This window comes from Thermobia domestica, chromosome 7 (assembly GCF_964235325.1).
Source record: "Thermobia domestica chromosome 7, izTheDome1.hap1.1, whole genome shotgun sequence".
Classification (NCBI taxonomy): Eukaryota; Metazoa; Arthropoda; class Insecta; order Zygentoma; family Lepismatidae; genus Thermobia; species Thermobia domestica.
The window spans coordinates 264,820,564-264,892,652 of NC_137460.1; positions in this window are offsets into that span (position 1 = coordinate 264,820,564).

Genomic DNA, 72,089 nt, shown 5'->3' on the forward strand with positions numbered 1-72,089 from the left:
AACTCCATATATTTTTTCGGAACGTTCCAGGATTTTAATTTTTCAAGATATCGCTTTAAAACATATCGGGATGAATTCACCCCATTACTAATAAATATGATAATTGTTAAAAATGAGTTGGCAACACTGGGGAGTCCCACCCCCAAATAACGTTATTAATTAATTCCTCGGCTCCTAATTAACCGATTTCAAAAATTCGAACAGTAAATGAATACTAATAACATAACCAATTTTCTAAAATGCATAAATGGCTCCATAACCCAAAAGATACTTTTCCCTTTTTCAATATCTCCACAAAATTTCAACAAATCGAAAAAATAAAAATACTACCATAAGTCAAATAAATTTTTAAGACTTTTTTAAAGAATAACATTTTCCCGAAAACTCAAAAATAAACCCGTAAAAAATTCCCGAAATTTTGAACTTGCTATAAAATCGTCAAATATTAACCGATTTTCAAAATTCAAACGACAATCAATAGAGAAACCAATTGAAATGTTTTTGAATGTATTGTGGGTTGCATACCTCTAAGGATAATATTCCGAATTTGTTATATCTCCGTTGTTTATTAACCGATTTTCAAAATTCAAACGACAATCAATAGACAAATAAATTTCCTATCTATTGAATGTCTTATAAATTGCATAACTCTAAGGATATAATTACAAAAAACTCAAATAAATCCCTTATTTATATATGTATCTTTAAAATTTAAATGACATTATGTTCTATATATCCAAAGGTCTTAGTTTTTTATAGTCTGATACTATAAAAACACTTAAAATTACAAGTTCGGATATTGATAATGAACACTTATACACTTAAAATTACAAGTTTTATTTTTTGGATTCATTTCTAAAGTAAAACTAATGTATTTTATAACCATTATCTAAATCTTTCAAACTCTCATACTTAACAAACAGCTTATACTTTTTCAAATCTTTCAATACTTGCTCAGTTTCATCATTATATCTTTGTGGTAATAATGTCTTATATTTCTCATCTAAATGAACTAAAACTCTTTGACCATAACGCTGTGTTTGAATCAATTTCCATAATGTTATCTCGTACGCTTTACCTTTTTCTAACTCATCTATGCGAAGGAATCTCAATGCTTTAACATCATTTTTTTATTCAAATAATTAGCCATAGTTTATTTATTATAAGGAAAATGCTCGTTTTATGAGAAATTCATAAAACCAATCCTCATTTACATATAGAAAATTTACATAAAATTTACATACAGAACTCAACAGTTGGATAATTATCTTTTAGACCAGTGTATTTGATTTTTATTCCATTTTTAACGATCTCATCAATCATTTTATCTGTTAAGTGTTTTGTAAATCTAGTTGGAAGAAAAACCTTGAACTCCTCACATTCAACTAAAATACTCTTTCCAAACTTAGTTTTAATCTTTTCCATTTTCACAATCTTATATTCTGTATTTAATTCTAATTCTCTTAATCCAATAACTTGTTTTTGCTCGAGACTTCCAAGCTTATTTAAAAGTTCAATATGACTTGCCATCGTATTTATTATATAGAAAATCAATGAACACTCTTCACCAAAAAATATTTAATCATTTTTTTATCAATTTTGTTTATGGAAAAACTTTAATACATTTAACTATCTAAAACTCTTCTACTACTTTCTCATTCTTAGGGTTATATGTAAAGTTCTTTTGTCCAATTAAAATCGCATAACATATAGTATTAGCAGCCACAGCTTCCGCAAAGTCTACTACAATCTTTATGTTTGTTTTCTCATTTACCGATACATTTTTCCTCTTACTACAATTAATCACATACATTGGTCTGTTATCTATAAACTCTTTAGGATCATAGTACATTTCGATATTGCCACATGTTTTTCTCTTAAATGCAGTATAATCTTCGTACATCTTAAAATAATCCTTGTTAGCAATATCTAAGTTTCTTGATTCTTTTGGAAATACCTCATTCCTTCCATTCTTAAGATAGATATTCTTTACCTTACAATGATCAAACTTACTTGCTTCTGCTGTTTGTTTGCCACTTCTATCAGTTTGGAACATTACAACTACGAAATCAAACATATCGAATTGTCTAGAATTAAATTGAGTAGTAACATCAAACTCCAAGAAAGAACCTACAACAGTCTTTTGAACACATTGATAAGTATGGAAGGAAAACATGATTTAAGTTCTTTAAGAATATTCAACTTTAACTTGTTTTCATAATTAGATTCGTATTCAACAATAGGCATTCTTATCTCCATACTTTTTATTGTTATTTTCCCATCATGAGGAGCTGCTGCACCTGCTCCTGATCCAGTCCATTTATACAAGACATCGTTATTGTTGTTAGCTTTTGTAAATGTTATTCTCAATCCACCTTTCCACATAACCTCTTTATAATCACTTAAAATCAGGAATTAATCTTAATGGGTATAAAAGACTAAAGTCCTTTCTTAGACCAAGTTTATCATCTGTTTCAAATCCTGCTTGTTTTAGATATTCAACTTCTGGTTTGGAAATCTTTAATGTTCCAATAGCTGTAGATGTTATTCCTGGTAGCTCAATCTTATCTATAACAACACCATGCTTTCTAACCTCAATTTGAGAAAAGAAGAATGGTAAGAAGTTATCTACAAGTTCTATAGTATCATTTGCACCAAATGTTCCTCCGACTGATGCACCAACAACTTCAAAAGTCATATGACAATCTGCTTTGTGTGGATGTATAAAGCCATCCCCCACATCGAAATCAAACTCAAGATCTTTGTTAGCTTCATTCAAATTATTAAATGTTCTTGTGTTAGCATTAAAGCTATGTAACTCGTAACTCTCAACACTATCCATTTATTATAAAGAAAATCTTGAAACAACGCTTTTATGGGATATACCCATAAAAGAATCATACATAATAACAATTAAAAACTTATAATCCCCATCCTAACTTAACCTTAGCATTCATAGCAGTACCAACCCCAAAAGCAGCTAATCGTTCACCAATTGATGCATCATTACTAAATGCTCTTTTCCATGCTTTATTTTCTAATTCCTTATCTGCAATATGTCTTGATTCTGTATCTTTATTATCCCTATAGTATATATCATGCTCTTTACAAGCCTCATCTAATGGGTTAATGCCTTCATCACCTCTCTCTAGCCTTTCTTGAAGCTTCGTAAAAGGCCCGCAAAATCTGAAGCCTGGTATATGTAAATCCGGTATTCCCTTCATGTTTAAAATCTTATTCATTAGTCCTTTTCCAAGCTTCTCATCATTCCAGAATCGTGGTGGTAATGTATTTAAGATCTTAATCAAATAACCTATACCTTTTGGATCATTAGGAATAAATTGTGAAAGCTTATTATTAATCATACTCACTATACCTACTTTCTCATTATAAAAGTTATTATTACCAGCCTTTTCTTCTCCATCTATAACTATTAACCGATCAATTAACTTTCTCACATCATCCATCCATATATATTCTTTAGGTATCTCTGTATATTGTTTAATTCCTTCACCAGTCCTTTTAGGAGTTGGAGGTAAAGATGGTTTAATATAATTATCCCAAATAGGCTTGATAATATTAATGTACTTAGAACCTCTATTAGATGCTACTTTTTATCCCGATTATATTTTTGGAAGGCAGCATCTGATTCTATTATTATTTCCTTGTACTGTTCAAAATCATCATCATCATAATCTTCAATGGTTTTATTAGTATTCATCGTTAACAATTCCCATAGACCATCTGTTCCCTTATAAGTTTTACCATTAATTATCAAATCATCACCATTCACTTTAACTTCAGAATTTCCTATCTTATTTATTATTTTTCCATCTTCTTCTACAGTTCTTATTCCAAACACACTATCATTTCTTTTACTATAATATTTCGTTGCAATCTTACCAAATGATTGTGATGTTGTTAAAGGCTCTACTCCTTCAACTTTGTCTTTAATTTGTTTTCTCATTTGTTTTATTTCTCCTGTTATAGGCGTATCACTACTACTTGGAGAACTATCATAAGTTATCTTTTTAGGTGTTTCTAGTAGACTAGGATCTATTGAAGCCGTCTTATGTACAACTGGAACAAGTTCAGTTATTAGATTTTTATTTTGTTCTGCTACTTCTTTGATCTCACTTCCCCAAGTTTTGAATAGCATCAATTACAGGTTGTTCTTGTGTCTTAAATTTATCATATATACCTGCTCTTTCTTTCTTCCAAGATTTGAAGCCCTTTATCAAGAACTCCTTTAACTTGATATTCTTATTAATATCTTTCTCATCCAATTATTTATAGAAAACGAACAAAACGTCAATAAACATCAAAGAACATAAATAAACGTCAATAAACGTCAAAGAACATAAATAAACGTCAATAAACATCAAACGTTTAAGAAGTGTTTTATCTTGTTCCTATACTTACCATTGTTTACCTTCCTTGTCATATCAATTACTATAAAACCATAATCTTCTTGCCAACATTTTGAACACATCTCTTTAAATTTATCATAAGACATATCTCCTCCAACAAACTCATTATAAACATGTTTAAGATTAGTATCATCTTGTCTGAATATGCATAGGAAGTTAACGTTATCTCTTATAAGCTGTTTAGGTACTTTTGAATATGTTTGTGCAAGATAGAAACAGTCTAAATGTGTATGCCTACCTCTTGTAAAGTAATTTCTAACAGTATCTTGATTTTCCAAAATGTAATTGTCAAACACTACTACAGAGTATTTTTCACATTCATCATTAGGTACAATAGAATCATTACCGCTTAAGAACGTTGCTATTTGTTTCTTAAACTTTAGTTCTGCCTTTTCAAATCGATCTTTTAACTGCTCATACTTTGGCTGATTCTTGCTTTTAGAATATATGTAGAAGTAATTATTGTTTAACCAACCTGGTTGTAATAAAAATTAAATAGCAAAAACGTTTTACCACTCCCAGATGAACCTACGATAAGACAACGAATATCATCAGGTATAAGCTCTCCATTTCTTTTCTTAGCTGTTGTTTCTTTCATCATCTCTTTTACATCCCAATTAATAGTTTTCTTAGTCATTTATTATAGAGAAAATCGACTTTTTTATGATCTTATATCTTTAAGTTGTTCTCTGATCTTAAGCAACGTATCTTTTATATATTCGTTATCCATTTCACCATTTAATGTTATTATCATCTCTAACTGTTCTTTAAATGAGTTAATACAAGTGACAATGGTTTTATATTCATCTTTTCTTTTGCTTATGTTTAACTTAGAAGACAAACCTGTTATTATAGCACTTCCAGTTGCAAGAGACGTTGTTAATATTGAGTAAATTGTTACAGGTATAAAAATATTAATAAATCCAGTTGTTGCACAAAGTATGACTGATAACGTGATCAAAGTGTAGTATGCATATTTAACAATTCGTAGTTTTCTCTTTTTCTTCTTTAAACTGTATTCTAACTTTTGAATAACATCTTCTATTAATTTGATTACTTTCTCTCTTGGAATATCTCTAGGTAAATCAAACTCATTCATTTATTATATAATAAATGGCTAAGGTATTTAAGTTAACGAGTGATACTTCTGTTTTAAAGAAGAAACTCCATTACGAATTAGACAACAGTAGCAACTATTTAAGTATAGGACTAGTTGGGTTTTATAGTACATATCTAACTCCAAACATAACAACAGAAAAAAACAGTTTCTCATATGGTAATAGACAAGTTTTTATACCAGAAGGTCAATATAATTTAAAATCACTTAATGAATATTTAAAATCTCAATCCATCAACATAACATTATCAGAAGATCATTTAAGAAATAGTGTTAAAGTTGAAGCTGATAGTAATGATGTTACAATTGGGAGTATAGGTACTGTCCTCGGGTTTAATGTTTTTGAAGTTTTAAAAAAGAACAAAACACATATTGGAAGTAAGTTGCCAAAGTTTCATCCGTTTGATACTATAAATGTTCACTGTAATATAGCAGATGGCATGTTTGTTAAAGATACAGAATATACACATAGGGAAACAGGAATTTTAGCATCATTCAAAACAGATGCTGAGTTCAAACATAGTATTATTTACGAGCCTACTTATCCATTATTTTTCCCTATATCCAAAGACAAGGTTGACAATTTTGAGATAAGGATAAAAGATGAGAATGATTCCTTAATTGATTTTGGTGGAGCAACAACAACTGTATTTTTACAAACTAAGATTTTCTCTTAAATAAATAGGAATATGTGTTCTATTGAAGGTTGTATGTTTAGTGTTCCTTATAACGAACTAAAGGATTTAAATATTGATCATGTATTAACTAAGAAACAACTTAACGATAAATCTAAGAAAATTAAAGAAGGCAAAGGAATGGATTTAACATTAACTACTGCACAAATGAAAAAGATTAAGAAAGAGCATATGGGTGGTTTTATCTTTACAATTCCAGCCATTTTAGCAGCTTTAGGAGCAGTTGGCTCATTAGCAGGTGGTGCAGCAGCGATTACTAAAACTGTACTGGATGCTAAGAAGAATAAACAAGAACTTGAAGAACAAAAAAGACACAATATGGCTATGGAAGAGAAGCAAGGGGCAGGTAAACCAAAGAAATCAAAAAACTAAAACCATTGACCAACTTCGATATAGAGAGGTTGGTTAAAGAATTAAAGATAAAACAATTTAGAGGTGTATTTATGAGTGATGAACTTCCACAAAAACCATATATAAATGAATGTGGTGTAGTTAACTTTGATAAATCAGAAAACATTGGTACTCATTGGATATGCTATTGGAAAGATAACAACATAAAGTACGTGTTCGATTCTTATGGTGGTGTTCCTTCTAAACAACTAGTACAATATCTTGGTACCGAAAACTTATTTTACAATGACGAACGAATACAAGACTAGTTCAGTTATATGTGGTCATCTTTGTGTTAAGGTTTTAAATCTTCTAAATCAAGGGTATTCTTTTAGTGATGTTATGTATATGATTAAAAATGATTAAATATTATTAAGTTTAAGTACTTTTATGGTTTATATTCATAAAAGTTTTGTTTTAAGATAAAGATGGAAGCTATACACAATAGATTTTTAGATTATCTTGAGAAAAATGAAGATGAACTAGATGCACTAGTTAGATTTAATTTTAATTGGTATTTTCGGGATGTCAGTAAGATAGACTTAAAAGATAGAAACAACGCATATACAGTTGTTCAGTTATGGAAAATGTTAATACCTAAATTTTTGTACACGGAAGAAGAGTTGGTAAAGTTATATCCAATAATTACCTTAAAGGAGTTGTTGAAAAATTATAGCTCTAGACCATTAAAATGCAGTAATTGTGGTTGTAAGTCATTAACAAAAGGTAGGAGTACATATATTTGTGATAATTGTTCTGTAGCGAATGGTTTTGTTTACAGTACTTGTGAAGGAATGAGAGCTTGCGTAAGAAAACCATGGTATGATACTATAAAAAGATTTAAGTTACAGTTATCTCGTTTACAAGCTTTACAGTATAGAATTATTCCTGAAGATGTGTTCAAGGTGTTAAATGATGAATTTAGAGATATATCAAAAGATTTAATATCAATAAAAGATGTTCTAAAAGTATTAAAGAAAAACAAATACACAAAATATTATGATGATGTTTATTTAATACACTATCACCTTACCGATCAAAGACCATTAAACTTACAACATATGGAAGAAACACTTATAACGGATTTCGAAAACTTATACAAAACCTTTAAAGAACTGTATCCTAAAAGAGTATTGTTTATTAACTTAAAATGTGTATTGTACTATGTGTTGAAAAAGCACGATGTTCATGTTGATATTGATTTTAAACATTCATCTAAACAAATAGAGATGTTAAAGAAATGTTTTGAAAAACTAGGATGGACATTTTCGGTATAATAAATGAGTATGGATATATTTGGTAATGTTAAAGATAATGTTGATATTAGTGAAGAGCAGTTAAGGAATTTAGATAATGTTGTTAAGAATGAAGAATTTGAAAAATATAAAAGAGAGACACATGAAAATTTAATGAGTCGTACAAATTTTAAATCTGAACTAAATAAAATTTTCACAACAAATTATAGATCGTGGATTGATTTTACACAAAAAAGATTAGTTAATATAACTAATGGTATTGATCAACAAGATGCTATTACGTTAAACCAGCTCGAGTCATTGAAAAGCGATTTAACAACCAATTAGAAAGTGATAGAAACAAATTTGAAGATGCATTAGAAACGTTACAAGACACATACATAAAGAAAGAAGATTTTCAAAAGATTAGGATGGATACTACTAAATTGGTTATGCAGAAAGAAACTCTACCTCTACTATATCGATTAAGAGCTAAAAACGTTAAGGAGCCAATCTTTAGAATATTTAATCCCTCTAACGGTTACAAATTTCTCTATAATGGGAAAATAATGCACATGGACTTAAGTTTGGATAAATACTTTTTAGACATATATTTAGGTGATACTTTGATTGAAAATATACCTTTTGGTTTTAAGAAGAATGATAAAACCAACTAAAACCAACTAAAACCGATTAAACCAACTAAAAATTCGGCTATGGAAGAAGGTCAATTATTGTTTGTTGTGATGTACATAGAAAGAGAGCTTTCCTAAAGACGTTTGCTATATAATAAATATGGATATTTTTGGTAATATATCTAATGCTATTAATAAACAAGATCTTGTGACATTAGAACAGCTTGAATCAGTGAAAAAAGAGTTTAATTTACTTACAAGAAAAGAAATTTTTGAAGTTCCATGTCGATTGGCAGAAGATGATCTTGGGAAACTAGTCTTTTTTGTACATAATTTAGCTGCTGCCTACAAATTTCTTTATAGAGGTAGGTTAATGCATATAGAATCGAGTTTTAATAAACATCTTATAGACTTGTTTTTAAATGACGTTTTAGTTGAAAGTTTTCCATTACACTTTAATATAAATGATCAGTTAGCAATTAGACCATCTAAAGATTCTGAATTGAAAGAAGGTAAGTTAATATTGATTATTTTGTATGTAGAAATAGAAGATGAAAACGAATCAAGTGATGATGATGATGATAATGTTAAAAGTATAGTATTAGGTAATGATAAATTTTAATTTTTTTGTTGATTTTCTATACAATAAATAATGATGATGTATTGTGTTAAGTGTAAGAAGTTAACAGATACGGAGAAAGATACCATTAGAATTGAACAAACAAAGAATGGAAGTATGTTAAGAAAGGTATTTGTTCTGTATGTGGTGTTAATAAATCTCAATTCATTAAAAAGCGCGATTGACTATATGAAGGTGAAGGTATTAGAGAAGATATTATAGAAGAAATTCACAAACCATCTAGAAAAAACTTTAACAGATTAAGTGTAGTTATAAAAGGTATAGATGATTTATGGCAAGCTGATCTTGTTGAAATGGATAGTGGTGTGTTAAAAGGTGTTTCTAAATTAAATAAAGGTTATAAGTATTTGCTAACGATTATAGATGTGTTTTCAAAATATGCGTTTGCTGTTCCTGTTAAAGATAAAAGTGGTAAGAATGTTACAGAAGCATTCGAATCCATATTAAAAACGAGAAAACCTAATAACTTACAAACTGATCAAGGTAAAGAGTTTTATAATAAAGAGTTTAAGAAGTTAATGGAGGAAAATAAGATTAATCATTACTCAACCTATAGTGGTAAAAAAGCTTCTGTTGTTGAGAGATTTAATAGAACACTTAAACAAAACATGTGGAAAAGGTTCACAACACAAGGAAATTATAAATGGATATAGATATTACCAACACTAGTTAGTGAGTATAATAATAGAGTACATAGAACAATTGGTTTAAAACCTATAGAAGTTAATAAGAAGAATGAGCGAACAATATTGGAAAAAGTGTATCAAAAAGAATATAAACGTGTTAAGCCCAAATACAAATTAGGTGATCATGTTCGTATAAGTAAATCGAAAGGGTTATTTGAGAAAGGATATACACCTAATTGGTCAACAGAAGTATTTGTTATTAGCGAAGTTATTCCATCTAATCCACCTACATATAGAATTAAAGATTTAGAAGAAGAGGATGTACAAGGTAGATTTTATGAACCAGAACTATTAAAGACGAAACATAAGGATGAATACTTGGTAGAAAAGGTGTTAAGAAAGAAAGGTGATAAAGTATACGTTAAATGGCTAGGTTTTGATGATTCGCACAATAGTTGGATAGATAAAAGTAATGTTGTAGTGTAAATATAAATGTTTGTCTTTTATGGTTATTATTCCATAAAAGATAATCAAAAATGAAATAAATAATTATTTTTAAATAATAAATATGAGTACTATGGATAATTCGTATAGTTTAAATGATATTTGTTATGAGCAGATTAAGAGTAATTATTGGTATGGTGTTTTTGGTGATTTCAAGTTGATTATAGATAAGAGTACAGGATACTTCAATGCTACTAAACTGTGTCAAGATGGAGGTAAGAGATTTAAAGAGTGGTTGAGAAATAAAGAATCAAGAACATTAATAAAAAGATTAGAAGAAGGACATCAATCTCAAAAAAATATATTACGTGGTTAGTGGAGGAAGAATAACAATAATCAGGGGTACATATGCTCATCCAGACTTGTTCCAAGAAATAAAAAGATGGTCTCAATTGAAAAAAGATGATGATAAGTCAGGTTTTGTTTATATAGCAACTACCAAACAGCACCAAGAGAAGAATATATATATAAAGTGGGTTATACAAAAAATCTTGAACAACGCCTAGGTCAGTTTAATGAGTGTAGACTTGACTTCGAGCTATTTCATTATGAAGAAACCTATAAGACAAATGATGCTAAAAAGTTAGAGTCACTTGTACATAAACAATTAGATGAATTTAAATATAAAGGTGAATTTTTCAAGTGTGAACTCAACACGATCAAAGAAGTTATAGAAGAAATTCAAGATGATGAAGTAATCGAAAAATTAAAAGGATTGGAGTTAAAAGATGAATAGGTGTAAAAAGGAAAAGGTAATGAGTTTTACGCCACTATCAGAAGAAGAATTGATTAAAGAAATTGATTGTTTATATGATAGGTTATTATCTGATAATTAAGGTTAATATTAGATAATTAAAGTTACAACTTTTATGATATAATAATCATAAAAGATAATTAAGGTTAATATCTAATAATTAAGGTTACGACTTTTATGATATAATAGTCATAAAAGGTAATTAGTTAAACATTAAACAAACCATCTGTTGTAACATCGAATGCTAAATTCAATATACCACCTAAATCAGGATTATTATGATATTTTCTTATTATAACTCTCCAATCTACGTAATGTCTAAATATATATATAAACTCTATAGAGAGGTGTTGAAAAATTGAAATGTTATGCCAATGAACTCTGTCTTTAAACTCTGCAATAAATCCTTCTGTTAAATTTTGAAACAATGAAATTATTTCCCAATCTACTTTGTCAGCGTAATCTCTTATAAGGTTTTCTGATAATTGATGAGTTCCAGATAAGCGCCACCAAGAAACTTTATCTGCATGTTTTCGTATAAAGGCTTCAGAGAGTTTGCTTCCATAAGATAAAGCATCAAAATCAACTTTATCTATAAACTCATTAATAAATTCTTCAGATAGCTTTTGGTTATACGATACTTCCTTCCAATCAACTCTATCTGCAAATTCTCTTATAAAGTCTTCTGATAAGTCTTGGCTTCCTGAAATAATTTCCCAATCAACTTTATCAGCTAATTCTCTTATAAACTCTTCCGATAACTTTTTCCATAAACATATTTCGCTCAAATTAACTTTCTGCAGATATTTGCGTATAAAATCTTCTGTAATGTGATCATAGTTATATTCCTCCTCATAATCATCATAACCTATAGATAACCATTGTTTATCAGTCAGTGAATCTAATATTTCATCAGACAAATTCTTAACGTTTGTATAGAGAATGTTTTGTGTAAGAAATGAGTTGTTTTCTTTAGTGGCTTTCTTGAACAAATGATCTAACATACCTATGGACACGCTAAAATTTATTTTGTCTTCATCATTATAACCACCAATATCTAAATATTTACATACACAATCAAATACAGGTTTCTAAGATAATATTTCCTTAGCATTAGTCATGTTTGTTTTTATTCTTAGATTTTTTAAATTTATTTCATTTTTTTGTTGGTTTTCTATATAACAAATATGGAGAAAGAATTTGATTTATTACATGATGGACTTAAACTTATTCATCATGATCTTAAACTCTTAGCAGCACTAGTAGAGAAGCAAATAATGTTAAAGGAAAAAGCATTTTTAATAATGCAACAAAAAACATCTGATTTGAATAGTGATGATGAATATAAATATGGTAGTGATGATTATGATGATGATGATGAGTAAGTTTACAAAAATGATTTAATTTTAATATGTGTATATGTGACTTTGATGGGGTATTCTCATCAAAGTCGTGTTCTAATACAACGCGTAATATGTAGACAATAGCAGGAGTGTACAGTGTTAAGCGTTGTATTAGGATATATGGAACTAAAAATAGTACAAAAAATGAACCGAAATAATCCGGCGAAGATAAAAATTGAGTAGTAGAATTTTCTATATAATAAATAAGATGAGTAATTATAGTAAATTTACTGTAATAGAGTTAAGACGACAATGTAAAGAAAAGGGAATCAAAAAATATTCCCGATTAAGAAAAGCAGAACTAATAAACCTTCTTAAACAATATGATGATGAACAAAGCAGAAGGCAGATTAGAGATATATTCCCATTTAAACAAGAAGTAATTGAAGAACCAAAAATCAAAGCTGAATCAGTACCAATTGATGTAAAACTTAAAGAAACGACAGTGAAATCAAGATTAGAAACATGGGAATTTACAACAGATTACAAACCACAAGATCCACTTGAACAATATATTACTGCAACATCTAAAGCTATATTAAACAGATTACAAATTAGCTTAAGTAAACACAGTTCATTGAAAGCTAATCTTTATATAAGTTGTACATATAAGAAAGGTAAAGAAACTCAAAACTTCTATTTTAACACTGAAAACCAAGAAATATATCAATCAAGTAATTTAAAAGAAGAAATAACTAAGATGAAACAAAGATTAAGAACAAGAATGGATGAGTTCCAAGCTAGAGGTTCTGGCTGGGCTCTTATAAACATTAACTTTTTACAACTAGCAATCGCCAAATATACACCATATAGAGGATCAACATACATAGAATTACCTGATAAAATTAAAAATAAACAAGCAATCATAAATGTAAAGAACGAAGATTAAAAATGTTTCTTATATTCAATCGCTTCTGCATTACATCCTGTTGAAAAAAATCCACAACGACCACCGAAGTATAAGCATGTTGTTATAGACTTGGAAAAAAAATTAAAAGGCATCAATTATCCTGTAAAACTAAGTGATATTCCAAGAGCTGAAAAATTACTTAATATTTCTATAAATGTTTATGCATATGATAAAGACTATTCAATCTATATACTACATCACACACAAAACAAGCCAGAAAATCATGTCAATTTATTATATATAAAAGAACAAAATGAAGACCAAGTTAAAACACACTATTGTTGGATTAAAGACCTAAGTAGATTAGTTAGTACTCAAATAACAAAAAAGAGAGCTCGAAAATATTTATGTGATAGATGTTTGCTATACTTTTACTCACAAGACGCTTTAAATAAACATGAGCAAGATTGTTCGTTAAATGATCCAGTAAAAATAATAATGCCTGAAAAAGGTAAATGTGTTGAGTTTAAAAACTACCAATACACAATGAAAATGCCATTTGTGATTTATGCTGATTTTGAATGTTTGCTACATAAAGTTATGGGTTGTGAAGAATGTTATCCGGATAACGAGCCATATACGAAAAAATATCAACAACATAAGCCATCTGGATTTTGTTATTATGTAGAAAAGAGCGATGGAAGTAAAACTAATCCTGTTTTGTATAGAGGTAAGAACGCTGCTACTAAATTTATAAGAATGTTAACAAAAGAAGCCAAACACATATCGAACATATACAAACAAAATAACGAGTTACCATTAACAAAATGTCAGAGAAAAGAGTTCAATGAATCTAAATGTTGTTATTACTGTAAGCAGGAGTATACTAAAGAAAATCATAAAGTTAAGCATCACGATCATATAACAGGAAAATTTATAGCACCACTATGTAATAACTGCAATTTAAAAGTTAAAGTACCAAAGTTTGTACCAGTGATCATACATAACTTGACGGGATATGACTCTCACTTGTTCATAAAAGAGCTTGGATGTAATAAAGAAGAAATAGATCTAATACCCAATAACGAGGAAAGATACATATCATTCAGTAAAAAGGTTGGAACTATTACATTGAAATTTGTAGATTCATTTAGATTTATGGCTTCTAGTTTAGATAAATTATCATCGAACTTGAAACGCGAACAAATGATACATACTCAACACTTTTATCCTAATCAAGAACAGTTTCAACTTGTAATAAGAAAAGGTGTTTACCCATATGATTATGTTATCAATTGGGATAGGTTTAGAGAAAGAAAATTACCGATAAAGGAAGCATTCTTCAACAAGCTTATGAACACACATATAAGTGATGAAGATTATGAACATGCAAAGAAAGTATGGGAAACATTTGACATTAAGAATCTCGGACAATACCATGATTTATATTTAAAAACAGATGTATTATTGTTAGCAGATGTGTTCGAGAATTTTAGAGAAACATGTCTTAAAGCTTATGATCTTGATCCAGCTTGGTATATGACGGCACCGGGTTTAGCTTGGGATGCAATGTTAAAGATGACAAATATAAAATTAGAATTGTTGTGGGATTATGATATGGTATTAATGGTAGAGAAAGGTATAAGAGGTGGGATTAGTCAATGCTCAAAAAGATATGTAAAAGCAAACAATAAGTATATGGAAGATTATGATAAGAATAAAGAAGATTCTTACTTAATGTATCTAGATGCCAATAACTTGTATGGGTGGGCAATGAGTCAATATTTACCGTATAAGGGATTTAGATGGTTAAGTGAAGATGAGATTGAAGAAATAGATTTTACAAGTATAACTGATGATTCTGATACTGGTTATATATTAGAAGTCGATCTTGAATATCCTAAAGAATTACATGACTATCACAAAGACTATCCATTACCTCCTCAAAAATATATGTCCGCCTGGTTCAAAAAACAATCGAAGCTATTAACAATCCTATATGACAAAGAAAAATATGTAATTCACTATCGAAACCTAAAACAATGTCTTTCACTTGGATTAAAACTTAACAAGATACATCGAGTAATAGAGTTCGAACAATCAGATTGGTTAAATAAATATATTTATTTAAACACACAAATGAGAACGAAAGCAACGAATGATTTTGAAAAAGACTTTTATAAGCTCATGAATAATTCAGTATTTGGGAAAACGATGGAAAATATTAGAAAGAGAGTTAATATTAAACTTGTAAGTGATGAGAAAAGATACGAGAAGCTTGTAGCAAAACCGAATTATAAGAGTACTACAGTTTTTACGGAAAATTTAGTAGCAGTTCACATGAACAAGGTTAAAGTGCAATTTAACAAACCAATTTATGTTGGTATGTCAATTCTAGATTTGTCAAAATATTTAATGTATGATTTCCATTATAATGTGATGAAGCCAAAATACCAAGACAAAATAGAAGTATGTTATACAGATACCGATAGTTATATATACCATATCCAAACAGAAGATGTGTACGAGGACATGAAAAATTATATTGATTACTTCGACACGAGTGATTACCCTAAAGATAACAAATATAAGATACCACAAATCAATAAGAAAATACTTGGTAAGATGAAGGATGAAATTAAAGGCACAATCATAGAAGAGTTTGTGGGTTTAAGAAGTAAGATGTACAGTATAAAAGCACCTCAAATAGATTTAACAGATAAAGACTTTAAAGGTAAGTTCGATAAAGAAAAGTGTTGTAAGAAAGCTAAAGGTGTTAAGAAGAGTGTCGTGTATAAATAACTTACATTTAACGAATATAAGGACTGTTTGATTAGCCAAAAAGAATATTATAAGAAGATGAATTTGATTAGAAGTTATAAGCACGATATGTACAGTATAGAAGTAAATAAGTTAGCTTTAAGTTGCGTGGATGATAAGAGATGTGTTTTAAAGGATGGGATCAATACCCTACCATGGGGTCATTATAAGTTAGAAGAAAAATGAAATATATATATACAATTCATTTATATAATAAATGCCTAAACAAAACATAATAAAATTAGACTATTTTCGATATTATTGCACAACATGTAAATCAATTGCAACGCAAACTAAAAAAGAATGTACAAGTGACTTCTGTAGCTTTGGAAGATGTAGTAGATGTGAAAATTATGGATATGATTATATTTGTAAATGCGTAGAATAATTTAATTGTAATTTTAGATGTAAGTTTTTATGATTTTAAATGTCATAAAAGCATATTCAATCTCACTTTAACAATGTAGTTATGGGAATACTTTGCACCGTGTAACTTTGAATAATTAGTTGGTTCCTTCTGCGTTAAAGTGTAATGGTTAGTGGCGGGTTCATAATTTTTTGGTAGTTAGGGGGTGGAAGGAGGAAGTGTGCTCGTAGTAACCATCCCCTACTACTAAAGACAATTGGTCCAAGGGACATTTCGTCCAGGGATGTTTAGTTCAAAGCACATTTCGTCCAAAGAACATTTGGTCCGGTAACGCTTGGGGGTCAAGTGTTTGCTTCTATTAGAAGAGTAAAAGTGATGCATATAACATTATGACTCACAAGTAATACTTCCCAAGTGCAACACTCCAATTTTGAAAAAAAATAAGCGGGGAGATACTACACATAAAATAAACGAATACGTGTTTTTCTGCGGAAAAGTGGTTTTAGGGGGGCAAAAAACCCTACTCAAAATTTTGAAAGTTGACGTCCGAAAGGCAAGAAGAGGTGGACCGAAGTGAACGAAATTGTGCACAGATAATGCAGACATAAAAAGAGGGAATACGTGTTTCGTATTTTCCTGGAAAAAATGGTTACGTGGGGCACAGACCCCTCCAAACCTTTGATCACGAAATACCAAAAGTACTTATAACTGTATGCCAGATGTGTGTAAAGAACATGAAGAATTGCAACGAAACTTTGAGTAGGGACAATACGCAAAAAATTAATAAAAACGTTTTTTATTTTCTGTGGAAGAACGGTTTTAGGGGGCAAAAGCCCCCATCCAAAAGTTTGAAACTTGAGGCCCGAAAGGTCACAAGAAATGAACCAAAGTGAATGAAATTGTGCAGGGATATTGTAGACATAAAATAAGGGAATACTGGTTTCGTATTTTCCTGAAAAAAGAAAAAGGTTTGGATGGGACCCAGACCCCTACAAAACTATGATCGTGAAATATCAAAAGTGCGAATAACAGTATGTCAGAAGTGCTTAAAGGACATGAAGAATTGGAACGACAATACGCAAAAAAAAAACGAATGCGAGTTTATTTTCTGAGGAAAAACGGTTTTAAGGGACAAAATCCCCCACTCAAAATTTTGAAATTTGAGGATTAAAAGGCAAGAAGAAGTGTACAGAGTTGAATGAAACTGTGCACAGATATTGTAGACGTAAATTAAGGTAATTGGGTTTCATATTTTCCTTAAAAAAAATAAAAAAAAAGCGGTTGCGTATATCACGGACCTTTTAAACTGTTGATTACGAAATGTCAAAAGTGCAAATAAATATACGTCAGTAGAGAGTTGTCACTTGGCGCTGTTTTTTCCCTACTGCGCATGTGCAAACGCTTGACGCTGATTGGCTGGCGCAGGTCACGTGACCCCGCCCCCTTGGCCACGCCCCTCGACGCTGATTGGCTGGCCACGCCCCTCGACGCTGATTGGCTGGCGACGCCCCTTGACGCTGATTGGCTGGCACCGGCCACGCCCCTTGACACTGATTGGCTGGCACTGGCCACGCCCCTTCACGCTGATTGGCCACGCTCTTTTATGACCTCCATTTTAGGAGTATCTACTGCGCTGACTGGCTGGCACCGGACCCAAACCGATTGGCTGGCGCAGGACCCTCCCCCTTTACGCCGATTCGCTGGCACCGGACCCCGCCCACCTTGACGCTGATTGGCGGGCCACGCGCACAGTCTTTTAGGAGTGCCGCGCTGATTAGCTGGCGCAGGACCCCGCGTACATGGCACATAAGATTCGTTCCCTTTTATGAGCACTTTACGAACACATAGCAGATCGATAACACATTCTCCATCCACCTATTTAACATAGCGCATATAGAATAGCAGGGGTGTAATCGTTCCCTTTTATGAGCACTTTTAACATAGCAGATATTACACAGAGACTACGAACATATAGCAGATCGATAACACATTCTCCATCTACCTATTTAACACAGCACATATAACATAGCAGAGCTAATAAAAGAGGATATCTTATTTTTCAACCTCTGTTTGCGCATAGCAAAAATATAAGGGCGTGTACTCGTTCTCGAACTGGCCACATTGCCGTGGAGACTACGAACACATACCATAGCAGATAATACATAAGATTCATTCCCTTTTATGAGCACTTTTAACATAACAGATCGATAACACACTTTCCATCCACCTATTTAATATCGCTGATATTACATAAGACTATATAACATAGCAGGGGTGTACTTGTTCTCTTTTATGAGTACATTTTAAGTGGTGGGCTCATTCCCTTTTATGTGCACTTTTAACATAGCAGAAATTACATAAGACTAGCAGAGCTAATAAAAGATTATGGCTTATTTAACACAACATAGCAAAGATTCGTTCCCTTTTATGAGCACTCTTTTTAAACATAACAGAGAATAATTTGGGTGTATTCGCTCTCCATTTTGAGACCAATTTTTGACCTACTGCGCATGTGCGCAAAACTGTTCCGATTCCGCCGTTAAAAAACAACACACACACACACAAACACACAGCAGACCGCAGACTGTTCCAGTTTAGGAGCAGATTACGGCTATGCGCAGAAACATAAAATAAGACATAACACCCCCGTTCTCTTTTACGAGCACTTTATAGCAACATAATAGAGCAGAGAATAAAAAAATAACCACACACACACACAGACACACTTGAATGCTTATGCACAGTAAAATTAAATTTCCAATGAATTACACATTGCACGCATGCGCAAAAAAATTACAGTCACATAACAAACTGTTCCAGTTGCAATGCCAGTTCCGGTTCAGGAGCCGATTACGCAAACTGTTCCGATTTCCGCGGAGCAGACTACGTGCAACAAGTAGCCCGTAAAAGACTATGACCTATTATTCATTCCCTAAATAACATAGTATAGACCCACGCTTGGTTGCGTATGCCAAATCCAATTTAGTAGAAATAACACGCATGCGCAAAGCCATTTACATTTCCGATTTTTATGATACTCGGCATATGGGGGTTTCCGATCATGCTGTTTACGAATACCACACTTACTTTTACCTGGGTCTTATAGTTTGTGGGATACGTCGTTTGTATGACACTTAAAACCTAATAACTCAAAAACGGAGCCAACTATTGAGGTCGTGTTTCCACATTTAGTAATTAGTCATCAACTAGTACAAGTTCCAAAATAATGACCATCGAGGTCAAAGGTCAACATACTTAAAAGGTAATAACTCGACAACGGAGCCACATATTGAGATGGTGTTTCCAAATCTAGTAATTGGTCATCAGGTACTACATGTTCCAAAAAAAAATGACCATCGAGGTCAAAGGTCAACATACTTAAAACCTAATAACTCGAAAACGGACACACATAGTGAGATGGTGTTTCCAAATCTAGTAATTGGTCATCAGGTACTACATGTTCCAAAATAATGACCATCGAGGTCAAAGGTCAACATACTTAAAACCTAATAACTCGAAAACGGAGCCACATATTGAGATGGTGTTTCCAAATGTAGTAACTGGTCATAAGGTACTACAAGCTCCCAAATAATGACCATCGAGGTCAAAGGTCAACATACTTAAAACCTAATAACTCGTAAACGGATCCATATATTGAGATGGCGTTTCCAAATCTAGTAATTGGTCATCAAATACTACAAGTTCCAAAATAATGACCATCGAGGTCAAAGGTCAAAATACTTAAAACCTAATAACTCGTAAACGGAACCACATATTGAGATGGTGTCTCCACATTTAGTAATTGGTCATCATCTACTACAAGTTCCAAAATAATGACCATCGAGGTCAAAGGTCAATATACTTAAAACCTAGTAACTCGTAAACGGAGCCACATATTGAGATGGTGTCTCCACATTTAGTAATTGGTTATCAACTACTACAAGTTCCAAAATAATGACCATCGAGGTCAAAGGTCAACATACTTAAAACCTAATAACTCGTAAACGGATCCACATATTGAGATGGTGTTCCCAAATCTAGTAATTGGTCATCAGGTACTACAAGTTCCAAAATAATGACCATCGAGGTCAAAGGTTAACATACTGAAAACCTAATAATTCGTAAACGGAGCCGGTCTTCCAACTATAGAACACCAATTAGTATTTTTTCTAATAACCTATTATTCTTAACGATCAACAATTATTCACTGTAACGCTATATTGAAAGCAATGCTTATAAAAAATTTTTTCCTAATAATTAAGTATTGAATTTTTTGCAAAACTCTTCTCGCAAAAATCAGGTGTTTGCATGAAAAAAGTAATTGGTGCGGGACCCTTCCTCTTCACGCTGATTGGCTGGTACAGGACCTCGCCCCCTTGGCGGTGATTGGTCGGCCACGCGCACGGCCTTTTAGGAGTGCCACGCCGATTGGCTGCCGCCGGACCCCGCCAGCGCACATGCCACATAAGATTCGTTTCCTTTTATGAGCACTTTACGAACACATAGCAGATCGATAACACATTCCCCATCCACCTATTTAACACAGCAGGGGTGTACTCGTTCCCTTTTATGAGAACTTTTAACATAGCAGATATTACACAGAGACTAGAGCACACGACCAGAAATTACGTAAGACTAGCAGAGCTAATAAAAGACTATGGCTTATTTAACATAACATAGCAAAGATTCGTTCCCTTTTATGAGCACTCTTTTTAAACATAACAGAGAATAATGGGGGTGTATTCGCTCACCATTTTGAGACCAATTTTTGAAATACTGCGCACGGGCGCAAAACTGTTCCGATTCCGCCGTTAAAAAAAACAACACACAAACACACAAACACACAGCAGACCGCAGACTGTTCCAGTTTAGGAGCAGATTACGGCTATGCGCAGAAACATAAAATAAGACATAACTCCCCCGTTCTCTTTTACGAGCACTTTATAGCAACATAATAGAGCAGAGAATAAAAAAATACCACACACACACACACACACACACTTGAATGCTTATGCACAGTAAAATTAAATTTCCAATGAATTACACATTGCACGCATGCGCAAAAAAATTACAGTCACATAACAAACTGTTTCAGTTGCAATGCCAGTTCCGGTTCAGGAGCCGATTACACAAACTGTTCCGATTTCCGCGGAGCAGACTACGTGCAACAAGTAGCCCGTAAAAGACTATGACCTATTATTCATTCCCTAAATAACATAGTATAGACCCACGCTTGGTTGCGTATGCCAAATCCAATTTAGTAGGAATAACACGCATGCGCAAAACCGTTTACATTTCCGATTTTTATGATACTCGGCATATGGGGGTTTCCGATCATGCTGTTTACGAATACCACACTTACTTTTACCTGGGTCTTATAGTTTGTGGGATACGTCGTTTGTATGACACTTAAAACCTAATAACTCAAAAACGGAGCCAACTATTGAGGTCGTGTTTCCACATTTAGTAATTGGTCATCAACTAGTACAAGTTCCAAAATAATGACCATCGAGGTCAAAGGTCAACATACTTAAAAGTTAATAACTCGACAACGGAGCCACATATTGAGATGGTGTTTCCAAATCTAGTAATTGGTCATCAGGTACTACATGTTCCAAAAATAATGACCATCGAGGTCAAAGGTCAACATACTTAAAACCTAATAACTCGAAAACGGACACACATAGTGAGATGGTGTTTCCAAATCTAGTAATTGTCATCAGGTACTACATGTTCCAAAATAAAGACCATCGTGGTCAAAGGTCAACATACTTAAAACCTAATAACTCGAAAACGGAGCCACATATTGACATGCTGTTTCCAAATGTAGTAACTGGTCATAAGGTACTACAAGCTCCCAAATAATGACCATCGAGGTCAAAGGTCAACATACTTAAAACCTAATAACTCGTAAACGGAGCCACATATTGAGATGGTGTCTCCACATTTAGTAATTGGTCATCAGGTACTACAAGTTCCAAAATAATGACCATGGAGGTCAAAGGTGAACATAATTTAAACCTAATAACTCGAAAACGGATCCACATATTGAGATTGTGTTTCCAAATCTAGTAATTGGTCATCAACTACTACAAGTTCCAAAATAATGACCATCGAGGTCAAAGGTCAACATACTTAAAACCTAATAACTCGTAAACGGAGCCACATATTGAGATGGTGTCTCCACATTTAGTAATTGGTTATCAACTACTACAAGTTCCAAAATAATGACCATCGAGGTCAAAGGTCAACATACTTAAAACCTAATAACTCGTAAACGGATCCACATATTGAGATGGTGTTCCCAAATCTAGTAATTGGTTATCAGGTACTACAAGTTCCAAAATAATGACCATCGAGGTCAAAGGTCAACATACTTAAAACCTAATAATTCGTAAACGGAGCCGGTCTTCCAACTATAGAACACCAATTAGTATTTTTTCTAATAACCTATTATTCTAAACGATCAACAATTATTCACTGTAACGCTATATTGAAAGCAATGCTTATAAAAATTTTTTCCCTAATAATTAATATTGAATTTCTTGCAAAACTCTTCTCGCAAAAATCAGGTGTTTGCATGAAAAAAGTAATTGGTGCGGGACCCTTCCTCTTCACGCTGATTGGCTGGTAAAATTGGTCGGCCTTGGCGGTGATTGGTCGGCCACGCGCACGGCCTTTTAGGAGTGCCACGCCGATTGGCTGCCGCCGGACCCCGCCAGCGCACATGCCACATAAGATTCGTTTCCTTTTATGAGCACTTTACGAACACATAGCAGATCGATAACACATTCCCCATCCACCTATTTAACACAGCAGGGGTGTACTCGTTCCCTTTTATGAGAACTTTTAACATAGCAGATATTACACAGAGACTACGAGCACACGACCAGAAATTACGTAAGACTAGCAGAGCTAATAAAAGACTATGGCTTATTTAACATAACATAGCAAAGATTCGTTCCCTTTTATGAGCACTCTTTTTAAACATAACAGAGAATAATGGGGGTGTATTCGCTCTCCATTTTGAGACCAATTTTTGAAATACTGCGCATGGGCGCAAAACTGTTCCGATTCCGCCGTTAAAAAATAACAACACACACACACACACACACAGCAGACCGCAGACTGTTCCAGTTCAGGAGCAGATTACGGCTATGCGCAGAAACATAAAATAAGACATAACTCCCCCGTTCTCTTTTACGAGCACTTTATAGCAACATAATAGAGCAGAGAATAAAAAAATAACAACACATACACACACACTTGATTGCTTATGCACAGTAAAATTAAATTTCCAATTAATTACACATTGCACGCATGCGCAGAAAAATTACAGTCACATAACAAACTGTTCCAGTTGCAATGCCAGTTCCGGTTCAGAAGCCGATTACGCAAACTGTTCCGATTTCCCCGGAGCAGACTACGTGCAACAAGTAGCCCGTAAAAGACTATGACCTATTATTCATTCTCTAAATAACATAGTATAGACCCACGCTTGGTTACGTATGCCAAATCCAATTTAGTAGAAATAACACGCATGCGCAAATCATTTACATTTCCGATTTTTATGATACTCGGCATATGGGGGTTTCCGATCATGCTGATTACGAATACCACACTTACTTTTACCTGGGTCTTATAGTTTGTGGGATACGTCGTTTGTATGACACTTAAAACCTAATAACTCAAAATCGGAGCCAAATATTGAGGTCGTGATTCCACATTTAGTAATTGGTCATCAACTAGTACAAGTTCCAAAATAATGACCATCGAGGTCAAAGGTCAACATACTTAACACGTAAAACTCGACAACGGAGCCACATATTGAGATGGTGTTTCCAAATCTAGTAATTGGTCATCAGGTACTACATGTTCCAAAATTATGACCATCGAGGTCAAACGTCAACATACTTAAAACCTAATAACTCGAAAACGGAGCCACATATTGAGATGGCATTTCCAAATCTAGTAATTGGTCATCAGGTACTACATGTTCCAAAATTATGACCATCGAGGTCAAACGTCAACATACTTAAAACCTAATAAATCGACAACGGAGCCACATATTGAGATGGTGTTTCCAAATCTAGTAATTGGTCATCAGGTACTACATGTTCCAAAAATAACGACCATCGAGGTCAAAGGTCAAGATACTTAAAACCTAATAACTCGAAAACGGAGCCACATATTGAGATGGCATTTCCAAATCTAGTAATTGGTCATCAGGTACTACATGTTCCAAAATTATGACCATCGAGGTCAAAGGTCAACACACTTAAAACCTAATAACTCGTAAAAGGACCCACATATTGAGATGCTGTTTCCAAATCTAGTAATTGGTCATCAGGTACTACATGTTCCAAAAATAACGACCATCGAGGTCAAAGGTCAAGATACTTAAAACCTAATAACTCGAAAACGGAGCCACATATTGAGATGGCATTTCCAAATCTAGTAATTGGTCATCAGGTACTTTATGTTCCAAAATTATGACCATCGAGGTCAATGGTCAACACACTTAAAACCTAATAACTGGTAAAAGGACCCACATATTGAGATGTTGTTTCCAAATGTAGTAACTGGTCATCAGGTGCTACAAGTTCCAAAATAATCACCATCGAGGTCAAAGGTCAACATACTTAAAACCTAATAACTCGTAAACGGAGTCACCTATTGAGATGGTGTCTCCACATTTAGTAATTGGTCATCAGGTACTACAAGTTCCAAAATAATGACCATCGAGGTCAAAGGTCAACATACTTAAAACCTAATAACTCGAAACGGTTTCACATATTGAGATGGTGTTTCCAAATCTAGTAATTGGTCATCAGGTACTACAAGTTCCAAAATAATGACCATCGAGGTCAAAGGTCAACATACTTAAAACCTAATAACTCGAAAACGGATCCACATATTGAGATGGTGTTTCCAAATCTAGTAATTGCTCATCAGGTACTACAAGTTCTAAAATAATGACCATCGAGGTCAAAGATCAACATACTTAAAACCTAATAACTCGTAAACGGAGCCACATATTGAGATGATGTTTCCACATTTAGTAATTGGTCATCAGGTACTACAAACTCAAAAATAATGACCATCGAGGTCAAAGGTGAACATACTTAAAACCTATTAACTCGTAAACGGAGCGACATATTGAGACGGTGTCTCCACATTTAGTAATTGGTCATCAGGTGCTACAAGTTCCAAAATAATGACCATTGAGGTCAAAGGTCAACATACTTAAAACCTAATAACTCGAAAACGGATCCAAGCAGAAAAAATGTGAAGGAGGGATAAATTTGAGTGTCGTATTGAATTTTGTACCAACGAGAAATCTTATTTGTAACTAGCTCAGGATGTCTGTACTTGTTTGGGTTGTTCAAAATTTGGATAGACTAAGAAAGCAAGATATGCCATTTTAACCAGCTGAGAATTTAAAGAAACAAAGGGAACGTACTCAATTTTCTATCAACATGAAATGCCATTTCGACTTGCTGAGAATTTATGTGCCTTTTTGTGCTAAGGTCTGTTTTAACTCATCTTGTACTATTTAAACAAACGAAAGGATAAATTTGAATGACCTGTTCAATTTTGTACCAACGAGAAATACCATTTTCTCTAGCTCTGAATTTTATATCATTTTGTACTACTCAAATAAACGAGGGACTAGAATATTTAGTTTTGTACCGTCTAGAAAAAAAGAAGTGAAGAATGAATAAAATTTAGGTGGATTATTTTCTTTTGTACCAACTGGAAAAGAGAAGAAGAGCTACTCTAACTAGCTTAGAATTTTATATCATTATGTACTGTTTAAACAAACGAAAATGTACCATTTTAACTAGCTCAGAATTTATGTGAGAATAATTTCGATGTTCTACTTTTTATACCAACGAGAAATAGTGAACTATTTAAACAAACGAAGGGATAAATTTGAGTGACCTATTCAATTTTGTACTATTGAGAGATGCCATTTCAACCGGCTCAAAATTTGAGTGGTCTATTTATTTTTGTACCACCGAGAAAAACAAAGCAATTGCACCATTTTGGAGTATTCAAATAAACAAAGGACTTATAATTTGTGTCAACTCAAAATCAATTAAACGAAGTAATGCATTTGAGCGAGCTATTTAAATTGAAACACCGATGCACGATCGTCTTAACTAGCTGAGTATTTTATTCTATTTTGTATTATTTCAACAAACAGGGGACCATTTTAACTAGCTGCGAATTTTATATCATTTTAAACTAGTCTAATAAACGAAGGCATAAATATAAGTGAGCTATTTAATTTTGTAGCAACCAGAGAAAAAACCGAAGAAGACCTATTTTAACTAGTTCAATATTTCTGTACAATTTTGTACCACGCCAAATTTTATTTTGTACCATTAAAAACTGAGGATAACTTGAGTAGTCTAAGTTTTTGTACTCATTCGAAGAAAAGCAAAGAAGAACCATTTCATACCTAATGTCGCCATGGCTATAAGGGAAGGAATAAATAAATATGGGTGTCCTAACAATTTATATCAGGCTTAGATTTTTATGCCCTTTTTGTAATATTTGCACCAAACAGAAAAAAGCTACACAAATAAACAAAGGAATAAATTTTTAATAACCACAAAAAGCGGAGCTCAGCCTGATATACCATTTTAGTGGCCTATTGAATTTTGTACCAACGAGAAATCTCATTTCCAGGCCATGTATTACCATTTAAACAAACGAAGGACTAAATTTGAGAAAGCGAACATGGACTCAGCATTTCATATCATTTCGTAATACGCAAATTTGGATGGATTATTTAGTTTTGTACCAAGCAGAAAAAGGAAACAAAGGTATAAATTTGTACTGACCGGAAAAGCCGAGAAGGATCGTTTTATACCAAACCGAAAAAAGCAACCCGAGAAATAAAACCGAAGAAGGCCCATTTTAACTAGTTCAATATTTCTGTACAATTTTGTACCACGCCAAATTTTATTTTTGTACCAATCAGAAGAAAATCAAAGAAGGGCAATTTTATACTTTTTGTACCATTGAAAAACTGAGGATAATTTGAGTAGTCTAAGTTTTTGTACTCATTCGAAGAAAAGCAAAGAAGAACCATTTCATACCTAATGTTGCCATGGCTATACGGGAAGGAATAAATAAATATGGGTGTCCTAACCATTTATATGAGGCTTAGATTTTTATGCCCTTTTTGTAATATTTGAACCAAACAGAAAAAAGCTACACAAATAAACAAAGGAATAAATTTTTAATAATCACAAAAAGCGGAGCTCAGCCTGATATACCATTTGAGTGGCCTATTGAATTTTGTACCAACGAGAAATCTCATTTCCAGGCCATGTATTACCATTTAAACAAACAAAGGACTAAATTTGAGAAAGCGAACATGGACTCAGCATTTTATATCATTTCGTAATACGCAAATTTGGATGGATTATTTAGTTTTGTACCAAGCAGAAAATGGAAACAAAGGTATAAATTTGTACTGACCGGAAAAACCGAGAAGGATCGTTTTATACCAAACCGAAAAAAGCAAGGAAATACCATTTAACTAAATAATAATTTTTGTGCTAACCAAAACAGCAAAGAAAGACCATTTTAACTAGCCCAGCATGTTACAAATTTTTGTGCTACACAATTGAGTGGTCTACCCAATTTCTTGACCATGTTGTACTATTTAAACAAAGGAAAAAATTTGCACTAACCAGACTCAAAATTTTATATCATTTTGTAATACTCGAATGGCCGAAGGAATAAATTTGTGCGGCCTATTTAGTTTTGTCGCAAGCAGAAAAAGGAAAAAACTAACATTTTGTACTAATCAAATTTTGGGTGGCTTAAGCAAAGAAGGTCAATTTGTACCTTTTTGTGCTATTAAAATAAACGAAGGGTTAAATTTGAGTGACCTATTCAATTTTGTACCAAGTAGAAAAAATTGAAGATTGAATAAATTTTGTTTGCAATTAAAAACGCGGGAAGAAGGTCTAATTTATGTACATTTTGTACTACTCAAAACCAGAGAAAAACAAAGAAAGACCATATTGTGCTACTCAAACGAACGAATGAATAAGCTCAGAATTTCTATACCTTTTTGTGCTATTCAAATAAACGAAGGAATAAACCTATTCACTTTTATACCACCTTTTAGTTTTGTACCAACCACATAAAAGGGAAGAAGACCCATTATAACAAGCTCGGAATTTTTATACCATTTTGTCTTACTCTAATAAATTTGGGTGGTCTATTTCATTTTTGTGACAATTAGAAGAAAAGTGAAGATGAAACATTTTATACCTTTGTGACGGATTAAAAAAAACGAGTGGTTCATTTAGTTGTGGTGCTACATTTGTATATTTTTGTGTCATCCAGAGAACAATTTAAATTGCCTCTCCCGTCGCTATATGGGTATTGGTGTGTGTTTAGCGAATTAGGTTTACAAAAAATTAACGGCGACGCTAAAGTCCAAAGTTTCCCGTTCACTAACTAAATACTTAAACGTGAGATTTAACAAACCAAAATTGCGTCATAATTCAATTATAACTTAATCCATAGCAATTAGCGTTCTAAAGAAAACTGATGAAGGACGACAAATCATGACAGCATGGTCAGCCATTTTTGATCACAGCAGAAGGAATCATATCAAAGTAAAAAAAGTTTTCAAAGTTCCATGTTGCACACCATCTATAAAAAGTGCTGAATTATTCATTCTGTTGCTGCAGATATTTAAGCAACGTTAAGAATGCGTTACCTAACATTTGTATTGCTAGTATAGTGAGGGTCCTAAGGTACTGCCTATTGCTCAACGATTCAATTATATTTGATTAATGGAATTATTTTTTAAACTTTCTTTCCTCGTCTAAGCTAAATTATATGATACTTATTAAGTCTAAAAAGAACAATATATATATTTGCATTTATGTATTTTATTATAATGGAATATAAGTTTATGGAGTATATGTGGAAAATAATAGAACATATATCATGATGTTATATTAACGAATTATTTTGTATTGCTTTGAAACATATCATTAAACAAGGAGAATGCATCGAATGTTTTTATTGTAGGTATATAAATCGATGTATCACACTTGAAAAAAAAACTATTTATTTGATTTGTTTTTGCTGAAGAGCAGAAAAATGACTAGCATGGAAATTGTTTATGTTTCACCTAGAGAAAAAGAAATTCAGAGTGAAAACGAAAAACCAATACTGTTAATTCACCCGTCTGAACCCGATTTGCCAGATGAGTTACGTGATAAAGTGAGAATCATATATCCAACACAAGAAATAGAAGAAGTGTATTATTTTAGACGCTGTAATAGATATAATGATGAAATACTTCCGGAAAGTGATGATGACAGTGTTTCAAATATTACCTGTTTTGAAGTGGAAGCTAATGAGTGCGGGTGTACTAGTGAAAGTATTAGAGATACATGCCGTATACAATTATTTAATGAGTATACACCAAATTCAGTATTATTATGCGAAGCATGTTCTGAACATAATGAAAATGAAAAAGATCACAACTGTTTGCTGCAGTATGATTACGAATTATTACAAAAGGTGTGGAGGATCTTACTTAAACGTGAAATGAGAGAGAAAATCTATAAACTTTATATAAAGAAGCATTTTAAAGGTTGTAATATTAAGAACACTTATACTTTGTAGAAAAAATTTAATTTGGTATATGAATACATTACAGAGTGTGATTATTACATCAAAGAAATAGTAAAAATGTTTTTAGAAAAAGATGAACAATTATTTAATTCTAAAAATGAACACTGAGACACTGTAGCATATGCATTTGATTGTGTATGAATAGACGAACATGTTAGTGCCTAAATTACAAAGGGTTACAGCGAATTGAACTTTTAATTGGATGAATTTGTAGTATTGTAATATTAAGATTTAATAGATTACAAACATTGGGCTAAAATACTGACTTTCTGGCAACCGAACAACACTAAATAGGCAGCACAAATTTATTCCTTCGGCCATTCGAGTATTACAAAATGATATAAAATTTTGAGTCTGGTTAGTACAAATTTATTCCTTTGTTTAAATAGTACAACATGGTCAAGAAATAGGGTAGACCACTCAATTGTGTAGCACAAAAAGTTGTAACATGCTGGGCTAGTTAAAATGGTCTTTCTTCGCTGTTTTGGTTAGCAAAAAAATTATTACTTAGTTAAATGGTATTTCCTTGCTTTTTTCGGTTTGGTATAAAACGATCCTTCTCGGTTTTTCCGGTCAGTACAAATTTATACCTTTGTTTCCATTTTCTGCTTGGTACAAAACTAAATAATCCATCCAAATTTGCGTATTACGAAATGGTATAAAATGCTGAGTCCATGTTCGCTTTCTCAAATTTAGTCCTTCGTTTGTTTAAATGGTAATACATGGCCTGGAAATGAGATTTCTCGTTGGTACAAATTTCAATAGGCCACTTAAATGGTATATCAGGCTGAGCTCCGCTTTTTGTGGTTATTAAAAATTTATTCCTTTGTTTATTTGTGTAGCTTTTTTCTGTTTGGTGCAAATATTACAAAAAAGGGCATAAAAATCTAAGCCTGATATAAATTGTTAGGACACCCATATTTATTTATTCCTTCCCTTATAGCCATGGCAACATTAGGTATGAAATGGTTCTTCTTTGCTTTTCTTCGAATGAGTACAAAAACTTAGACTACACAAGATATCCTGTTTTTTAATGGCACAAAATAAAATTTGGCGTGGTACAAAATTGTACAGAAATATTGAACTAGTTAAAATAGGTCTTCTTCGGTTTTTTCTCTGGTTGCTACAAAATTAAATAGCTCACTTATATTTATGCCTTCGTTTATTAGACTAGTTTAAAATGATATAAAATTCGCAGCTAGTTAAAATGGTCCCCTGTTTGTTGAAATAATACAAAATAGAATAAAATACTCAGCTAGTTAAGACGATCGTGCTTCGGTGTTTCAATTTAAATTGGCTCGCTCAAATGCATTACTTCGTTTAATTGATTTTGAGTTGACACAAATTATAAGTCCTTTGTTTATTTGAATACTCCAAAATGGTGCAATTGCTTTGTTTTTCTCGGTGGTACAAAACTAAATAGACCACTCAAATTTTGAGCCGGTTAAAATGGCATTTGTAAATAGTACAAAATTGAATAGGTCACTCAAATTTATCCCTTCGTTTGTTTAAATAGTTCATTTTTTCTCGTTGGTATAAAAAGTAGAACATCGAAATTATTCTTACATAAATTCTGAGCTAGTTAAAATGGTCAATTTTCGTTTGTTTACACAGTACATAATGATATAAAATTCTAAGCTAGTTAGAGTAGCTCTTCTTCTCTTTTCCAGTTGGTACAAAAGAAAATAATCCACCAAAATTTTATTCATTCTTCACTTCTTTTTTTCTAGTTGGTACAAAACTAAACATTCTATTCCCTCGTTTATTTGAGTAGTACAAAATGATATAAAATTCTGAGCTAGATAAAATGGTATTTCTCGTTGGTACAAAATTGAATAGGTCATTCAATTTATCCTTTCGTTTGTTTAAATAGTACAAGATGAGTTAAAACAGACCTTAGTACAAAAAGGCACATAAATTCTGAGCTAGTCGAAATGGCATTTTTTGTTGATAGAAAATTGAGTACGTTCCTTTTGTTTCTTTAAATTCTCAGCTGGTTAAAATGGCATATCTTGCTTTCTTAGTCTTTCCAAATTTTGAATAACCCAAACAAGTACAGACATTCTGAGCTAGTTACAAATGAGATTTCTCGTTCGTACAAAATTCAATAGACCACTCAAATTTATTCCTCCTTCACTTTTTTCTGCTTGGATCCGTTTCCGAGTTATTAGGTTTTAAGTATGTTGACCTTTGACCTCAATGGTCATTATTTTGGAACTTGTAGTACCTGATGACCAGTTACTACATTTGGAAACAGCATCTCAATATGTGGCTCCGTTTTCGAGTTATTAGGTTTTAAGTATGTTGACCTTTGACCTAGACGGCCATTATTTTGGAACATGTAGTACCTGATGACCAATTACTAGATTTGGAAACACCATCTCACTATGTGGGTCCGTTTTCGAGTTATTAGGTTTTAAGTATGTTGACCTTTGACCTCGGTGGCCATTAGTTTTGGAACATGTAGTACCTGATGACCAATTACTAGATTTGGAAACACCATCTCAATATTTGGCTCCGTTGTCGAGTCATTACGCTTTAAGTATGTTGACCTTTGACCTCGATGGTTATTATTTTGGAACTTGTACTAGTTGATGACCAATTACTAAATGTGGAAACACGACCTCAATATGTGGCTCCGTTTTTGAGTTATTAGGTTTTAAGTATGTTCACCTTTGACCTCGATGGTCATTATTTTTGAACTTGTAGTACCTGATGACCAATTACTACATTTGGAAACAGCATCTCAATATGTGGCTCCGTTTTCGAGTTATTAGGTTTTAAGTATGTTGACCTTTGACCTCGATGGTCATTATTTTGGAACATGTAGTAGTTGATGACCAATTACTAAATGTGGAGACACCATCTCAATATGTGTCTCCGTTTACGAGTTATTAGTTTTAGGTATGTTGACCTTTGACCTCGATGGTCATTATTTTGGAACTTGTAGCACCTGATGACCAATTACTACATTTGGAAACAGCATCTCAATATGTGGCTCCGTTTTCGAGTTATTAGGTTTTAAGTACGATGACCTTTGACCTCGATGGTCGTTATTTTGGAACTTGTAGTACCTGATGAGCAATTACTAGATTTGGAAACACCATCTCAATATGTGGATCCGTTTTCGAGTTATTAGGTTTTAAGTATCTTGACCTTTGACCTCGGTGGTCATTATTTTGGAGCTTGTAGTAGTTGATGACCAATAACTAAATGTGGAAACACCATCTCAATATGTGGCTCCGTTTTCGAGTTATTAGGTTTTAAGTATGATGACCTTTGACCTCGATGGCCATTATTTTGGAACATGTAGTACCTGATGACCAATTACTAGATTTGGAAACACCATCTCACTATGTGGGTCCGTTTTCGAGTTATTAGGTTTTAAGTATGTTGACCTTTGACTTCGATGGTCATTATTTTTGGAACATGTAGTACCTGATGACCAGTTACTACATTTGGAAACACCATCTGACTATGTGGGTCCGTTTTCGAGTTATTAGGTTTTAAGTATGTTGACCTTTGACCTCGATGGTCATTTTTTTTGGAACATGTAGTACCTGATGACCAATTACTAGATTTGGAAACACCATCTCAATATGTGGCTCCGTTTTCGAGTTATTACGCTTTTAGTATATTGACCTTTTACCTCGATGGTCATTATTTTGGAACTTGTACTAGTTGATGACCAATTACTAAATGTGGAAACACGACCTCAATAGTTGGCTCCGTTTTTGAGTTATTAGGTTTTAAGTGTCATACAAACGACGTATCCCACAAACTATAAGACCCAGGTAAAAGTAAGTGTGGTATTCGTAATCAGCATGATCGGAAACCCCCATATGCCGAGTATCATAAAAATCGGAAATGTAAATGGTTTTGCGCATGCGTGTTATTTCTACTAAATTGGATTTGGCATACACAACCAAGCGTGGGTCTATACTATGTTATTTAGGGAATGAATAATAGGTCATAGTCTTTTACGGGCTACTTGTTGCACGTAGTCTTCTCCGGGGAAATCGGAACAGTTTGCGTAATCGTCTCCTGAACCGGAACTGGCATTGCAACTGGAACAGTTTGTTATGTGACTGTAATTTTTTTGCGCATGCGTGCAATGTGTAATTAATTGGAAATTTAATTTTACTGTGCATAAAGAATCAAGTGTGTGTGTGTGTGTGTGTGGTTATTTTTTTATTCTCTGCTCTATTATGTTGCTATAATGTGCTCGTAAAAGAGACCGGGGGTGTTATGTCTTATTTTATGTTTCTGCGCATAGCCGTAATCTGCTCCTAAACTGGAACAGTCTGCGGTCTGCTGTGTGTATGTGTGTGTGTGTGTTGTTTTTTTAACGGCGGAATCGGAACAGTTTTGCGCACATGCGCAGTAGGTCAAAAATTGGTCTCAAAATGGAGAGCGAATACACCCAAATTATTCTCTGTTATGTTTAAAAAGAGTGCTCATAAAAGGGAACGAATCTTTGCTATGTTATGCTAAATAAGCCATAGTCTTTTATTAGCTCTGCTAGTCTTATGTAATTTCTGCTATGTTAAAAGTGCACATAAAAGGGAATGAGCCCACCACTTAAGATGTACTCATAAAAGGGAACGAGTGCACCCCTGCTACGCTATATAGTCTTATGTTATATGTGCTATGTGTTATCGATCTGCTATATGTTCGTAGTCTCTGTGTAATATCTGCTATGTTAAAAGTGCTCATAAAAGGGAACGAATACACCCCTGCTATTCTATATGCGCTATGTTAAATAGGTGGATGGAGAATGTGTTATCGATCTGCTATGTGTTCGTAAAGTGCTCATAAAAGGGAACGAATCTTATGTGCCATGTACGCGGGGTCCTGCGCCAGCCAATCAGCGCGGCACTCCTAAAAGACTGTGCGCGTGGCCCCCCAATCAGCGTCAAGGGGGCTGGGGTCCGGTGCCAGCGAATCGGCGTAAGGGGGGAGGGTCCTGCGCCAGCCAATCGGTTTGGGTCCGGTGCCAGCCAGTCAGCGCAGTAGATACTCCTAAAATGGAGGTCATAAAAGAGCGTGGCCAATCAGCGTGAAGGGGCGTGGCCAGTGCCAGCCAATCAGTGTCAAGCGGCGTGGCCGGTGCCAGCCAATCAGCGTCAAGGGGCGCGGCCAGCCAATCAGCGTCGAGAGGCGTGGCCAAGGAGGCGGGGTCACGTGACCTGTGCCAGCCAATCAGCGTCAAGCGTTTGCGCATGCGCAGTAGGAAAAAACAGCGCCAAGTGACAACTCTCTACTTACGTCAGAGGTTCGTAAAGAGTATGGAGAATTGCAACGAAACCTCGTATAGGGACAATTCGCAAAACAATAAACGAAACGTGTTTTAATTTGTGCGGAAAACAGTGTTGGGGCCTAGGCCTCTTTGGAAAAAAAGTAAATATTACCGTAATAGCGCAGGACCAAAGCAAATGAAATTGTGGGTAGACATTTTAGAGACCCTATGTAAAATAAGATCTTTCGTGTTTCTGAAGTATCCCTATCCCTTTTGCTTCAAATTTGGCACATCAACAGCAAACAGGAAATTAATCGACACGTGTTTTTTTATGCGGAAAAACATTGTAAGGGTTAAAGTTGCCTCCAAAAAATACTATAAAATACACTATACTGTTTGTACTTGTTGTTAATCTGCCAAATTTGAAGAAATCAGATGGAGACACTTGTGAAACACGAAAGGCCTTATTTTACGTATCCAATATCTACATACAATTTCATTCGCTTCGGTTCACACCTTCCGCCACTCAACGCCTCGGTCCGCTCAACAGTTTTTTTCTTTTCAGGAAAATACAATATCTGTGCACAATTTCATTCCTTTCGGTCCACTTCTTCTTGGCTTTCGGGCGTCAACTTTCAAAACTTTGGGTGGGAGTTTTTGCACCCTATAACCCTTTTTTCGCAGAGAATAAAAAACCCGTGTTGATTTATTTTTTGCGTATTTTCCATACACAAAGGTTCGTTGCAATTCTTCATATAAATTTAGGCACTTCTGTCATACTGTTACTAGCACTTTTGATATTTCATGAGCAAAGGTTTGGAGAGGTTCGCGCCCCACCCAACCATTCTTTCTAGAAAAACACGAAACCCGTATTCCCTCATTTTTCGTCTACAATACTTGTGCACGATTTCATTCATTTCGGTCCACTACTTCTTGCCTTTTGGGCGAAAACTTTCAAAATTTTGGGTGAGGCTTTTGCCCCCTAAAACCGTTTTTCCGCAGTAAGTAAAAAAACACGTATTTACTTATTTTGTGTGTAGTATCTGCCTGCCAAATTTTTATCAAAATTGGAGTGTTACACTTGGGAAGTGTTACTTGTGTAACTTCTTATTTCTAAAGGATATTTTGAAATAGAGATTTATTCTGCAATTATCTTTTCGATAAAACAAATATATGCTGAGACATTCAGAAAAAACTAAACGCCTGAAAACTAAATGGCCACCTTTCTTTGCTGTCATTAATAATTTTACAAAAATACAGTTTAAGCTTCGCAGAAATACAGTTGTAGCTTCGTTGCTTAAGGAATTCACCTCCCAAGATGATAAACGACCCTTTGAAGAGCATACTTCCTCTTCATTTGTGGACAACATTGCCTCCGCATGGTCATGTGAATCTTGTATTTGGTTTGAGACTTTGCAATGGATATCTTAAATGTACTGTGTTGTACCGAGAAAATTAATATAAAAGCAAAAGTATATACTATATTTGCAAAAGGAGTAACACTGAAATAAAAATACTAAACAAGTTAACAATTTTGGTTTGTCATACAACTCACTAATTATGTAGAAACGTCTGCCGAAGTTACACACTATCAATAGAAACCAGACTTGTGGTTAACCTCAAAAGATACGTATATTCTACACGAAATGTTCCAACTTTCATCTTATATTTGCCAATCACTTTTCACAATGTTGCAGCCAAGAATGTGACTGTTTAAGAGTATTATCTTTGGACGCTAAGAATATATTTCACGCATGTGCATTTTTCTATTCTCAGTATTTCTTCAAAGATACTTGACACATAATTTTTCACTTTTCTAACACAAGGGTTTGAATACCTAATATTTAGCTTACTCAAATTTAAACTCCATTAATTTTAGTTACCGGTACTTATTTTAGAACTATTTCATTCACAACATGAACATTTTAGATGTCATGTTAGCAGTTATTACAGCAACATACTTCACACTGCAACCTTTCCCTCACTCCTGTTGTTCGGCCATATTGTTTTCTGGCGTTTACGTTTTTCTGAATATCTCAGCATTATTTGTTCTATCGAAATGAAAATTGCGAAATAAATCTCTATTTCAAATTTCCTTTAGAAATAAGAAGCTACTGAGTCATAATATTATATGAATCACTTTTACTCTTTTAATAGATACAAACCCTTGACCCCAAAGCGTTACCGGACAAAATGTTCTTTGGATGAAATGTGCTTTGAACTAAACATCCCTGGACGAAATGTCCTTTGGACCAATTGTCTTTTGGACGAAATGTCCTTTGGACTAATTGTCTTTTGGACAAAATGTCATTTGAACCAATTCTCCTTTGGACGAAATGTCCTTTAGACCAATTGTCTTTTGGACGAAATGTCATTTGACGAATTGTCTTTTGGAACAAATGTCTTTGAATTAAATGTCTCTGGACGAAATGTTCTTTGGACGAAATATCTTTGGACTAAAAGGGTGGCCACCCGGTGCGCCCGTGTGAGTCACGGTGAGTGGTGTTTCGCAGTAGGTCACGTACTTTTGACCCACGATCCACTGACCCACTCACAAATCTTGACCCATTTCACCCACTTACCAACCGACCCACTGACCCACTCCATCTTTGATTTTAACAAGTCTTGTTTCATTTAAAAGACGAGACCCGGGTTCGATTCCCGGCGGCAGCTCACGTGGTTTGGATTCCACGTTAATCAGTAGGTCCACGTCTCATATAGCCTCGCTGCCGAACGGGACGCTAAACTAAAATCAACTCAACTCAACTCTCATTAGATGTGCTGGGGGATCTTACTCCTACTGGAAGTTGAACTTAAACTTAAAGGTCATCAGAACTGCTCCCAATGAACTTGGCGGCCACGAAAGATATGGGTTGTATACTAACGTTGGTCATTTTCAATTATTTCTACATGTCGCAAATTTCACACACTCCTTCATTGTGTTAATGAGGGCTTAACTTACATGGCATCTGAAGTGCCACTCTTTATCTAAGAGACCCCCAAAATTATAGATTCGACACTAATGTAGGTCTTTTTTATATAATTTTGATGTCAGCCCCTTTCATTCCTCCTAGGACAGCAAACGGATACTGCCACCGCTAGGACTAAATTTGGTCTTAAATCGCATTAAAATTTCTACCAATTAATTTAGCGAACAGTGCTGCATTTAGAAGCTCGGCGTCCCTACGCACTTTTGCTCTCGGCGCCCCCAATAACTACATATTTCTCCGCCCCTTGATAACTAACTTACAAATAAAACTTAATTTGAATATGCTTAATTAGTGAATTTATTGCAGTTAAATACCACTCACTAGATGCTACAGCTACAACTACGTAACAGAAGATAAATGGGAAACATGTTCTGAATTATTTTCAGATTTCTTACGCTCTCATTAAATATATTAGAATAATAAAAGAGGATTGCTCATGAAATAGTATATTTGCTCTCGATTTTTTAAACTTTTTCATACGAAAAAAATTAAAATGTTAAACTTTGCGCTCTTCAAATATGTTGCCCTCTAGGCACGGGCCTAGTTGGACTAATGGGAAATGCGGCACTGAAAACTTACGCTTAGACTCTAATATCGGTTGATGTCGATATTTTTTGTCGCTATGTAACCACAATGGGTGCTAATGGGAGCTTAATTGGTCTTGAATTGAAAGTAGAACTGTTTACCTAAGCGACCACGAAACTATGGATTCGATACTAATATCGATCCTTTTCTAGCATTCTTGATATGTATCCCGACAGTACTCTTTTCCAGATTGTAAGAAATATGGTTAAAATTGCTCTAGACATATCAGAATTATGTCGAAACACACACACACATCCCAGGGGTGCCCACAAGGAGGGCTATGACGCAAACTGCGTCATTGAAATATTTGGAGGGGTTAAAAATCCATATAAATATGTTTGAGGGGGGGGGGTAAAATTAATCGAAAAGATTTTTTTCATGGAAGAACACCTACAGATAGAAAATTGAGGGGGGTGCGTCATGGACATGAGGGGGGGGCACCACTGCACATCCACTTTCATATATTTAAATACAAAGTGAGCGAGCGAGAAAGTGAGAGAGAGCGACCAAAGGCATCACCACTTCCACATTGCAAAAGCATATCTCAGGTATTGAATTGAAAATCTATGTAAAGACCTTCTGCTGTGGCATGCTTCATAAGGACAATTCTAGTCTGCTCACGTGACCTTTGGGGTTCATGAATTTCTTGCGAGCGTTCCGACTTTGCATTCTCTGTTTATACCCTCTTTTTATGCCTCGGATAATTTTTCAAGAATATCAATGACATGCTGTAATGCGAATGTTGAGAAGTAACCTCTATATGACAAATAGCTGCAAATAAATACACTACATTATTTATTGCGTTGATATTATTTTCTTAATTTGTATTTCATGTGGTTCGGATTCCACGTTAATCAGTAGGTCCACGTCTCATATAGCCTCGCTGCTGAAAGGGACGCTAAACTAAAATCAACTCAAATCAATTCTTAATTTGTATTTAACATTCACGTATATCATAGAATACCAACGTACTGTGAACACCTGTTATATTTTAAACATAATAATCACTATGTTCTGCAATGATTATATGTTATATACAACTAACGCATTTTAATGTAATTATTTTATATAATTTTTCATGCATTGCGGAAAATAGATTTTCGTAAAAAAAAGCACTGACCCACATGGGAACCGAACCCTCAACCTTACGATTTGGAATCCAACGGCGTACCACTGAGCTAACACAAACGCTTTTCGGAAAATGGTTCTAGCGGTATATAGCTGTATTTAAGATAATAATTACATTCATATCCACTGCAAATGCTGTTTTTGTTCTACTTTGACTTTTATTTTAGTACTCAGGAGAGAATTATGTTCTATATCTTAACTTTCACCATTCTTTTACATATGGAAAGATTCGTTTACGTATCTAAATATTCCATTAAGTATGGAGAGCAAAATGACAAACAAGCTTGTGCTGACATAATACAAAGTTTCGAAATACTGTATCATTAAGTATTTCAATCAATGTTGCTTTTTACATATAATTGGTAACAAGTCTTATTATATTTAAAAGAAGAAAAACACATCTGCAAGATTTTTACCGATTGCAAAGGTTGGCTTCGAGGTTCGAACCTGGTTTACTTTTTCCCGAAGATACCCGAAGTTGGACTTAGAAATTTTTTGCCTCGAAACAGCAATAAAGAATGCGCTCAACCTTTTTGAGACAAGGTGTACATAGGCATCAACTAATGCACGGATCTTTACAACATTAGCGAACACGCGATTTTTGGCTGATACAATCATTACTTAATCTTATTTTCTACAAACATCTTATTAGCAACGGCAAAGTAAAACTCTGCTAGCACATTTATGGGCCTTAATCACAAACATGCATCACATGAGGGATATCCTATCCACTTCCAAAATATTAAAGATGCACAACAAACGGTACCTACTCATCTAGCATTCGCAAGCTAGGCATTCGGGAAGCAAGGAGTAACTATCTACGGAGTGAGCCGCCCTCTAAAGGCCTTTGGCATCACGTTAAAACACGCATGCATTATAACAGTAAGGTCATGTAAGGATGCCGCTCTAAATCGACCTTTTGGCATCTTGAAAATAGCCCTAAATCATTTATAATGCTCAATTACCATTAAGTTGAACTCAAACGTACACAGCTCTAAAACACTTTATACGCAATCATTTTGTTCGCTTGATGAACGTTATCAATTTGCACGTGCCTAGTTGGCTTATGCATTACTCCCTGAACATACCATGAAGAATGGGACCTACCCATCTCTATATTACACAACGAATCAAATAATTGTCTTATGTCGTTTTTTTTTAATATCAGAATTCTCAAATTCAATTTAAATTTCGTTACATAGTATTACTATTGTGTGAATTTATTGACAAGTGCTAGTTTAATACAATATTTCCTCCCCTTTAAAACTAATCAACACAAAAACAATCAGCTAAACATTAAAATGATTCCTTAGCTATGACTATTCTATCCATATTAATCATATACCGAAAGTTTTAACTATTGCTTCATTTGTGTTGAAGTGAATAAAAACTTCAGTAAAGTGAATTAACGAAATTATTCCTCCTGTATGAATATTTAACACAAAAGGAAACAAAATTTAGGTATTCTTTCCTTTAAACCTTTCCGAATCCCGGCTTTTGGGTCTATTTTTTTGACTTTCAGTCAAGCAGCTACTGCATCGTCACTATTTATCCTAGGATCATGGTTCATACCTCATTCTCTTCAGAATGGAGCTGGCTTTCAAATGATATTACTTGCATGCTCATACCATTTACCAGGAGCAAGAAAATTGATGTCAAAGGGAAAATTTCGGAGCGAATTTTTCTTTTCTCGCAAATTGGGAATCTCCTGGAGCTACCCTGTGTGAACGTAGCCATCTAAAAAAATCTGATAAATAGTACTTGGTATACTGAATGTGTGTGCCAAATTTCAAGTTTCTATCTTGAATACCAAGTGCGGGAGAAATTTTATCAGGAATTCCCACCATGCCCCAAATTACCGTAAAACACCATGATCTCAGGTAAAAAATTTCCTGAGACATCCCTAAATACCCTAGGGTCATGTTTCGCCCATCATTCTCTTCAGAATAGAACTGCCTTTCGGGCGGTATGACTCACGTGTCTCCACCATGTATCTAAGACGGGAAACTGAGGAAAAAGGGGACTTTTTTGGGTCTAAAAATCATTTTTTCAAATTTTAGCCCCCCCGGACCCCCCCTGTTTTAACGCAGAAATCTGAAAAAAAATCTGGTAAATACTACTCGGTAGACTGAATGTTTGTGCACAATTTTAAATCTTCTAGGTGCAAAAATAAGCCAGCACAAAAATAGTACCAAAAATGTCCAAAATTCCCCTATACAGAAGTATATTTTGATAAAAATTCCCTGAATTCCCTGATAAAAATTTGAAACGAAAATTCCCTTACTATTTTCGTTTCAAACATTCATTTTTTAAAAATAATTAAAATGTACTAACATAATATGCAAATACGTATATTTACACATAATATACGAGCAAAACTTAGATACTAATTATGTTTTTATCACTAAATATGTAAAATCTATTCATGGAATTAGTAAAATTCAAAATTAAACAAAATCTATATACATACCACTACATATAAATTAATTAAAATATCAATATATATCATACAACGTAACTAATATGCGTTTGAACATTTTAATACAAATAAATGAGTTAAAAAACGGTTAGGCCCTACGGAGCTCCATTCTCTGCGTCATTAATTGAAAATTCAGGTTGTAAGTCATTCATAAAAAAAATATAGGTTAATAAAATGGTTCCTAAAACCAACCGCGCTGACTTAATCTCCTACAGTTGAAGCTTGCAGGCTCGTTAAGCTCCCTGACGATTCGAATAAATCGCTTCTACACTAAGACCTTATATACCACAGTTGTTGCATGCCTTCGGCATTCAAGTCATGACACATCCGGGTTAATTTCCCAACCTCAATTGGGCTGTCAATATTCAGGCCTTTAGGAGATATTTTAAGAACATAAATATAATGTAAAGGACAACAAGAAACATACCCAGGGAGGAGGTTTAATGCTACAGCCTGCAGTTCAATTCACCAATCATTTAAATATTAGTATTACTTCAGTCCCGCTCATACCTACAAAATTAGTTGCTTTACAAATGCAACCTTGTAAAGAGCACTAGCGAATACTTATGCGTGCCTTACTATCAATTGGACTTACCTTTATCGAGAATAAAGTCGCATCCGAAAACATTTGTCATAATCGTGAAATACAAGATTACAATAGTATTAACTTGTTCATTAAACATTAATGTTGTTCAGGGTCTACTCGTACGTAGCAATCTTAATATATTCTCATAACCTTACCTTTAATTTTACAATATACTGCCAAACTGACGTAGGAACTCCGTACTATCGATACATCATGGTATCTGGTGTTTGTCGCAGTAAAATGTACCGTGGAATCGTAAACGGGCTTACCTTTTTGTTTCTCTCGAGACCGGTTTATGATTCCCGGCACAAGAAAACAGAGTTAATTTCGAAAATCGAAAAGAATAACATCTAATTTACTTTCTCTAAATTCAAATCAAAACTAAGTATTATATCAAAATTGAAAATCCGAACATCAATTTTATTACAATTATACTTTTCTCTAAATATCCAAACATCAAAAGTTAATACTACAAATTTCGACATGTGTAGTCAATTTCCGAATCTCCACATTAGCTGGGACCCAACCAGGGGCCGTACTGGTTTCATCACTTTAATTTTGTAATGAAAGTAGTGATGTCAATAGGGGATGAATTATATTTTAACTTTCAACTCTTCTTAACTTATAATATCGCTTTCTCTGAACTCAATTAACTTCGGGTCCATTAGTCGCAATGAATGAACACTGACTTTTCATAATACACGGCATATATCGAAGGACGAACATATCAGCAAACAGCTTTATGAAATTCAACGTTATTGCCAATTATTTTCAACATTATACTAAATTGTGATTAATTTTCAGTATTTTGATACCGACTTAACCTTATATTACAAATTTAGCATATTTTTCCATTATACAATCACAACATCAGATGAAAGAAATCATTATCTGAAGAGCACACAATTTTAATTACCAAAAATTTTAACTCTATAATTAGTTGTAGTTATTAGTAGTACTTCTCTAATTATTTTCGAAAATATCTCTAATTGCCTAACATTTCTCCAATTGAATGATTGCATGGTAACAGCTAAATGATAGTATAAACATAAAGGAGAATGAATAAAAACTCAAACCAAGATTTGGTAATAAAATTTTATTATGAAGTCTGATTCCTGAAACTGGAAACACCTGAAAAGAAAAAAAAAACAGAAAACTTGAACATTCTAACAAGAATTCGATACAGAAAGTCCGCATTCAAAACAAGATAGCTATACTTTTCAAAAGTGGTGGGGTATTATTATTATTTCAAAGTACGAAATCCCGTTCTAAATAAATTTCCTGTTTAAAATTTCGAATGCTGTCTTTCTTCTGCTTTCCACATTCATATTTCATCTCCAAAAGCTGTAATGACACCATAAAACATTACATCTAAGTGAACGTACCGGATTGTAGAGCGGTATTGATGGTTCCTTGGACTGGCGCGTTAGTGGCGGTTGGGCACATACTTTAAAAGTATAAATTATAAAGTAATTTGCGGGACTTTTCTCCTTTTTACAGCTCAATTACATAATTTCGTCTAATGACACGCTTTAGTTTACGACAATTGGATTTACGCTGCATTGCGATACCTGGCATAACTTTCTTTTTATGTTTCCGCTTACTTTTACTATATTTGCAATGTAGTTTACTGTACAATGTTCGTACGTGTTTTCTTTTAATATTTTTAGTATTCCTCGCAGTCGATGTATACTTTTTTTCTGCATGTTTGATTCGAAATAAGCTCGCCTACAGCTCGACCTTAATTTTCATCTAGTTCGTCTGTGACCGTTTTTAGTTCGTTCCGAATTATGCTTACCATAGCACTTTTCTTATATTCTCAACTTATTTCCTACTACACGCCTAATGCGTGGATGCGCGCAGCGAGTACGCTGTACGTGGAGGTCGACGAACATTGTTACCATCACGAGCAATCAACCTTTCTACATTTTGAGCAGCCCCACACTTAAATTTTCGCTCTTTACTATTTCGCAATAGTGAAGTACTATCTTCAAATTCACTCATTTCGGCAACTGAAAATTAATAAATATTGCTCTGATGTACTGATATTATGATCACGTCTGCTCATTTTAATTCTGGTGATTACGCTCTTCGAAATTGAGTGTACATTAACTGATATATTACCAAAACTCAACTGGGTATCATTGGCTATCTTATTTTTCTTCTTAACCTTCGTGCTACATTTCGGCTCTATAACGGAAATATACTTTCGACTGCGTGTGCTTTATTGGAAGTCTTACTTTTACGCTTGTTCACGGTAAACATTTCCGACCGATTGATTATATACGAGACGTTCACTACGTAAAACACAATTCGCTTCGCGGGCGTCCACTCTATAATGGGAGTATGAAGTCGTTTCCTTCTACAATACTCAAAGTTGATAAAGTTGGAATGGATTTGTAGCACTAAAATGCAACTCACGTTAGACATACACGGTTACGAAGACAAACTTCAATTTGTTAAGTTGCGCAATACCATTTGCCTGCGACAAAAAAAAAAAAAAAAAAAAAAAAAAAAAAAAAACTGCAATATCATTATCACACAAAACCAACGATTGAACTCACAAGCCATCGCTAGCTTCTTCGAGAGGATGGGTACGCGCAACCTCAACGCAACACCTCATCACGTGTGAAACATCGGCATCCCTTGCTGGCAAAACAATTACATTAAAAACATAATTGTCTAAAGGTACACCTCACGATTCTTCGCTATCTCTACACTGCATATTTCCTTTTCCTGACTGAAATCGCCTTTCTGGTTTATTTGGCACATATCTTCCACAACGTGGGCCTTCTCGAATTCAAGAGTATTTACAGTTTCTTTTTCGCCTTGCACTTCCTCGCACTGTTGTATTTTGTTGGCTTGCCTACACTCAACCTGTGCCGTTCGCATATATTCACAGAACTCAGTAAGTCATTTTTTTCATTCCGCTACACTATTCTTAAACTCGGTGGTTACTGAATCAATATGATTTGCAGCCTTTACTAATTCAGAGCGTACCTTAGTTAAGGAGTTATTGGCTTACTTTGATATTATTACGTAAACTGTCGGCTTTGGCATTCAATTCGCTCTTTTCTACGCTCCCAAATCGCTTCTGTTACAGACTGTTGAAATTTACCTACTGATTCAGCTTTTTTCTTTCCTACACGTCCAATATTCATTTCCATTTTCTGAGCAATAGTTTCTAATATTTTCCGTAATTCCTCTGTCAACATTGCTTGAAATTTTTCTAAAACACTAGCCTCCATATTGATATGAATTACTAGCAATTCAAAGTACAGAAATATAAATGTCTAAGTTTAATACGAAAATAAGAAACATGAACTTAAAACATTTATATTACGACCATTAACGACCAATCCTTCTTTACGCAACTCAGGTTTTACTTTGCGAAGTGCTTCGATATAAAATTTACACAGATGTAAACTAGTACCATACACAAGACATTGTCTCTTATTCATAAATTCATAGGAAGGTGCAGAGTGTAATACATGTACGTGTGTATGTATAGTCAATCAGCTTTTTGCTATCCACTCACATCTACATAGCATTAAAAATCAAGAAGAAAATTTTTCATAAGCTACATTAATCTCTCTGTCACTCTCAAAGTCAAAACCTATATACTTACGTGAAGAATCTACATTACTTACTTTTGTGTTTATCTATTCCTGTTGTTTATTTTTAATTAATTGTGTTCGCGCATGAGCTGATGGAAATTGACTGTCGACACTAGGCTAATCAGATTCAAAACTTAACACGTTATCTGTATAACTAATGGTATTGTAAAAGCGGTCGTAGGAAGACTACTATAATTTAATCCGGAAAACGGTAGCCATGTGGTTGCATACGTTTTTTGGTAGTTGTTAGAATCTTGTAAATATAATCGTAACGTTAACATAGATTTTCGTCTTTTCCCCAAAACTTTACACATCTCTCTGTCACTTGTTTATTGCGTTTATCCCAACTTTGCAAATAACGATTTCTTCCGTATCTACGTTTTGTCCAGTGATGTGAGGTGGAAAATTTTCTATTTCGGAAAATTTTCCGGAGGATTTCCCGGTATATATTTCCGGAAAATTTTTCGTTCTAAAATAATATCAGTAATCAAGTAACAATTCCTCAGCAATCATAACATTTGTTGAATTCATTTACAGAAATGTAAAAATGTGAAAGATCGTTTAAATAATCTGAAAATTTTCATGGCTCACACAATTTTCAATACTATGTAGGAACAAGTTAAACCACTTTTCATGAATCAAAATATTTTATGTCGTATATGGAAAAATTGAAGAATTTTTTATTAGTCGGAAAGTTTTCATCATTTTGAAGCAAAATAAAACAACTTTTTCTTTTAATCGGAAAGTTTTATTGCTCTCTAGAAACAAGTGAAAACAATTTTCATAGATTGGAAAATTTTCATCACGATGTAGAAAAAAAATGGAAAGAACTTTTCACAAGCCGGGCAATTTTGGATATTATGTATAGTGATGTTAGGTGGAAAATTTTTCACTATATTTAACTGCACATTCAGCTACAAAAATTAATTTCTGTAGAGGAAAGTTAGTCAACAACAAATTATAATTTTCCAATTAGATTTCGAGAACCGGATAATTTTCTAATATTTCAAGTTGGGAAGTAAATTTTACATAGTGTTTCTCTCTATCTCTTTTCATCTGCGAGCTCATTCGTTGCTAAGCACTTAGCATACGTGCCTTTGACATGGAAGACCTGGCTTCGATTCTTAGCGGGAGCTCATGTAGTTCGGATTTCACGTTAATCAGTTGGTCAAGTCTTATATAGTCTCGCTGCTGAAAGGGACGCTAAACTAAAATCAACTCAACTCAACCGAAATCTAATTGGAAAATTATAATTTGTTGCTGTCTAATATTTCTCTATAGAAATTGTATATCTCAATGTGCAGTTAAATATAGTGAAAAATTTTCCACCTAACATCACTATAGATAATTTCCAAAACTGTCCGGATTGTGAAAAGCGTTTTCATTTGTTTCTACATCGTGATGAAAATTTTCCGATTCATGAAAATTCCTTAGATTTGTTTCTACAGTGCAATAGAACTTTCCGATTCACAAAAAGTTGTTTTACTTTTTGCTTCAAAGTGATGAAAATTTTCCGACTCATAAGTTCTTCAATTTTTCCAGACAAGACGCAAAATATTTCGATTTATGAAACATAGTTTCACTTGTTCCTACATAGTACTGAACATTGTGTGAGCCATGAAAATTTTTAGATTCTTTAAACGCTCTTTCACATTTTTACATTTTTATACATGATTTCAATCAATTTTATGAATACTGAGGAACTATTACTTGATCACTTATATTTGTTAAGAACGGAAAATTTTCCGTAAAAATATAGAAGAAAAGTTTTCACCTCACATCACGGCTAAACAATGATGTAGTAATAAGTGGAGTATGTTTTTATGAATATGAAAATTTTCCGTTTCAAAATTTTCCTGAAAATTTTCATCATTGTACAGGACAGACAATTCTTCGATTCATGAAAAATTGTTTCGCTCTTTCCTGCAAAGTACAAAAAAATTTCCGAGCCATGAAAAGTTTCAGATTCTTTCAACAATCTTTCAATTTTTAACATTTATATACATGAATTTAATCAATTTATGAATCCTGAGGAATTGTTACTTGATCACTGATATTTGTTAATAACGGAAAAATTTCCGGAAAATACAGAAGAAAATTTTTGACCTCACATCACGGCTATACAACGATGTAGGAATATGTGGAGTATGTTTTTATGAATTGGAAAATTTTCATAACTGCTTTTGTCATAAACCGAATTTGGGGAGAACGGTAGACAAAACATAGATACGGTAAAAATGGAAAAGTGAGCAAATGATCAAATTAAGTTTAGATATTAATAAACTATATTATTAATCTTGATAGGATATTATTAGATATTATTAATCTTGAGGTGGAAATCACAAAGCCTTGTTAAACTGTATAAAAAATGTAATAATACTGAATGTAATTCATACAAATTAAAAGAACATCTAATGATTACAAATGAACAAGTAGCTTTTACTGTATATGTTTATGGCCGTTTTAACTTCTTTTATTTCCCTTTTTGTCTTATTTTCTTAAATATATGTAGCCGTGTAACACAATTGATAAATTAAGATTTCACTTACAATACTCTTCGACCGGTCAACTCCTTTATGGGCAGTGCAGTTATAAGCATCTCAGGCATTCCACATCGGAGAATCACAAAGGTCAGCTGGAGTCTTCCCTTGGGATACTGATAGTAATAAGCGATTGCCCAAGTCGGCTCAGTTATTCCTTCCTTTTCAATTGTTTTGAGCCAGAGCTTGTCACACAAAACTGAGGTTACAAACGAATGTTAGTGTGCTATCACATATGTACCAGTCACTTCATTGCTTATTTCTGCACAATATTAGAAAAAAAAATATTTTACACCCAGGCGTATGCAAATATCGTACAATCACTGACGATGAACTAAAAAAATGGCTATCACGTATGCAAACGGCGATTTAGCTTACGAAGCTCAATCCGTACAATTGGACCACTCATAAGAGTATAACTTGTGTTTACTTTGAATACATCCCACTCGCCTTCGTGGGTGCTCTTCCGAGTGATGACCAGGCGTTCGTACAAAGCGCTGAAGGTTCTTTTAACAAATCAAAGCTTGTATATTGTCAGCCGGGAAAATCCCGATTTTCACCCGTAGCATCGGGACCAGAATTATCGTCCAATTTGCTTTTAGTTATAACAGTTCGTAAGTGGAGAATGATTGTCCCGAAAGTCAAATATAAAGAAACAGTCACCAGAAATGCAGGAGTCACGTGATCAGGGCTCCTGTTTCTTCACCATATATTGTCGTAAGACCGGAGCTATGCTTTCTAACACAAATGTACAAAATACCAAACTGCTGGAAAAAGATTCAAGATTGCTTCTCTATATACGAGGCTTGGTTAATAAAGTTTAAAATTGATTGATTGATTTTTTGAGTTTATCGTCCTTTCAGCAGCGAGGCTATATGACACGTGGACCTACTAATTAACGTGGAATACGAACCACATGAGCTCCCGCCGGGAATCGAACCCGGGCCTCCCACGCCAAAGGCGCGTACGCTAACCGCTTAGCCACGGAGGAGCTCTCAAGTTTAAAATTAAAATTGTCCTATTTCTTTTAAATTACAAAAAAAAAAACCTCAGATCGGTGATATCCGAAACTTTGACATTAACGGGTTATGCTGTCTATAGTACTTAATTTTTGTACGAAACAATTTACATCTTGATTTAATTTCGCATTTTTGCACAGTAAATAAAAGGGACAAAACCAATACGTCCAAGGTTGATTCGGTGGTCAGATGGTTAACGCGTTGATGTCTGTAATAAATGGTCAAGGTTTCAAGTCAAAGCAGTTGTAACATTTTTCTTTCTAAATATGTTTCTATATATTCACATATATTAATAATATTTCTTTTCTAGCATTTCACGTATGTTATATTAGATCATGTGTTCATGGATTAGGATAGTTTCAACCAGGTTTCGTTACGTATACTGACAGTTTCCTATCTTTTCTTCAAAATTTATTTCTATATGTTCACATTGGTTAATAATTATTTATATATTTCAATTTTAGTGTTCGTAGATTAGCGGGTGATTAGGTAGGGATATGTTTGCAGAAAATAGAGAACGATGCCAAAGCACATTTTTTACACAGAAATGCGTTATTTTTCCTTTATTCAGAAAGTTACTGCGAGTGTGTGCTATGCATCTAAACCTTTCACTCACTGTTAGTGCCGGTGGCATCAGTTTTCCGGACGTACACGCATTGTCAAACAGTTGATTTTGTTCAAACATGACCAATGGATTATTATTCTGATAAAATATAGCAAGTATCTGTGTTAAAATTGTATTGGTTTTGTTTGAACACGCACACATTTTTATTCTATCTTTTAGAACATTCATTCCAAAACTGTTGTCGAGTCTGGCGTAATATCACGACTAATTTTTTTTTAACTATATGTTAATAGGTTCCTTCTAACTTAACTCTCTATTGAAACCTGAATTGGTTCAAGATAACCATTTCGAATTTCAAAGTCTATCGCTTTACAACGCATATTGTAATATAGCGATAAGTATTTCTTTGCAAACGATTCAGCGTGTTAACGCAATTTCACTACTATCTAATGTACCTTACCGAAAAAGAAAATGGTTCAAATTTGCTATTGCATCCAATTTCAAAAGTAATTTTTGTATAGAATAAACGGTCAATGCTTTCATTATGCTGTTTCTTATAAATTTTTCAGCTTCCCTCGAGTAGATTCAATTTCCTCGATTAACCGTATAGTCAAAGCGAAATTTCTTCAGACTAGCCATTAGTTTCAGACTTAGCTAATGATACCTAGAACGGAACGGTAAGCGATAACTAGAAGTGATTCTTCCAAATGGTCCTGTGTCTATACACAACACATAATGACTGGGTAGACTTTCTGCCAAAATCGGCTCTTTTCCAAATTCTGTATTGCTGCTAGTTTCACTACCGGTTTCGTCGTCTATTGCTGTAGAACGAAAACAGTAACAGGAAAAAAGAAGCGGTTTGCTGCCAAGAATTCAGCGTCTCAAAACAACATATCGCTACTATCCTGGATATTACTAGTACTACTGGTTTCAAAATTGATCTCCGTAGAAAGATCACTGTAAAAGCTATCAGGAAGCGACTTTTTGCATGGGACGATGCATTACAAGCATAGGTTCCATCATCTGTGTTGAAATCCTAATAAAACCAAACCAGGTTATACTAGCCACTTCCAATTTGAACTTTTATCGCCAGAGTACGAAAACATAGCAAAGAGACGTCTTTCAAAAAACAATTGAGCTTCGAACATAAAATGACTCTACAAGACTCTACCAAAAGAAGAAGTGGCTAAAATTTAATATAAATTTAGTTTTCAATAATTATTTCTATACGACAATCGCGGTAAGAGTTATGGAGGTGCGTTTTTACAATCAGCTGAGCGTTCTAAGATAAGATTCCACATTTTCCACTAGTCCTATTCAAACCGGGCGATTTGAATTAACCATTTGTGGTGTTAATATTTGTCATTGTGGGATGGAAACCTTAACAGACATTAACGAACGGTTTGTGCAACTGATTGAGGGTCTGTAGTGGACAAATCACAACCAGTATTACGTTACGAAATCGGAAGTTGTAGAAATTTTCTAAACTGGTAATTTCAATACTGATTTCTGTAGAGTAAAGACGATTAGAGATATCGAGATACGGTTTCGTACAATCGATACAGCTTCTCAAAAATAGGTTCATTTCTTCCGTCCACCGTCTATTCAAACTGTGAGCGTTTCAAATTAGCCATTTCTGATTTCAACATTTATCCCTACAGAACTGAGTAGATAACAGACATCAAAGTGCGGCTTTCTAGAAACATTTCAATTTTTAAATTGTACATATAGTGATTACCACAGAGCTCTCCAAAAACGAACGGTTTTCAAATTTACTGTTACATACGATTCGGTATAATTTTCAACTTTCGTTGCCATAGAACACGCAGATCACCAGAACCAGTTTTCTGCAAGCGATTGAGCGTCTGAGTACAATATATAATGACTATTCACGACACTGTCAAATACAGAAGTATTTCAAATTTACTCTTACATCCAATTTCAATATCTGATTTGTTAGAGGTAGAATGCAAAAATGTATCAAACGATTCTGCATTCAAATAGTATGTTTGTTTTTTCCGTTGAAATTCAAATCAAACTGGACGTGGTTAAAATTATCCGTGTCCGGTTTGAATATTTATCGCTACAAAACGAAAATGGTAACAGGTGTTTAGTAGCTGTTCTTTAGTAAATTATTAGTAATCCTGTTATCTAATTTTCATAGAGAAAAACTATATACTAAGATGCCGAGCAGCTCTTCTGCGATCGGATCAGCGTCCCAACGATAGCTTCTATTCAAACTAGAAATGCTTCATGTTAAAGATTTTTTCAACATTTATCTCTACAGAAGTGAAAGAGTAACGGATAACTAGTAAGAGATTTTTAGATAGATCCAGCGTCCAAGGAACAGATTCCTTCTTTGATCTTCTTACGATATGGGAACAAATTGTTTCAGATGTACTACCTCAAGTTTGAGTATTGAATTCGCATATTTTGGAAGTCTTAGATTCACACTGTGAAACGATATTCACTTGTTTAATTTGGGTATTTTATTACATGTTTAATACACCCCACCAAGTTGAAACCCTTAGTCATGCATAAAAAAGTTGTAGCTATGTAACAGATATTTGGCAGAAGTTATGTGAATGGTTAATAAAAAATGTGCCGCTTTCACACTTTCTTTTTCACTGCCATGAATGTTAACCTTTATCCTGATTTCAAATATTATTTCCGTACTAGGCAATGCAGTTATTTTGTTCTTTTTCAAGCCAATGATGTATGTTTTAACCACTACAAGATTTTACAATTCCGACATTTACGTTGGTTATTTCACATATTCCGCTAGCACCGTATCAGTTGTTCATAAACGCAAATATTTCACAAATTTTGTAACATTTTGAAGTTTTGAATTATAGTTGTCTTAGTGTAAATATAATATTTCTGAGAGATTGTTAAACACTTCTTTATTTTCTCTTTCCATTTGTATGCAATATTAGCCCGCTTCTTTCCCACTACTAACTAGCATATAAATAAAATCTCAAGATATTAGCTCTCTGGTGAAACGCAGATCTTACAACAAAACCTTACGTTCATCAGCTTCGTTCCAGTTTGAGTCATTTTTTGGTATATAATGATATATACCTTAGTGCATGAATGATTATGTCAGTGGAGTTTCGTCCGGTTCAGCAGACTTCAGTTGATATGTCCCCCCAAAGTTTACCAGTTTGTATAATTGAAAATGTTAATACCAGTAATATCACTTTGCAGGAGAAATTTGCTTTGATGTATAATAATTTTTGTAATTGTTGGTTGTTGTTCCAGTCAATGGAATAAATTTAGTTGTTAGAACAGACGTATCACGCAGCTACAGTTTTACTTGCAATTGATCAGGAAGGAGAATATATCTGTTGACGGGCCTTACAAAATCTCATCCGAACTGTGAATAATTCTCCAGAAAGACCACATTGAGAAAAGGATGATCATCCCTTTTATCTCAAAAAATAGAAAGAAAGGTTCGTGGTTTCCATAATCTAAGTTGATCTACTAATCCTCATAAACATGATTTTTTTTTTAACTAGTAGCTTTCGGAAAAATTATCCTGCTCAATTGTGCATGTTCGGCCGTTATTGTATATATTGGTGATTCTATCTACCGGCACAATTGTGTAGGGAGGGCTTAAAGGGTTAAAAATGGTTATTAACAATCAGAAACAGACGTTAAATTTTGAATAACTTACTTAGCGTGAGATGAACGAAAAAAGTTTACATGCTATATGTATAGTTAGCATTTACAATAAAAGACATCACATATTTTTACACAAATAATGAAATCGATATGTCTAGTATAGGCGGGTCACGTCGCTTGCGTCAGTAATATGCATGTGAAAAGTAAAACTTTTTTGAAAGGTTGGTGTATCAAACACGATAATATTATACAATATGATACTCTAAGAATGGGCTATAATAAACCAAGTTGGCATGGTTTAGTGTAGGATTATATCCAGTTTAGAAGTTAAATTTATGAGGTGTGGGACTTCGGGTTTGGTTAATCGCTTGGGTGAATGAGTTTCGTATATTCTTGAATGAATACTAAAGTTTAAAGTGAAGTATATATTTTATTTTTATGATTTTAATATTTGCTGCTAAAATTACACAGGGAAAATTACTATGAAAACTTCAAATGAAGATCACGTTTGTTGCAATTAATTGACTCTTTCGGCCTTCATTTACAATTTCACGAACGTATGCTCAGTATGTTGTACTTTCTTGTAACCAGCGAAACAATGGTCTGATCACGAGGGTGCTACCTCTGCAAAAGAATGTGCAGAAAACCAATGCTAACTTCAACTTTTAAATTTCACAGATAGTACAGTAAATACAACCAGGAATATGTTTATGCTTATTGTCTCTGGTTCAGAACTTGTGCAGAATCTTGATCTTAACTCGTATTTTAATGAGATGTAGACTAGTTACAAGACGAAAGAAGATACACTTGGTCTGAAATAGTATAAATAAAATGTATACTTTCTTCGAAATGCTATGGTAAAATCGGAAAAAAACTTTGAAAATTTATTTCAAATGTTTATTATTATTATTACTATTATTTTATTTTTTTGTAGTTTTTACGTTGTAAGTGTTTATAAGTGTCCAGTGTTCACTATAACATTAGACATATAGTATTAAGTGATTTTATTCCTCCAAATTTGTGTTTAAAGATGGTATATTATGTATGACGCCGTTAAAGGTGCGTAGATATACGTAGTGAAGAGTGTCCGTAAGTTTTCTTCTGTGAGTATTGTATTGTAGTAACGCGGGAATGGTACAGGTAATATTAATTTGAATTACGGTGGAAAAAGTAGTGATTCTTCGATATTTTTTCCCAAGAAGTACGTAGATATACTTCTCCATGTATGTTCATATCAGTAAAGAAGCACGTTCGGAAAGGATAAAGGTGTTGAAAATAGTTTGTTTCCCAGTAAATATTTTTTTAAGTCGTATACTACAATCCACTTAGACAGCCCCCATTTTTTCTGTTCTGGCGGCGCCTCTAATTGTGTACAAACGAAAATTTTGCCTGCACATTTCTGTACAAACGAAGTACAAACGATGGCGACAATTTGTGATTGAATAGGACATGGTCGGGGGCTACCACTTAGACAGCCCCCAATTTTTTTTCGTTCTGGCGGCGCTCCTAATTGCGTGCGAACATACATTTCGCCTGCACATTTCTGTACAAATGAAGTACAAACAATTGCGACAATTTGTGATTCAATTGGACATGATGGGGGGGGGGGGCTACCACTTAGACAGCTCCCATTTTTTCTGTTCTGGCGGCGCCCCTAATTGTGTACAAACAAAAATTTTGCCTGCACGTTTCTGTACAAACGAAGTACAAACGATTGCGATAATTTGTGATTGAATAGGACATGTTGGTGGGGGGCTACCAGCTAGACAGCCCCCAAATTGTTTTCGTTCTGGCGTCGCCCCTAATAGGGTACAAACGAAAATTTGGCCTCCACATTTCTCTACAAACAATGTACAAACGATTGCGATACTCTGTGACTCAATTGGACATCGTGGGGGGAGCTACCACTCAGACAGCCCCCACTTTGTTTTTGTTCTGGCGGCGCCCCTAAGTTTGTTCAAACAAACATTTCGCCTCCAGATTTCTGTACAAACGATGCACAAACGAATGCGACAACTTGTGATTGAATTGGACATGGTGGGGGAACTACCACTTAGACAGCCCCCATTTTTTTCTCTTCTGGCTGCGCCCTTAATTATGTACAAACGAAAATTTCGCGTGCACATTTCTGTACAAACGAAGTACAAACGATTCCGACAATTTGTGATTGAATAGGACATGGTCGGGTGCTACCACTTAGACAGCCCCCAATTTGTTTTCGTTCTAGCGGCGCCCCTAATTGCGTGCGAACATACATTTCGTCTGCACATTTCTGTACAAACGAAGTACAAACAATTGCGACAATTTGTGATTCAATTGGACATGGTGGGGGGCTACCACTTAGACAGCCCCCATTTTTTTCTGTTGTGGCGGCTCTCCTAATTGTGTACAAACGAAAATTTTGCCAGCACATTTCTGTACAAACGAAGTACAAACGATTGCGATAATTAGTGGTTGAATAGAACATGTTGGTGGGGGGGCTACCAGTTAAACAGCCCCAATTTGTTTTCGTTCTGGCGGCGCCCCTAATAGTGTACAAACGAAAATTTGGCCTGCATATTTCTGTACAAACAATGTACAAACGATTGCGGAAATTTGTGATTCAATTGGATATGGTAGGGGCTACCAATTAGGGGAACTCCCTCGAGAGGAATCACTCTACTTATTTATTGCAAAAAGCAGAATTTAAAAATTCGCATTCATCCAAAGTTATCGTGTGAAGTAACAGCCGTTTGTATGTACGTACTAATATTGATAATTTCCACTACGCGATCCCAATTAATAGTTCATATACCCGCACCATACACACACACACACCAGCATTTGTACACACGAAAGTATACCTGGTAGTATCCACACGCTTACGCCGGAAACTAGAAACAAACACACACACACACACACACACACACAAAGACACACACTCAGAGAGAGAAAAGAGAGAGAGAGAGAGAGAGAGAGAGAGAATATCTTATTGTACCTTTATACTGAATGCACCATTACTCACAAAATCAGTTAAAAAAGAAAAAGGAAAAGAGTTGTAAATGAAACTTTCAAAGATTGGTACCACTGCTGAGTGTCACACATGAGATTGTTTCATAATGATTGATTTGTAATATGATGTATATGGGTTTCTTAATGGTAGTATAACAAAATGTCTTCAAATTAACCACTAAATAAAAAGTGAAATTTATTTCTCAAATTTTGTAAAATCGAAGTCGGTGGGCATTATGAGAACAGTCTACAATAACAATATATGCAAATAAATATGAATATACTTCACGTTTTCCAGTGGGTGCAAGAAAGCTTCGAATAGTATTTGTTGCCATAAGCATTAGCTGATGTATATATATATATATATATATATATATATATATATATATATATATATAGATATATATATAGATATATATATATATATATAGATATAGATATAGATAGATAGATGGATAGATAGATAGATATATACCTGTCTTTCTCTCTGTTAACTTACACACACACAAGTCTTTATTTTACCAATTATTTCTATGAAAGTCCTGCAAATACAGTCATTTCCGCTTCTTTCCATCTTCATTCTTAATTTATTCGGAGGCCAATCTCAGTGTCCTTTTCGTTCATAATAATGTTTACAAGCTACAGTTCTCCAACAAATAAAAGCAAAAACAACTCATTTTAATTCATGTACATACATTAAAATTGCAGTTCAATATTTTTATCCTATTCGTTTATATAAACGGAAAATGTTAAGTTACCTATACTTCCAGTAATTCCAAATTTATTCGCCAAAGATCACACACACTAAAATGCACAACCCAACTTTCCACAAAACCAGAATCACAGTATTTAATTTTATCTTATTTCAAGCAGGCGTATATATACCTTAAGCTACGTGCTTTCATTCACACAGGTACACATCTGTTTTCCGCCTTCCGTTATTTTCACAAAACTACTACAATAGGTTTTGTTCAAGTTAACAAGGTTCTTTCCACATAAAAGGGGTCTTTATTTCTTTTCTGCTACCGGTAGGGCAAAAAAGAGAGTCAACATGGCAAAGCTAAGGATGCTATATGTCACATTTATCTGTCTAACAAGTGAAAAGATCTTTTTCATCTATTTCAAATGTTTCTTTGTTAAAACAAGTGTGCATTCATCTCAAAAATCGTAACACACAGGTGCTCACAAGTAGCATATAAGATTCTCTTTCTATCTCCCCAACAATAAATGTCACATAAGTTTTCTCATCGGTTGTATACAGTGCTGTCCAACAGAATGTGGCTTCCGGTCTCCAACATTGTTCCAATGAAATCTCAAAAATAATTGTCACAATAACTTTGTCAAACTGACCTCTAACTTCTGCCACCTTTTTCTCTCATCTTATTCTGTTTGCTTCTGTACAATAGTGTCCACCAACATGCAGGTGGTGCCCAACAGTATGGGGTTTCCGCAAATGTTGCACTAACTTTTTCAAACTGACATCTAATTTTGGCCAGGTGTTAGTCTAAAAATTTCAGTTCGTGACATTAATGAGTGCTATTTTTTCTTAAACTTGGCATCTTTTTGTCCTCTATCCATCCTCCACAAGATGCAGCATTCTTCCATTCCATTTATCCATTTCAAATGTGAATAACTTTAATACTTTTACAAATACAATGATCTAAATTATGTGACACCTTCATAATGCTGTCTTTTTACTTCCAACAACTACAGTATTGTTCCAAAGCAATCTGTCAATTTCAAATGACAATAACTTCTATTCTTTTAAACCTAGAAGGATCAAATTTATGTGGCAGTAGGATGATGCTTCTCTCTTTCGAATTCTAACCTTCTCCATTGTCTGGGGGAGACCGCATGGGGCGAATTTTAGTTATATTTTCCTGTATCAACTACTGTCGTCTGCATTCTTAATCTTTAAACGCCCATTGACGCAACTGCTGTGTCAGGGCTTTAAACCTCAATGCCTCAGTCTTAAACCTCAAATTAAGGCAGGAAGATGGTTTTGGTACCAATTTATTCCTGAAAGATGCAGCTTTGCTGGTGTGAATTTTATGTATATGGGAGGAGGGTAAATATCGTTTTTTCAACAGTATTTTGGGGGGCCATTTATAAGGTCTGTTCCTGTGAGGGAAGCCAGATATAAGGGGAGTGCCGATCCTGGGTTCGAGCTCCGGATGTCCGTATTCGAAACGCCAGATATAATGGGGTTCGATACTCGTTTGTTCCAGTCCGAGAAGACTAACTAATAATAATATTGGGATCCGAACCTTGGATCTCTCAAAATCTCCTTTACATCATCATTCAAATGCACAAATTAGTAAAATGAAGTAAGAGGCTAGCAATAAACAAGTATCTTCACTCCTCCACGGTTCTAGGATTCGGGCGTAGCACTAACTAGAGACATTTGCCGTTTACCCATCTTCGCTGCTGCGTCAGCTTCAAGGTATACCAGTAAATACCTGTAAAAGAATACAAGTGGGGCAGCAATGCATGGTTTACGCCAGATGGATAGTGGGAGACGAAAGTAATGTTTGTCCTTCACTGCTTATAGATACCTTACCTGCTTGGTACTAATCTAAACCATGTACATTATAAGAAAGTGATATTCTCCATTAGCTGAGAAAGACAATATAAATCACACACTTTGACATTATGAAAAACTGCTTTCACTGCATATTGAAAAAGAAAATATTTATGAAATCACTTATATTTAGCTTCTCAATTCCAGGAATATAAAACATTTACAAACTTATGAAAACACAAAACACAATATTTCAATGAAAAGAATGGCCCAATCACTGTGGTGAACGTACCGAGACGATACCGGAATAATACGCGCAGTTTCGACCGAACGAAAATGATGGATCGGTTAGCGACTATACTATTCACTGCAGACACTTCACTTCATCACTATATGAAGATAAGTTTATTTGATGTTTTCATGGTACGGCTTACAGTGACACTCCTCTCTGCGTATGTTCATTCAAAAGTCGACCACAAATATGAGACGAATATGCATTCCTCACACAACAAAATTGCAAATTACTAATTTTGGTAGTTATGCCATTGTAAATATTGCGTGAAACTTATAAGGGAACTTAAGAATATACTATATGCATCACTTTATACATTTGTTAATATTATTTCAATGTTAGAGAGCTAGTATTTTTGCGTTTGTCTTCCTTTGTAGGTGTTGACGCTCTCTCTCACATTACGATGAATACTCTCTCTCTCCCCTTTTGAGGGTGTATACATTTGCTGTTTCACATATCGAGGGAGACTGAGAGTCCTCTCTCTGGACCTCTACCTGCGATGCACAGTTGCCAGTCAGCGGCGCAAGAATACACTGACAAAACTAAAATATAGTTCGTAGAGAACATTAAGTTTTTACGTTATTATATTGCTAATAATATATAATGAATGGTCCATAGGTTAATAGAAATCACACTAGAAACACTGATTGTTCCAATAAATTGTAGAATTCACGATTATTAATAATTTTCACATTGTCACGTAAAACTCTGTCATCATCATGAGGACTTGTGCGTGGGCGTTTCTCTCGAGGGTAGCAAAATTTTTCTTCTTAATATGGACTGACGGGAGGAAGTAAGACTGTCTGGAAAAGTGAGGTACCTTTTGGGTGAGAAATTCTTAAGCATTGTTCTTTTCCAACTGTTGTTTAGTCGCATTTCATTTCCAAGAATTGATGTTGGAATAATACGAGGGTTGGTTTAAAAATTCACGCCAATCCATCTTGTTACAGATGGCGCCGAACGGACTGTCCACTGAAGGTATTACAGAAGTGGGCAAGAACCCTGGAATCCAAATCTTCCTAACCACATTGCAACACAACAGCAATCACAGCATTCCATTAGTCCATAGAGGGTTAATATCATTTGAAGTTCGTTTTCACTGAAGAATAACAGTTTATAGCTTCACTCGAACGCACATGATCGCGAAATTCGAAGAATAACGAACGCGAGGGCCATTTACGATAACGCGAGGGCCATTTCGTAAATGTCTTTTGAGTCCCTTTTATTTTCATTATTAGTTTATATCTTTTTTTTGAAATGTAAACACAAAGATAATTTCAATATTTGAATATAAATCAATAGTTATTTGTAATTCAAAATACTATTCAGCATTATACTTCATAATGTTTTTCCGAAATTCAAACTAAATTACACAAACATATTAATATATTCAATACAATAATATTTCAATGAGTAAACAGCATGTTCAATAAGAGAATACATTTGGTAAGGTACCGTATTCAATGCCGTATTTAAAAATACACGACAATACAAACTAAATGTATACCAATAAATTTGAAATGGTAAAATTGCTTTAATATTTTGCAATAATGCTTCTTAATTTCTAAAATGAAACACACAATATCACTCAAGAATAGCATATATCACTAAATAATTCAACTTATCATGATTTTATTTTTCATGAAGATAAAATGTAATGCATAAAAATTTATTATATTTGAAACATCAATATTACTCATAAAATTCAAAAGTATATGTTCTTTGACATATCAACACAAACTATTCACTAAGAATACTCAAAATAATTCAACACAACTAAAACATATGATAAAGTACATGTGTAAATATAACACTGGAAATATTTCATTTACTACGAAATGAAAGACTGGGCACATGTGAGCTCGTCACGCTCAAAGTATATAAAAATATACTGCCTGCATAACATTTGCAAGACCCTACCCCAATTATTAATTAACATGTTTCCATCCCCGAAGCAAAGTGAAAAGATAGAACGTTTGGTTAAAATTCAAAAATAATATAGAGGGGACTAATAAGAAAATTGCCTACTCCGGGCATTACACAATATGAATAACCCATAATAGTGGAGGGACCTTTGCTTCAATGTCTTCAAGTACTACTTGAAATATTTTCGTATTCAACGAAAAGATTACTACAAAGTGAATGCAACAATAGTTGCTACCAATTATCATGTAAGTATTCATTTTACTAATCTCACATTTGCATTTGAACATTGATTCTGTGATTTTTTTTTAATTCTCCCGCTTGTGACTCAGTGGTTCACCACGTAGGCGTGTTTAGTTGGAAAACAAGGCTGCGGTAGCCCACCACATCAGTAGGAGTCAGTCATTCTAAGTTGATCACTGTGATCTTACCAGAATGCTAATTAAACAAAACGAGAGGATTAATAAAATTTGTCAATGCAAATTCTAAATTATGTACGTTACACCATGATGATTCAGTGAGATATTTTAAATATGAATCTAATTCTAAAACTTCATCAAGGATCTTGGCGATTCTATTGGAGTTAATTTTGGAATCACATTGGTTTGAAAGATTTACCCTTACAGCATTGATAGAATCATATGTCACTTCTTCGATACAACTATTCAACTCTGAGCTTTTACTCTGTTCTTTTAGGATTTCATCACTTTTGGTTCCACAGTGTTTAGTAGCTAAATTAAGCCAAATGCTCTTTGTTTCTTTAGTAGGTTTCGAAACTTTTAATCTGTCAACTGAATGTAATCCTAAACATTTACCAGTGAGTGGATCCGTTAACTCAAAAACCTTTTCTGAGACCTTTTTAGAACACAACAGGGGACCTTTGTACAGATAAAGAAATTTTGAAATTCTTTTGTCTATGGCTGAACTCAAATTCGTTTGCTTCAAGAAAACTAAATCATTTTCCTTTACCTTATATTTACTTTCTTGTTTCAGGTTATGCTTAACATTTCTTTTACGAATTATTTCAGTTCTTTTCAGATCTGCCATAACTAATTTATTATCCCACAAAACATATTCATCTGTGTCCTTTTCAGTGACCACAATACCAAAATGCTTAAATACTGATTCAGAGGGTTTTACATTCAAATGCAAGCTGGCGGGGCTTACACCTAAGCTACTTGAGATTGAATAATTTAACAAAATTACAATTTGGGGAATGAATTTTTCCCAAGCAGTATGATCTTCACTACAAAACAATTTAAATAGACGATTAGTCTCGCGATGGATTCGTTCAACTGGGTTGGAAGAAGCGTGATATGGTGTTACGTAATGTATTTTGATACCATATTCTGACATTTTTTCTTTAAATTTTCGAGAAATGAAACAGCTACCATTATCAACCAGAATAGCACTAGGAATACCTAAATGCAAGAAATACAATGATTCTAAACAGCGTAATACACATTTGGTGGTAGCGTTTCGCATAGGATACAAAGTGTAATATCTAGTGAAAACGTCTAAAATTGACAATGCATATTTATAACCTGAGGAAGAAGAAACGTATGGTCCTAAAATATCGATTGAAACGAGTACACGAGGACCATTAACAGTAATACTTTCCATTGGTCTAGCCGGAGGTGATGTTTCTACTTTCGTTTCTTTACATACAATACAATCATTGATAAAATTACTGATATCTTTTCTCATGGATTTCCAGTAACAAATTTCATTTACAAAACCAAATGTTTTTTCAATTCCAAAGTGACCTCGTTGACAATGCATATGTTCTACGACAAAACGAACTAATGAAGGTGGGATACAAATTCTCCAAGAATTTGGGAAATGGAAATTTCTGTTCAAAAGTACACCATTTTCAAGTTTATAAAATTTTTCAAGATTTCGGTTTTTCACCTTAGAGTATGGGTCATTAGGATTTTGAAGAAATTTCATTATTCAATCATATTCTGTATGTTCACGTTGTTTTTCGATTAGTTCCTGTATGGTCATGTTTCCGAAAAATGACGGTAACACTTCGAGGTTATTCACCGTATGAGTTTCAGTTTTAGGAGCTAAAACTATACGTGACAAGGCGTCACTGGCTTTATTGTCAATTCCACGAATATGAACAATTTCCAAATCAAAACTTTGTAATTCAAGACTCCAACGAGCTAAACGGGAATTCCAATTTCTAATCTTATGTAAGTACACTAAAGAATTATGGTCAGTATACACTTTAACATGTTTGCCATACAGTAAATGTCCCCATTTACGAATAGAAATCACTATTGCTAACGCCTCTTGTTCAGTTGTAGTATACGCACGCTGCGCTTTATTTAAAGTTTTACTACAGAAGCCAATAATGTTACGTTTACCATCAATTTCTTGAAAAAGTATGCCAGCCACGGCCACTTGTGAACTGTCGGTGATCAATGAAAAATCAGAATCAAGTTTTGGGTGAGTGAGTAATACATCTTGAACCAAACTGTCTTTAAGGGACTGAAAACTATGTTCACATTCTGGAGTCCAAATCGATTTTTTCCTTTTCTGGATAAGTTCAAATAAAGGAACAGCTAGTTCAGCAAACTTGTGTACAAATTTAGAACACCATTCGAAAAGACCTAAAACTCGTTGCAATTGTTTTATATTGGTTGGACGAGGTAGTTGGCGAATAACTTCTACGTAAGAAGGATCTTTACAAATACCTTCAGGTGTTACGACAAAACCCAAAAATTTAAAACTAGTCTTACAAAATGAAGATTTTGAAAGATTAATAGTCATGTTAGCTTCACTCAGCTTAGTAAACAACTGATCTAATAAGTGTAATTGTTCTTCAAAAGAAAAGGTTGGAATACTTAAATCGTCGATGTATGAAACAAGTTTATTATACAATGCATAACCTAGCACCTTCTGTAATGCATCTATGAGAGCGACAGAACCATTGATGTATCCAAATGGGATAACAGTAAATCTGTACATATGGCCGTTCCAAGAGAAGGCAATGAAATCACGAGATTCCTCAGACACGGGAATTTGTGAATACGATGACACAAGGTCAATTGAACTTACAAATTTAGCACCTTGAAATTTCAACAATAAATCATCAATTCGGTTTACTTTCAATTGTTTTAATTTAACATGCTTATTCAGCTCAGTCAGATCAACTACGACTCTAGGTTTAGTTGTGTTTTTCTTAGGTACACAGAAAATTGGGTGGCTATGTATCGACACTGCTGGTTCAATAACACCTACTCTTAACCATTCATCAATTTGCTTGTCAATACTTTCTTTAAAATGGTATGGTAACGTATATTGCCGTTTTACAATGGGGTTAGTAGTGTCAACGTCTATGGAATATTCATATAAATTGCATCTACCTGGATAATCTGTGAATATATCACGGTGTTTTACCAACAAATCAAATAATTGCTGTTTTTCCTCATTACTTAAATGATCACATTCATGTACCTTTTCCCTAATTTCGTTTATTGTTGCTACAGCACACACATTTTCAAAAATAACTATCATTTGATACCTTATCCCCACAAATTTCCTGTTTACTTTGGATATTACCATGAGCATTTTGAGTTGAAAGTTCCTGAGTTGAAAATTCATGTTTTTCACGTAACTCTGTAATTTCTGCTTTTACACTATTACCTTGTTTGACTAACTCATTATGATTATCTTTTATCACTTGGTTAGTATTAGCTAAATCCGCGGACAATTTTTTCACCGCGTCAAGCAGTGTTTCCATTTCGTTAGGACTTGACATTGCAAAATATTATACTACAAAACACAACACAAAAAATCACTGGGATGGCATTGAATGCAAAACAGTGAAGTTCAAAAATTCGCTTTCTTCCCACTAAAGCATCTGTCTTTGTTCGGTGCGTCAGATATAAGGTCTGTTCCTGTGAGGGAAGCCAGATATAAGGGGAGTGCCGGTCCTGGGTTCGAGCTCCGGATGTCCGTATTCGAAACGCCAGATATAATGGGGTTCGATACTCGTTTGTTCCAGTCCGAGAAGACTAACTAATAATAATATTGGGATCCGAACCTTGGATCTCTCAAAATCTCCTTTACATCATCATTCAAATGCACAAATTAGTAAAATGAAGTAAGAGGCTAGCAATAAACAAGTATCTTCACTCCTCCACGGTTCTAGGATTCGGGCGTAGCACTAACTAGAGACATTTGCCGTTTACCCACCTTCGCTGCTGCGTCAGCTTCAAGGTATACCAGTAAATACCTGTAAAAGAATACAAGTGGGGCAGCAATGCATGGTTTACACCAGATGGATAGTGGGAGACGAAAGTAATGTTTGTCCTTCACTGCTTATAGATACCTTACCTGCTTGGTACTAATCTAAACCATGTACACTATAAGGAAGTGATATTCTCCATTAGCTGAGAAAGACAATATAAATCACACACTTTGACATTATGAAAAACTGCTTTCACTGCATATTGAAAAAAAAAATATTTATGAAATCACTTATATTTAGCTTCTCAATTCCAGGAATATAAAACATTTACAAACTTATGAAAACACAAAACACAATATTTCAATGAAAAGAATGGCCCAATCACTGTGGTGAACGTACCGAGACGATACCGGAATAATACGCGCAGTTTCGACCGAACGAAAATGATGGATCGGTTAGCGACTATACTATTCACTGCAGACACTTCACTTCATCACTATATGAAGATAAGTTTATTTGATGTTTTCATGGTACGGCTTACAGTGACACTCCTCTCTGCGTATGTTCATTCAAAAGTCGACCACAAATATGAGACGAATATGCATTCCTCACACAACAAAATTGCAAATTACTAATTTTGGTAGTTATGCCATTGTAAATATTGCGTGAAACTTATAAGGGAACTTAAGAATATACTATATGCATCACTTTATACATTTGTTAATATTATTTCAATGTTAGAGAGCTAGTATTTTTGCGTTTGTCTTCCTTTGTAGGTGTTGACGCTCTCTCTCACATTACGATGAATACTCTCTCTCTCCCCTTTTGAGGGTGTATACATTTGCTGTTTCACATATCGAGGGAGACTGAGAGTCCTCTCTCTGGACCTCTACCTGCGATGCACAGTTGCCAGTCAGCGGCGCCAGAATACACTGACAAAACTAAAATATAGTTCGTAGAGAACATTAAGTTTTTACGTTATTATATTGCTAATAATATATAATGAATGGTCCATAGGTTAATAGAAATCACACTAGAAACACTGATTGTTCCAATAAATTGTAGAATTCACGATTATTAATAATTTTCACATTGTCACGTAAAACTCTGTCATCATCATGAGGACTTGTGCGTGGGCGTTTCTCTCGAGGGTAGCAAAATTTTTCTTCTTAATATGGACTGACGGGAGGAAGTAAGACTGTCTGGAAAAGTGAGGTACCTTTTGGGTGAGAAATTCTTAAGCATTGTTCTTTTCCAACTGTTGTTTAGTCGCATTTCATTTCCAAGAATTGATGTTGGAATAATACGAGGGTTGGTTTAAAAATTCACGCCAATCCATCTTGTTACACATTTCCCCTCTTGGGGGATAGATTCATAAAAATTGTTGTGTGAAGCAATGAAGTAGGCCACTACATGGTAATATCGTGTATTTGTACTTCTTGCTTATATGGGGGAGAAGGGAGGGGACAAAGTTAGCCATTTTTTGGAGTTTAAGTTTTTTGGCGTAAATTAAATTTATTTTTACAACAAACATCAATAGCTCAGCCTTTAATTAAGCTAGAGAGATGATTTGGTACCAAAGTATTTTTGAGGGATGAAGCTTTCCGTCAGTTGCATTTTATGTATATAGGAGGTACGTATGTACGGCCGAGAAAGGGAGGATGAAGTTAGTTTTTTAATTTTTCATTATTTTTTTCATCAAGTTTTGGCGGGTATTTCTCTCCCCTTTTTGGTTCATCCATAAAAATTGGTATGTGGAGCAATGAGGTAGTCCCATAAATGGTAGTAACCTGTATGTGTACTTGTTTATAGAAGAAGGGTGGGTCAAATTTGGTTAGTTTACATTTATTTTGGGACGGTCCCATACAACACAAGATATATTTCACTGAAGTGGTCTAGAGAATAATTCTTGTTCGTATACATGATGTGTGCAGCAAAACTGATTTGCATATGGACGTGGTACTAGTGGGGGAGGGGAGAGAATGTCTAATTCAATGAATGTTTTCTGCGCATATTTTTTCTGAAAATATTTCCTACATGTAACGAATTCCTTACCAATGGCAACCATTTCTTACATTATTGTCACAAATATGGGGACGCGGCAGAAGTTCTAAACGGCACAAGACCTAAACGGCATTAGACCTAAAATGGACAAGTCCTAAAAATTATTTCGCGGCACAAGTCCTAAATCAGTGTTGGGCAAAATCAATTGAAATCAATTGCAATTGATCAATCAATTGAAAGTAATTGCTCTGAAAATCAATTGCAATTGATTTCAATTGCAATTGATTTCAATTTGTAATTGACAATTAATTTCAATTGCAATTGAATTCAATCATAAAATTTGCAATTAAATTTTCGTCAATTGTTAATTGTTAATTGGTCACCAGGCAATTGAAACTTTTAATTGTTAATTGTCAATTGCAAAGGGTGCAATTGAAACATTCAATTGTTAATTGCAATTGACAATTGAAACTTGTAATTGTTAATTGTAATTGTTAATTGCAATTGAAATCAGCAATTAAAACTGAAGATAAGAAGATGAGTGTATATTGTATTGTCCACTTGTTACTGTTTTACATATTTCAAATAAGGTACTTATAAGAAATGCTGGATACCTACCATCCCTTTTCCCCCCTGGGAAGAAAGCCGTCAAAGTAAGTATTTTTTAAATATATTATGTTTATGGTTCTATCCCCCCTCGAAAGAACTCTATATGCCCGTCATGCATACAATAGGAATGAGCACGAGCGAGTTCGAGCGAGTTTTCTTTAAAACTCGACTCGACTCGAAGCAGACATCCTTGAGTTCGACTCGAGAACTCGGCTCGAAAAATTACCCCAACTTGACTCGAATTCGGATCGAGTTTCCAGTCGAGTCTAGCCAATTCGAGCTAAATCCTTTGTGTAGTTCCAAGTACTACTATCTTCAAGTATCCTACATAGACAATATAATTATCAATGAAACTACTACTACTACTATAACTAATTATTATTATAACACCGTGTACATGTATAAACATGGAAAATAGGCGGTTTGTATCGGAATACTAAAAATTAGTTAACTGTCGATCTCGGTAGTCAATAAATCTTCAGTAGGAAAGGACATCGGTCACGAGGTTCTTGGTTTGAGTTCAGGAGGAGCAAGTATTCGGGCTCGAGCCGAAAATTGTTAGAAGTTATGGGACTCCACACTGAGAAAAAAAATGTAGGTGGCATACTTAAAAACGTAGGTTACATTCGTAATTCCTGTAGTTTCCGGACTTAACGTACAACCGTATATAACATCCTGCAGCAAACGTATAGCTGAAAAAGTATGTATTATACATACTGTCTGCATAAGTGCAATGACGTCATTCGTGTGACGTCATCTGCAGTAACAAGTATATACGGAGGTAATATCTAGCTTTGTGACGTCACGATCGTATGTAGCATGTGGGTTAATAATGACGACACTCACTGACTATCAGGACGGAGCATAATTTCAAGAAGTATGCAATATACGTTCTGTACGTGTGTTTCTTGCGTTCAACCCCGAGGCAGCATCTATATTGTACTTGTGCCCCGTACGTACGACTAGATACAGTGTACGTATTGTACCTATGTATTATACAGGTTTTCCTTATGTCGCACACAGCTTGTCCCGATACAGCATACAGAATATCCGTATGCACCATACAGAGTGCACATATGCAGCTTACAGACTGTCTGCATGCGGCATATAGATTACACGTATGTCGCGTACAGGCTGGCCATATGTAATGTATGGATTGGATGTATGTAGCTTATAGATTGTCCATATGAAATATACGGATTTTACCTGTATCGCATACGTATTGCCTTGTTGAAATATATGAATTGGACATATTCAGGATCTAGATTGTACGTATAGTGCACCATTATTGAAGTGCTGCAACATACTGAGAAATGCATGATACATTCTTACTGTAATGTTGCCACATATTGTTTTTCTCTGTATGGAAACAAAAATAGCTTAAAATATGGTTGATCTCCTTTGTGCCAATAATAATAAAATTAAAAATACTACATTTTTCAATCTTAGTTTGGAGCAGTGAAACTGTCCAGAGAAATGTATTTATCTGCAGGGTGTAAGTTTGGACTTCCTGCTAATTCTTTGGAAAGCTACTGCAAAGCCAAGTGTTGAAAAGTGGCACAAGATTTAATTTTAAAATTATTGGCACAAAGGAGGGTAACCATATGTTAAAGTATTTTAGTTTTCATACAGAGTAAATCAATATGTAACAACATTACTGTAAGAATTTATCATACCTTTTGCAATAACTTAGTTGCAGCACTTCAATAATAATGCAAAATGCACAGCCATGTACAATCCTATGTTCAAACTCAAAAAAGACTTACGTACAGTCATTTATTAAGCCGTTATCATCCATTGCTTGTACAGTCACGAAAGAAAATATTCTTCAGTTGACAAAATTTGTTTTCCTAAAAACTCAACAATAAATTAACCTATCAGAGTACCGACTTTGGCAGGTTGTCAAGTTATAACTATTCGAAGAATAACAACAAAAAGATCCAAATTAATTAATTTGTTGCCGAGCTATTGGCAAAAGAAAATTTGTCAACTGTCAAATACTTTCTTTTCCGTGTGTACTATATAAAGACGACTTTACCTCATTCTTTTCCTTAATAATATCCTCTTCCAAAATGCAGAAGTTGTTACCACAAGAGGCGTGAATAGGATTTTCCAGAAATAACTTCTCTGCACATTTTAATTAACAGATAAGTTATTTTTTAAATGACGCTATAATTAAAAACATGGTGTCAGCTGAAAACGTTTTCCCTCACAAGATGATTCCTAAACAGTACTCGCCATTAAAAATGCAACTTCAAGGAGACAGGGTAGCTACGCCAAAGTTCCCAAGCCGATATCTAATAGTAAGTGTCGAATATGCTTAGCCCTTAACATACCAAGCGGGGTACTCTAGGGACCCCAGAGAGTGATATTTGGTGATACTGCCGCAATTATAAGAATCAATTTATTCTCGATTTTTATATGTATCCTGCAACCCTTCGAGATATCAATTACATGATTAGATCAACGATGCGTTTCTTTAAAAAATACAAAAAAAAAAAACACTTCAAAATGTAAAAACTCCATTGTTAAACCTGTGTTTCAGATTTACGAACACAAAAGTATGAAATTGTATGAAGAACTGAATAGTGTTCAAATATACATAATATTTGACGTCAACAATGTTCATTTAACTTAAGTATGCTTCTAGACATCCAAAAAATAATAGTTGGAGTAACCCTCTGCAATACTATGTTGAGAAATTAAAATAATACTTGGGGTCCCCAGAAGAATCCAGCTTGGTAAACAACTTTGACGACTTAGGCTTGGTACGTTAAGGGTTAAACTTACCGCTGTTTTCGCTGTGTGACAACGTGGTGACAAAGGAGCAGAACTGACCCAACATTGACAACCAGAACGACTCTAACACAGCGAGACATCGAGAGGATGTTCTCTTCTGGTATGGTAAGCCATGCGTCTTACGATCCAATGCCACAGCTCATCAACTGTAGCTGGCGGAGTTCACAGGTATGAGAAGCTGTGCAGCCATCGACCAAACATATTTATCCTTCCCTGCTCTATACATTC